This window comes from Oncorhynchus masou, chromosome 24 (assembly GCF_036934945.1).
Source record: "Oncorhynchus masou masou isolate Uvic2021 chromosome 24, UVic_Omas_1.1, whole genome shotgun sequence".
Lineage (NCBI taxonomy): Eukaryota > Metazoa > Chordata > Actinopteri > Salmoniformes > Salmonidae > Oncorhynchus > Oncorhynchus masou.
The window spans coordinates 98,541,143-98,608,587 of NC_088235.1; the positions used below are offsets into that span (position 1 = coordinate 98,541,143).

General features: G+C 44.0%; 1 protein-coding gene across 3 annotated transcripts; it reads left to right on the forward strand.

Moving 5' to 3' along the window:
• Nucleotides 1–15,712: 15,712 nt before the first annotated feature.
• Nucleotides 15,713–59,732, forward strand: LOC135513093 (desmoplakin-B-like). 3 transcript variants are annotated; one of them, XM_064935789.1, is made up of 24 exons: nucleotides 15,713–16,092; nucleotides 21,226–21,319; nucleotides 23,137–23,270; nucleotides 25,953–26,103; nucleotides 27,826–27,951; nucleotides 28,097–28,156; nucleotides 28,749–28,916; nucleotides 29,392–29,496; nucleotides 31,117–31,338; nucleotides 32,254–32,409; nucleotides 34,053–34,207; nucleotides 36,417–36,543; nucleotides 36,761–36,947; nucleotides 40,613–40,920; nucleotides 41,054–41,232; nucleotides 41,522–41,660; nucleotides 41,944–42,137; nucleotides 42,413–42,575; nucleotides 42,665–42,748; nucleotides 42,853–42,960; nucleotides 43,271–43,369; nucleotides 51,808–53,634; nucleotides 54,723–54,920; nucleotides 55,053–59,732. In XM_064935789.1, the coding sequence occupies exons 1-24, from the start codon at nucleotides 15,902–15,904 to the stop codon at nucleotides 58,293–58,295; spliced, it is 8,418 nt and encodes a 2,805-aa protein (XP_064791861.1). In that variant the 5' UTR covers nucleotides 15,713–15,901; the 3' UTR covers nucleotides 58,296–59,732. The 3 variants fall into 3 exon arrangements, with proteins under 3 accessions (XP_064791861.1, XP_064791862.1, XP_064791863.1); XM_064935790.1 differs by having other exon boundaries at nucleotides 51,808–52,305; XM_064935791.1 differs by lacking the exon at nucleotides 51,808–53,634.
• The last annotated feature ends 7,713 nt before the right edge of the window (nucleotides 59,733–67,445 follow it).

Sequence of the window (67,445 nt, forward strand, 5' to 3'; positions counted from 1 at the left end):
GTTTGGGGAAGGGCCTTCCTTGTTTCAGCATGACAATACCCCTGTGCACAGGCGAGGTCCATACAGAAATGGTTTGTCTAGACCGGTGTGGAAGAACTTGACTGGTCTGCACAGAGCCCTGACCTCAACTCCATCGAACACCTTTGAGATGAATTGGAAAGCTGTCTGCGAGCCAGACCAAATCGCCCAACATCAGTGCACGACCTCACTAAGGCTCTTGTGGCTGAATGGAAGCAAGTCCCCACAGCAATGTTCCAACATCTAGTGCAAAGCCTTCCCAGAAGAGTAGAGGCTGTTATAGCAGCAAAGAGGGCAACAGCTCCAACTTTTGGTCATGTAGGATGCTTGTAATTTAAAAAATGCTAAATATAACGACTGGTGCATTAGTGGGCGGAGCCACATCAGTTTCTTACAGCAGGTAAAAGTGATGTCAGTGGCCTAGTTGGGCTCAGGTGACAGATATCTGATCCTCCTTCTTCTCTCCCCCTCCATCCTCCCCCTTCCCCTGCTCTGTCTCACCTCCTGGGTGAGTATCCATGTCACACGGCTCACACAGGTACTCTATTGTCAGGCATCGCTCTCCCTCCATCCCTCTCACCTCTTCCCATCACTGTGCCCTTGGTGACCTAACAAAGTGTTGCCTATCCACAGGATCATTTTTAAAATAAAACAAACCCCGCTGAAGGGACTCAGATAATCACAGGATGTCCCCTCAAGTATTGTGATTTGTGTTTATTTCTCATGCCAAGCGTCATTTGACTGAGACAACAAAGATGTGTTTGAGCTGCAAACAGAGAGTGACTGTGTCAGCCTCCCAGGTGTGACAGTGACAATCACCAATTTGGCCTACTTCCCACACACTCACTATCTGAAAATATTGAAAGACCAGCTTCATCATCACAACCTACACTGAACAAAAATATAAACTCAAAATGTAAAGTGTTGGTCCCATGATTCATGAGCTGAAATAAAAGATCCCAGAAATGTTCCATACGCACAAAAAGCTTATTTCACTCAAATTTTGTGCACAAATTTGTTTACATCCCTGTTAGTGAGCATTTCTACTTTGCCAAAATAATCCATCCACCAGACGTGCGGCATATCAAGAAGCTGATTAAAAAGCATGATCATTATACAGGTGCACCTTGTTCTGGGGACATTAAAAGGCCACTCTAAAATGTGCAGTTTTGTCACACCACACAATGCCACAGATGTCTCAAGTTTTGAGGGAGCATGTATTTGGCATCCTGACTTCGAGAATGTCCACCAGAACTGTTGCCAGATAATTTAATGTTATTTTCTCCACCATAAACTGCCTCCAACATCATTTTAGACAATTTGTCAGTACGTCCAACCAGCCTCATGCCCGCAGACCACGTGTATGGTGTTGTGTGGGCGAGCGGTTTTCTGATGTCATCTTTGTGAACAGAGCGCCCCATGGTAGCGGGGGGTTTATGGTATGGGCAGGCATAAGCTATGGACAAGAATACATTTGCATTTTGCAATTTGAATGCACAGAAATACCGTGACGAAATCCTGAGGCCCATCGTGGGGCCCATTTGTTTTTAAAGTTATCTGTGACCAACAGATTTATATCTGTATTTCCAGTCATGTGAAACCCATAGATTAGGGCCAAATTAATTAATTTCAGTAAAATCTTTGAAATTGTTGCGTTTAGATTTTTGTTCAGTATATAATGTCCGCTGGGATACAGAACAACCTCATTATCATCTTACTGTACACTCAGATTCTTCCATAGAGATCTGAGGTCTGAGCAGAGGTGTGGACTCGAGTCACATGACTTGGACTCGAGTCAGACGAGTCACAAATATCATGACTTGCAACTCGACTCGTGACTTGACTTGGACTTGAGCCTTATGACTCGACCTGACTTGATACCCTCCCAAAGCCCAAATATTAAAAATGATGCTATTAAAAAAGTGTGCAGCACATCAACGCTTCATTTAACGAATTACAGTTTGAATCGGACAGCAGCCAATCAAATTGTGCCAGCTGAGAAAAAGGTGTGCGTGGCAGTGCAGAGGTACTTCGAGTGAAATCAGATGGAGCCGTTGGAAAGATGATACCCCAAATTGTTATTTTCGGATATGAAGACGACGCTGTATCAACAAAAAACGGTTTGTCAAAACATGCAGGCAGAAAATTACTGACGGAGGAACAACAATTTCTAACTTTGTTCGACATTTGAAGCTGCACAAAGTCGTGGCTAATATAGCCAACAGCTATATATTTTATTACTTTACTAGTATATCATGTAGGCTAACGTAATGTTAAATCAATGAGCCTCCACACAGTCACAGTGTGGGAATGTGATCATTGCACCTATGATTGAGCTACAACTAACTAGGCAGTTGGTAGCCTAAATCCTGCCTGATGTTACTGCTGTTCCTAAAACCATTGACATACATTAGCCTACTGTAACCTCACACAGAGAGAGAGAGAGAGAGAGAGAGAGAGAGAGAGAGAGAGTGTGTGTTAAGAATGAGCGATTGTGTACATTCGTGGCCAAAAGTTTTGAGAATGACACAAATATTAATTTTCACAAAGTCTGCTGCCTCAGTTTGTATGATGGCAATTTGCATATACTCCAGGATGTTATGAAGAGTGATCAGATGAATTGCAGTTAATTGCAAAGTCCCTCTTTGACATGCAAATGACCTGAATCCCAAGAAACATTTCCACTGCATTTCAGCCCTGCCACAAAAGGACCAGCTGACATCATGTCAGTGATTCTCTCGTTAACACAGGTGTGAGTGTTGATGAGGACAAGGCTGGAGATCACTCTGTCATGCTTATTGAGTTCGAAAACAGACTGGAAGCTTCAAAAGGAGGGTGGTGCTCGGAATCATTGTTCTTCCTCTGTCAACCATGGTTACCTGCAAGGAAACACGTGCAGTCATCATTGCTTTGCACAAAAGGGTTTCAAAGGCAAGGATATTGCTGCCAGTAAGACTGCACCTAAATAATCCATTTATCAAATCATCAAGAACTTCAAGGAGAGCGGTTCAATTGTTGTGAAGAAGGCTTCCGGGCGCCCAAGAAAGTCCAGCAAGCATCAGGACCATCTCCTAAAGTTGATTCAGCTGCGGGATTGGGGCAAAACCAGTACAGAGCTTGCTCGGGAATGGCAACAGGCAGGTGTGAGTGCATCTGCACGCACAGTTTAGGCGAAAACTTTTGGAGGATGGCCTGGTGTCAAGAAGGGCAGCAAAGAAGCCACTTCTCTCCAGGACAAACATCAGGGACAGACGGATATTCTGCAAAAGGTACAGAGTTTGGACTGCTGAGGACTGGGGTCAAGTCATTTTCTCTGATGAATCCCCTTTCTGATTGTTTGGGGCATCCGGAAAAAATATTGTCCGGAGAAGACAAGGTGAGCGCTACCATCAGTCCTGTGTCATGCCAACAGTAAAGCATCCTGAGACCATTCATGTGTGGGGTTGCTTCTCAGCCAAGGAAGTGGGGAATTTTTCCCAAAAACACAGACATGAATAAAGAATGGTACCAACACATCTTCCGAGAGAAACTTCTCCCAACCATCCAGGACCAGCTTGGTGATGAACAATGCCTTTTCCAGCATGATGGAGCACCTTGCCATAAGGCAAAAGTGATAACTAAGTGGTCAATCCTCAAGAGGCGGGTGGACAAACAAAACCCCACAAATTCTGACAAACTCCAAGCATTGATTATGCAAGAATGGCTGCCATCAGTCAGGATGTGGCCCAGAAGTTAATTGACAGCATGCTAGGGCAGATTGCAGAGGTCTTGAAAAGAAGGGTCAACACCGCAAATATTGACTCTTTGCATCAACTTCATGTAATTGTCAATAAAAGCCTTGGACACTTATGAAATGCTTGTAATTATACTTCAGTATTCCATAGTAACGTCTGACAAAAATATCTAAAGACACTGAAGCAACAAACTTTGTGGAAATTAATATTTGTGTCATTCGCAAAACTTTTGGCCACGACTGTAGAAGCCTACATTGCCCGATTGCGGCCATAGCGATCCTCGATATCACTGGGGGGGGGGGGGGTAATAAATATATAAACATTTTTAAAAGCATTCATGATTTGCATAAATGTAATATACTATCTATTACTCTTGTTAAAAATATGAAATGGTATTACATTTGGTGAAGAGCACATTATGACTGGTTTGGACTCGAGACTTGACTTGAGACTTGACTCGGACTTGCCTGTCTTGACTTGGGACTTGAGTGCTAAGACTTGAGACTTACTTGTGAATTGTAAAACAATGACTTCGTCCCACCTCTGGTGTAAAGATCTCTCTTTCTTTCCTTTGTGAGAGGAGGACAAGCTGTGACCCGGTTCAAATACATAAGAGTGAGACCACGCTCTGTTTGGCATGTTACTGATTTCCTGCAAGAGCCTTGAAGCCTGAATACCATTCTATCAGACAGACTGACACACCACTCATTACCCACATTCCTTATAATTATTGACACTCCTGTTATGTCTTTTTCAGACAGAGCATCACTTCCTGTGTACATACAAACCCATCTACTCACACCTAACTCCACCTACTGTTGAAGTCAGAAGTTTACATACACCTTAGCCAAATACATTTACATTTACATTTAAGTCATTTAGCAGACGCTCTTATCCAGAGCGACTTACAAATTGGTGAATTCACCTTCTGACATCCAGTGGAACAGCCACTTTACAATAGTGCATCTAAATCATTTAAGGGGGGGTGAGAAGGATTACTTTATCCTATCCTAGGTATTCCTTGAAGAGGTGGGGTTTCAGGTGTCTCCGGAAGGTGGTGATTGACTCCGCTGTCCTGGCGTCGTGAGGGAGTTTGTTCCACCATTGGGGGCCAGAGCAGCGAACAGTTTTGACTGGGCTGAGCGGGAACTGTACTTCCTCAGTGGTAGGGAGGCGAGCAGGCCAGAGGTGGATGAACGCAGTGCCCTTGTTTGGGTGTAGGGCCTGATCAGAGCCTGGAGGTACTGGGGTGCCGTTCCCCTCACAGCTCCGTAGGCAAGCACCATGGTCTTGTAGCGGATGTGAGCTTCAACTGGAAGCCAGTGGAGAGAGCGGAGGAGCGTGAGGGTGACGCTTTTGAGAGAACTTGGGAAGGTTGAACACCAGACGGGCTGCGGCGTTCTGGATGAGTTGTAGGGGTTTAATGGCACAGGCAGGGAGCCCAGCCAACAGCGAGTTGCAGTAATCCAGACGGGAGATGACAAGTGCCTGGATTAGGACCTGCGCCACTTCCTGTGTGAGGCAGGGTCGTACTCTGCGGATGTTGTAGAGCATGAACCTACAGGAACGGGCCACCGCCTTGATGTTAGTTGAGAATGACAGGGTGTTGTCCAGGATCACGTCAAGGTTCTTAGCGCTCTGGGAGGAGGACACAATGGAGCTGTCAACCGTGATGGCGAGATCATGGAATGGGCAGTCCTTCCCCGGGAGGAGGAGCAGCTCCGTCTTGTCGAGGTTCAGCTTGAGGTGGTGATCCGTCATCCACACTGATATGTCTGCCAGACATGCAGAGATGCGATTCGCCACCTGGTCATCAGAAGGGGGAAAGGAGAAGATTAATTGTGTGTCGTCTGCATAGTAATGATAGGAGAGACCATGTGAGGTGATGACAGAGCCAAGTGACTTGGTGTATAGCGAGAATAGGAGAGGGCCTAGAACAGATCCCTGGGGGACCCCAGTGGTGAGAGCGCGTGGCGAGGAGACAGATTCTCGCCACGCCACCTGGTAGGAGCGACCTGTCAGGTAGGACGCAATCCAAGCGTGGGCCGCGCCGGAGATGCCCAACTCGGAGAGGGTGGAGAGGAGGATCTGATGGTTCACAGTATCGAAGGCAGCCGATAGGTCTAGAAGGATGAGAGCAGAGGAGAGAGAGTTAGCTTTAGCAGTGCGGAGCGCCTCCGTGATACAGAGAAGAGCAGTCTCAGTTGAATGACTAGTCTTGAAACCTGACTGATTTGGATCAAGAAGGTCATTCTGAGAGAGATAGCGGGAGAGCTGGCCAAGGACGGCACGTTCAAGAGTTTTGGAGAGAAAAGAAAGAAGGGATACTGGTCTGTAGTTGTTGACATCGGAGGGATCGAGTGTAGGTTTTTTCAGAAGGGGTGCAACTCTCGCTCTCTTGAAGACGGAAGGGACGTAGCCAGCGGTCAGGGATGAGTTGATGAGCGAGGTGAGGTAAGGGAGAAGGTCTCCGGAAATGGTCTGGAGAAGAGAGGAGGGGATAGGGTCAAGCGGGCAGGTTGTTGGGCGGCCGGCCGTCACAAGAAGCGAGATTTCATCTGGAGAGAGAGGGGAGAAAGAGGTCAGAGCACAGGGTAGGGCAGTGTGAGCAGAACCAGCGGTGTCGTTTGACTTAGCAAACGAGGATCGGATGTCGTCGACCTTCTTTTCAAAATGGTTGACGAAGTCATCTGCAGAGAGGGAGGAGGGGGGGAGGGGAGGAGGATTCAGGAGGGAGGAGAAGGTGGCAAAGAGCTTCCTAGGGTTAGAGGCAGATGCTTGGAATTTAGAGTGGTAGAAAGTGGCTTTAGCAGCAGAGACAGAGGAGGAAAATGTAGAGAGGAGGGAGTGAAAGGATGCCAGGTCCGCAGGGAGGCGAGTTTTCCTCCATTTCCGCTCGGCTGCCCGGAGCACTGTTCTGTGAGCTCGCAATGAGTCGTCGAGCCACGGAGCGGGAGAGGAGGACCGAGCCGGCCTGGAGGATAGGGGACATAGAGAGTCAAAGGATGCAGAAAGGGAAGAGAGGAGGGTTGAGGAGGCAGAATCAGGAGATAGGTTGGAGAAGGTATGAGCAGAGGGAAGAGATGATAGGATGGAAGAGGAGAGAGTAGCGGGGAGAGAGAGCGAAGGTTGGGACGGCGCGATACCATCCGAGTAGGGGCAGTGTGGGAAGTGTTGGATGAGAGCGAGAGGGAAAAGGATACAAGGTAGTGGTCGGAGACTTGGAGGGGAGTTGCAATGAGGTTAGTGGAAGAACAGCATCTAGTAAAGATGAGGTCGAGCGTATTGCCTGCCTTGTGAGTAGGGGGGAAGGTGAGAGGGTGAGGTCAAAAAGGAGAGGAGTGGAAAGAAGGAGGCAGAGAGGAATGAGTCAAAGGTAGACGAGGGGAGGTTAAAGTCGCCCAGGACAGTGAGAGGTGAGCCGTCCTCAGGAAAGGAGCTTATCAAGGCATCAAGCTCATTGATGAACTCTCCGAGGAACCTGGAGGGCGATAAATGATAAGGATGTTAAGCTTGAAAGGGCTGGTAACTGTGACAGCATGGAATTCAAAGGAGGCGATAGACAGATGGGTTAAGGGGAGAAAGAGAGAATGACCACTTGGGAGAGATGAGGATCCCGGTGCCACCACCCCGCTGACCAGAAGCTCTCGGGGTGTGCGAGAACACGTGGGCGGACGAAGAGAGAGCAGTAGGAGTAGCAGTGTTATCTGTGGTGATCCATGTTTCCGTCAGTGCCAAGAAGTCGAGGGACTGGAGGGAGGCATAGGCTGAGATGAAGTCTGCCTTGTTGGCCGCAGATCGGCAGTTCCAGAGGCTACCGGAGACCTGGAACTCCACGTGGGTCGTGCGCGCTGGGACCACCAGATTAGGGTGGCCGCGGCCACGCGGTGTGGAGCGTTTGTATGGTCTGTGCAGAGAGGAGAGAACAGGGATAGATAGACACATAGTTGACAGGCTACAGAAGAGGCTACGCTAATGCAAAGGAGATTGGAATGACAAGTGGACTACACGTCTCGAATGTTCAGAAAGTTAAGCTTACGTAGCAAGAATCTTATAGACTAAAATGATTGAAATGATACAGTACTGCTGGAGTAGGCTAGCTGGCAGTGGCTGCATTGTTGACTTTGTAGGCTAGCTGGCAGTGGCTGCGTTGTTGACACTACACCAATCAAGTCGTTCCGTCGAGTGTAATAGTTTCTACAGTGCTGCTATTCGGGGGCTAGCTGGCTAGCTAGCAGTGTTGATTACGTTACGTTACGTTAAAAGAATGACAATAGCTGGCTAGCTAACCTAGAAAATCGCTCTAGACTACACAATTGTCTTAGATACAAAGACGGCTATGTAGCTAGCTAGCTACGATCAAACAAATCAAACCGTTGTACTGTAATGAAGTGAAATGAAAATGTGATACTACCTGTGGAGCAAAGCGGAATGTTGACCGGGTTGTTGAAGTTCTATTCAGTAGACGTTGGCTAGCTGTTGGCTAGCTAGCTAGCAGTATCTCCTACGTTAAGGACGACAAATAGCTGGCTAGCTAACCTCGGTAAATTAAGATAATCACTCTAAGTCTACACACTCTAAACTACACAATTATCTTGGATACGAAGACAGCAAAGACAGCTATGTAGCTAGCTAACACTACACTAATCGAGTCGTTCAGTTGAGTGTAATAGTTTCTACAGTGCTAGTAGACGGTGGGCGTTAGCTAGCTGCTGGGCAGATAGCAGTGTAGACTACGTTAGGACGACGAAATACGATAATTACGAAATTATCTTTGATACAAAGACGGCTATGTAGCTAGCTAAAAAAGAAATTGCTAAGATTAGACAAATCAAACCGTTGTACTATAATGAAATGTAATGAAAATGTAATGAAAAGTTATACTACCTGCGGACCGAAGTGTAGATGTGACCGCTCGCTCCAACCCGGAACCAAAAACAATACATTTAAACTCAGTTTTTCATTCAATTCCTGACATTTAATCCTAGTAAAAATTCGCTGTCTTGGGTCAGTTAGGCTCACCACTTTATTTTAAGAATGTGAAATGTCAGAATAATAGTAGAGAGAATGATTTATTTCAGCTTTTATTTCTTTCGTCACATTCCCAGCGGGTCAGAAGTTTACATACACTCAATTCGTATTTAGTAGCATTGCCTTTAAATTGGGTCAAACATTTCAGGTAGCCTTCCACAAGCTTCCCACAATAAGTTGGGTGAATTTTGGCCCATTCCTCCTGACAGAGCTGGTGTAACTGAGTCAGGTTTGTTGGCCTCCTTTCTCGCACACGTTTTTTCAGTTCTGCCCACACATTTTCTATAGGATTGAGGTCAGTGCTTTGTGATGACCACTCCCATACCTTGACTTTGTTGTCCTTAAGCCAATTAGCCACAACTTTGGAAGTATGCTTGGGGTCATTGTCCATTTGGAAGACCCATTTTTCGACCAAGCTTTAACTTCCTGACTGATGTCTTGAGATGTTGCTTCAATATATCCACATAATGTTCCTTCCTCACTTCCTTTGTGAAGTGCACCAGTCCCTCCTGCAGCAAAGCACCCCACAACATGATGCTGCCACCCCCGTGCTTCACGGTTGGGATGGTGTTCTTCAGCTTGCAAGCCTCCCCTTTTTTCCTCCAAACAGAATGATGGTCATTATGGCCAAACAGTTCTATTTTTGTTTCATCAGACCAGAGGACATTTCTCCAAAAAGTACGGTCTTTGTTCCAATGTGCAGTTGCAAACCGTAGTATGATTTTTTATTGCGGTTTTGGAGCAGTGGCTTCTTCCTTGCTGAGCGGCCTTTCAGGTTATGTCGATATAGGACTCGTTTTACTGTGGATATAGATACTTTTTTACCTGTTTCCTCCAACATCTTCACAAGGTCCTTTGCTGTTGTTCTGGGATTGATTTGCACTTTTCGCAACAAAGTATGTTCATTTCCAGGAGACAGAACATGTCTCCTTCCTGATCGGTATGATGGCTGCGTGGTCCCATGGTGTTTATAGTTGCGTACTATTGTTTGTACAGATGAACGTGGTACCTTCAGGCGTTTGGAAATTGCTCCCAAGGACAAACTAGACTTGTGGAGGTCTACAATTTGTATTTTGAGGTCTTGGCTGATTTCTTTTGATTTTCCCATGATGTCAAGCAGAGGCACTGAGTTTGAAGGGAGGCCTTGAATTACAATCACAGGTACACCTCCAATTGACTCATATAATGTAAATTAGCCTATCAGAAGCTTCTAAAGCCATGACATAATTTTCTGGAATTTTCCAAGCTGTTTAATTAAAGGCACAGTCAACTTAGTGTATGTAAACTTCTGACCCACTGGAATTGTGATACAGTGAATGATAAGTGAAATAATATGTCTGTAAACAATTGTTGGAAAAATGACTTGTGTCATTCACAAAGTAAATATCCTAACCAACTTTCCAAAACTATAGTTTGTTAACAAAGAAATTTGTGGAGTGGTTGAAAAAATGAGTTTTAATGACTCCAACCTAAGTGTATATAAACTTCCGACTTCAAATGTACTTGTACAAATACAGGCAATGATTGATAAGCGAAAATATAAGGTGACAGGTAATTTGTAGAGTTGTGACAATTTGATGACAGTTCAATGACAGGGGTTGGGGAGAGTCAAAGTGGCAAAAGTGAAGGGGTTTCTACTCAGTTTTCTTCAGAAGACAGTGTCTGAACACGCCTCCCAGAGTCAGCACAGAGAGGGGCAGAAAGAGAGGGAGAGTGTGATAGGGGGTTGGAGGAAAGACAGGTAGAGAGAGAGAGTTAGGACAGGTACAGAGAGAAAGTTAGGACAGGTAGAGAGAGTTAGGACAGGTAGAGAGAGAGTTAGGACAGGTAGAGAGAGTTAGGACAGGTAGAGAGAGAGTTAGGACAGGTACAGAGAGAAAGTTAGGACAGGTAGAGAGAGTTAGGACAGGTAGAGAGAGAGAGTTAGGACAGGTACAGAGAGAGTTAGGACAGGTACAGAGAGAGAGTTAGGACAGGTAGAGAGAGAGTTAGGACAGGTAGAGAGAGAGTTAGGACAGGTAGAGAGAGAGAGCGTTAGGACAGGTACAGAGAGAGCGTTAGGACAGGTACAGAGAGAGAGTTAGGACAGGTACAGAGAGAGAGTTAGGACAGGGAGAGAGAGTTAGGACAGGTAGAGAGAGAGAGAGAGAGAGACAGTGAAAGTAATGTAGAGATATCGGACAGAGAGAGAGAGTGGGAATTGGCAGGCACTCTGTACTCGATACCAGGGCTGGGTGTGGTGTGATAGGGGTTGGTTTTGGTGGGTTTTGGTGGAGTTTTAGGTGTGTCTGTGCTTCAACAGAGCCTCCCAGGGCTCACTCATCTCAGCTTACCTGATGAGGCACGATGGGACAGGTGTACGTGTTGGTGGTTGCCCCTCTATTGTGAGACTAGGGCGTAACTCCTAAGGCGTGGCCTGTTGGAGTGTGATGAACGACCGGTTTTATCACACTACCATGGGAACAACTTCAAGAGAATTAAATCAAAGAGTGTCACTATAAAAATGCTCATCACACAGTTTTTCTGGTCAACCCACATCCACAAGGAGACTTATTAGATGCCCATTACAAGCCCTCATGTCTCATCCTGTCTGACATCTGGAGATGAGTGGAGTGTGATGTGTGAACTGAGAGCTATCCAATGCCACACCTGATTCAGCCCAAGTATACACACACTACAATTACACACACACACACACACACACACACACACACACACACACACACACACACACACACACACACACACACACACACACACACACACACACACACACACACACACACACACACTCACACTCACACATCTTGTCATTCAATTGGGATGCTGATTCTTCCTGTCCTGTCTCTCTGATTCTTATATCCATTCTCGTAAAGACGTCTCCATATACAACTGGGCCAGACGTCTGTGTTTACTGTATAGAAATGCACTTTAGACCTTGTAAAATGTACATACTATTTAACCTACCTGAGCCACGCACACATGTGAACATGTACATGTCTGCTATGCATCATCATAAAAGTGTCAAAGAAACATTTAAGCCCATAGAAGATTGTATTTCTATTAAAGACAAGAACACTGATGTGTTCCAATATATTCCAACACACACTGATCTGTTTGCTTGTTTTCTATCGTGGTAGAATGAAGACCAGCCGTGGAATGTTGTTTTGGCAGAATGTGTGTGTGTTCATCTGTGTGCACACACAGGCAGGGACGTGTTTCAGAAAACTGAAATGCGCCAACAGGCATATAGCCTAGTGATTATAAGGGTGGGACTACATTGGTCTTCTATCTGAGAAAAACTCCAACTCCGAGTTTATTACATTCATGAATCTATCCACCCATACTGTTGCTATTAAAAGTCTGAACATGTTGGGGGATGGAAGGGAGGAATGGGGTTGATAGAGAAGGGGTGGTTTGTAGGTTTGTCACGCTGCATTTCCATGACAACAAACTTAGGTGTACTAACCCTGGTCTCTGGCTTGGAGCAATAGGCCTAGCTCACACACCAAGGAGCAACATTCTGCACTTATATGTTTGAGCTAACAGAAAATACACAGTATTTCAATAAATCAATCATGCACACACAAACACCCACTGTACCCTGACACACACACACACACACATGAACTCACGCACACGCGCACACACACTGTACCCTGACAGTCAATCATCATAAACACACACACACACTGTACCCTGACAGTCAACTGTACCCTGACAGTCAATCATCATAAAACACACACACACACACACACACACACACACACACACACACACACACACACACACTGCACCCTGACAGTCAATCATCATAAACACACACAGACTCTCACACACACACACACACAAACACTGTCCCTTGACAGTCAATCATCATGAACACACAGACTCAAGAAAGCACGTACTTACACACACACACGCACACACATGCACGACACACACACAGAAAGAACTGTGAGATTCCTCAGAGCCTGCTGAAATTGTAGGGGTAGAGTTGTTCTGGTTAATACAGTATATAGGCCAAGTACAAACATAAAATCGAATCCCCCTTATTTATTTGTTATTTTCTTTTGAGTTTTTCCCCTTATCCTACCATCCCTACCCTGACTGGAGTAAGCTCACGGACAAGAATACTTCTACTGCTATTTACATCTATTTTTGCTCACAGTTATGGTACCTGTAGTTAAATAATTACACATATAAACTCAGCAAAAAAAGAAAAGTCCCTTATTCAGAACCCTGTTGTTCAAAGATAATTCGTAAAAATCCAAATAACTTCACAGATTCACATTTTAAAGGGTTTAAACACTGTTTCCCATGCTTGTTCAATGAACCATAAACAATTAATAAACATGCACCTGTGGAACGGTCATTAAGACTCTAACAGCTTACAGAGGGTAGGCAATTAAGGTCACAGTTATGAAAACTTAGGACACTAAAGAGGCCTTTCTACTGACTCTGAAAAACACCAAAAGAAAGATGCCCAGGGTTCCTGCTCATCTGCGTGAACGTGCCTTTGTAACAGTATAACTTTGGTCCGTCCCCTTGCCCATACCCGGGCTCGAACCAGGGACCTTCTGCACACATCAACAGTCACTCTCAAAGCATTGTTACCCATCATTCCACAAAAGCCAAGGCCCTTGCAGAGCAAGGGGAACCACTACTTCAAGGTCTCAGAGCAAGTGACGTCACCAATTGAAACGCTATTAGCGCGCACCACCGCTAACTGGCTAGCCATTTCACATCTGTTACACCTTACGCATGCTGCAAGGAGGTGTGAGGACTTTAGATGTGGCCAGGGCAATAAATTGCCATGTTCGTACTGTGAGATGCCTAAGACAGCGCTACAGGGAGACAGGACGGACAGCTGATCGTCCTCGCAGTGACAGACCACGTCTAACAATACCTGCACAGGATCAGTACATCCGAAAATCACACCTGCGTGACAGGTACAGGATGGCAACAACAACTGCCCGAGTTACACCAGGAACGCACAATCCCTCCATCAGTGCTCAGACTCTTCGCAATAGGCTGAGAGAGGCTGGACTGAGGGCATGTAGGCCTGTTGTAAGGCAGGTCCTCACCAGACATCACCGGCAACAACGTCGCCTATGGGCAGAAACCCACCGTCGCTGGACCAGACAGGACTGGCAAAAGGTGCAGGGTTCTTCACTGACGAGTCGCGGTTTTGTTGCGCCAGGGGTGATGGTCGGATTCGCATTTATTGTCTAAGGAATGAGAGTTACACCGAGGCCTGTACTCTGGAATGGGATTGATTTGGAGGTGGAGGGTCTGTCATGGTCTGGGGCAGTGTGTCACAGCATCATCGGACTGAGCTTGTTGTCATTGCAGGCAATCTCAACACTGTGCGTTACAGGGAAGACATCCTCCTCCCTCATGTGGTACCCTTCCTGTAGGCTCATCCTGACATGACCCTCCAGCATGACAATGCCACCAGCCATACTGCTCGTTCTGTGCATGATTTCCTGCAAGACAGGAATGTCAGTGTTCTGCCATGGTCAGCGAAGAGCCCGTATCTCAATCCCATTGAGCATGTCTGGGACCTGTTGGATTGGAGGGTGAGGGCTAAGGCCATTCCCTCAGAAATGTCAGGAAACTTGCAGGTGCCTTAGTGGAAGAGTGGGGTAACATCTCACAGCAAGAATTGGGAAATCTGGTGCAGTCCATGAGTAGGAGATGCGCTGCAGTACTTAATGCAGCTGGTGGCCACACCAGATACTGACTGTTTGTTCAGGGACACATTATTCAATTTCTGTTAGTCACATGTCTGTGGAACTTGTTCAGTTTAAGTCTCAGTTGTTGAATCTTGTTATGTTCATACTTATATTTACACATGTTAAGTTTGCTGAAAATAAATGCAGTTGACAGTCAGAGGATGTTTCTTTTTTTGCTGAGTTTATATTATACATTTCTTCAAGTGCAGGATTTTCACCCAGAGTGGCCAATTCACCATTAACTCTGATCTTAACGCCAACCTTCCCATACCCAAGGCTGTTCAGTCTGTGCAGAGTGCAATATAGGTTATACCTTATGCTAAACAATGCATTACTGCAACATTATCTTCCGAGCTGGAAATATTTGAGAGCAAGACACATTACTGTAAATCTTTTAGAATAGCTTAGTGCTGAAGACTGAATGTGTTCATATCATCTTAATATTATCTTTAAAGACGACAAGATGTAAATTATTATAATAACTCTTTATACAATGTGCTGAGCAGGGAGGGCTCCAGGCATAAACTTCATAAGCTGACGCTTAGGGCCCACAAAAGGCTAGAGCCGGCCCTGGTGCTGATTGACACCAGTATACTTCACGGGCAGGTTGTCACTGCCAGTGGCATTATACAATCCAAATGGTTTTTCCTGTGGACCGCATCCACTCTCTTGGATGAGGGATAGAGTTTGTATATTGTTAGTGTGTAAAAAATGGTTGAGTTGAAAAGTATTACAAAACATATTGCAATGAATGCTGTAATAAATGCTATTGTAATTAATGCCGCGATGAATATCTCATAAGATATGAACTGTCACAATTGTGTGCAACATACAGCACTATTTAAAGATATTTATTAGCTTATCCAGGGGGCCTTTGCTGCTCAGACTCTTGCTGCATTCGGTCTGTCAATAGTGATCTAGGGGAAAGGAACAGTAAACATTTCAGTGTCGAGATTTCTTAAACTTGAGTGACACACTGAGACACTGAGATAATAATAATTAGGCTGGTCACTAGAAGCACAATAATGGCGTATCCTCTCACAGAGCACGCACACACACACATTCTTCCATAGTCTAGAAAGAGGAGGGGTGGGAACATGGAAAGAAAAAAGGATAACATTAAAATCGTTTGCGAGGAAAACACGTTGATGGTAGGTGTGGTCTGTCTTGTTTAAACAAAACAGATGCTCTTCCGTGTTGTAGATCCAGTCTGCGCTCCTCCGCTGAAAGGTGCGAGGGGAGAGAATTAAAGCGTCACCACCAACCGTTTCGTTCGCAGCATCTCCGCTCAAAGCTACAGCGCTGTAGCCAGGATTTTTAAGTCTTCGTCCCATAACTGTTTTTCTTCCACCAGAGTTTCATAACTTTTTGCATCTAAAGATGAGTCTACACACGTCCCAGAGAAATCGCAAATCCGGTTCTAGGCCCGACCTGAGTGGGGGAACTCAATACTATGACCGGAGTGAAGTGCACGGTGGTAATGGATACGGACAGGAGTACATGGACGGCGCAGGGTACAATACATACAGCTACTCAAAGACTTCAATGGGAGGTGGTGGAGTAGTACAGGGGTATGACGGTTTTTATTTATTCCAAAGGCCATTTATTGTGCTGTATCACACAACTGTTGCTCTCACTTGACCGAATACCTCTTTTAGTAAGCTAAATTCCTGCAGAGAGAAAATGCATTGTCCAAAGTGTTTCTATCTCCAATTGAAATCCTCAAACACATGTTTGATTTCCTTCTAGTTCATTAATAACTTGATATCAAGATAATGGAATTCTTGAGGGAAATGTATGCCGTTGTCTGCCAGTTGCATTATGCAATCCAAATAGTTTTTCCTGTGGACGCATCCACTGTCTATGATGAGAGATAGAGTTTGTATATTGTTATCTACAATGCAGTTGTCTGTCTATTCACTGGGTGGAATATTTGTATTACCACAAAGCCCAGTAATACACACAGTAATTTAGTTCTGTGTGCAGTCCCATTTCATCATTTATTACCCTGCATTGAGGTGTTTGTTTTGAAGGACAAAGCAGACTGCCTGACTGCTAAAACCATGACACTAAATGCAAATAAAACGTTTTATTGGAGCCTAGAATAGTTAACACGTCACGACATGCATATTATGAGCACTGAGAACTTATTTGCATGCATCCAAATAGACATGTGGAGTTGTTTTCATGGGAAAATTTTCACTAGAGAGATCACTACTGACTGTTGCCTGGCTACCTAAACGCCTTGCTCTGGCCAAACGCTATGCCACGCCCTCCGACGTTAGTTTATGTATGTAGTAAACATAGAACTGAAACCATCGGTCTTTGTGCCTCTGTGGACAAGCTGCTGGGAGACTTAAACTTTAATTATAACTCGCATGGAAACTGTGAGGCGTTGTTTAGACACCAGCTCTAACACACCTTTACTCCATTCCTGAGACCTATGTAGGAATCTAAAACATTCTATTGAGTCTATACTAGTATAGAGGTCATAGTTGATGATTACAGTATGAATAGCTGTAGAAAGACTATTCATATGACAACAAAGACCAACAGATCCTCTGGGAGCATTTAAAGCCACGTGAAGTTTCAGTCGCTCTTTAGCAGTTGCATTCTCTTTATATGTGAAGTTTTCACTACTCTTGAAAACCACTTCCCAGGAACAGCATGTCACTACTCTTGAAAACCACTTCCCAGGAACAGCATGTCACTACTCTTGAAAACCACTTCCCAGGAACAGCATGTCACTACTCTTGAAAACCACTTCCCAGGAACAGCATGTCACTACTCTTGAAAACCACTTCCCAGGAACAGCATGTCACTACTCTTGAAAACCACTTCCCAGGAACAGCATGTCACTACTCTTGAAAACCACTTCCCAGGAACAGCATGTCACTACTGAAAACCACTTCCCAGGAACAAAACCACTTCCCAGGAACAGCATGTCACTACTCTTGAAAACCACTTCCCAGGAACAGCATGTCACTACTCTTGAAAACCACTTCCCAGGAACAGCATGTCACTACTCTTGAAAACCACTTCAGGAACAGCAGGAAAAACCAGGAACAGCATGTCACTACTCTTGAAAACCACTTCCCAGGAACAGCATGTCACTACTCTTGAAAACCACTTCCCAGGAACAGCATGTCACTACTCTTGAAAACCACTTCCCAGGAACAGCATGTCACTACTCTTGAAAACCACTTCCCAGGAACAGCATGTCACTACTCTTGAAAACCACTTCCCAGGAACAGCATGTCACTACTCTTGAAAACCACTTCCCAGGAACAGCATGTCACTACTCTTGAAAACCACTTCCCAGGAACAGCATGTCACTACTCTTGAAAACCACTTCCCAGGAACAGCATGTCACTACTCTTGAAAACCACTTCCCAGGAACAGCATGTCACTACTCTTGAAAACCACTTCCCAGGAACAGCATGTCACTACTCTTGAAAACCACTTCCCAGGAACAGCATGTCACTACTCTTGAAAACCACTTCCCAGGAACAGCATGTCACTACTCTCTTGAAAACACTACTCTTGAAAACCACTTCCCAGGAACAGCATGTCACTACTCTTGAAAACCACTTCATGTCCAGGAACAGCATGTCACTACTCTTGAAAACCACTTCCCAGGAACAGCATGTCACTACTCTTGAAAACCACTTCCCAGGAACAGCATGCCACTACTCTTGAAAACCACTTCCCAGGAACAGCATGTCACTACTCTTGAAAACCACTTCCCAGGAACAGCATGTCACTACTCTTGAAAACCACTTCCCAGGAACAGCATGTCACTACTCTTGAAAACCACTTCCCAGGAACAGCATGTCACTACTCTTGAAAACCACTTCACAGGAACAGCAGAAAACCACTTCCCAGGAACAGCATGTCACTACTCTTGAAAACCACTTCCCAGGAACCAGGAACAGCATGTCACTACTCTTGAAAACCACTTCCCAGGAACAGCATGTCACTACTCTTGAAAACCACTTCCCAGGAACAGCATGTCACTACTCTTGAAAACCACTTCACAGGAACAGCATGTCACTACTCTTGAAAACCACTTCCCAGGAACAGCATGTCACTACTCTGAAAACCACTTCCCAGGAACAGCATGTCCACTTGAAAACCACCAGGAACAGCATGTCACTACTCTTGAAAACCACTTCCCAGGAACAGCATGTCACTACTCTTGAAAACCACTTCCCAGGAACAGCATGTCACTACTCTTGAAAACCACTTCCCAGGAACAGCATGTCACTACTCTTGAAAACCACTTGAAAACCACTTGAAAACCACCCAGGAACAGCATGTCACTACTCTTGAAAACAGCATGTCACTTCTTGAAAACCAGGAACAGCATGTCACTACTCTTGAAAACCACTTCCCAGGAACAGCATGTCACTACTCTTGAAAACCACTTCCCAGGAACAGCATGTCACTACTCTTGAAAACCACTTCCCAGGAACAGCATGTCACTACTCTTGAAAACCACTTCCCAGGAACAGCATGTCACTACTCTTGAAAACCACTTCCCAGGAACAGCATGTCACTACTCTTGAAAACCACTTCCCAGGAACAGCATGTCACTACTCTTGAAAACCACTTCCCAGGAAAACCACTTCCCAGGAACAGCATGTCACTACTCTTGAAAACCACTTCCCAGGAACAGCATGTCACTACTCTTGAAAACCACTTCCCAGGAACAGCATGTCACTACTCTTGAAAACCACTTCCCAGGAACAGCATGTCACTACTCTTGAAAACCACTTCCCAGGAACAGCATGTCACACTGAAAACCACTTCCCAGGAACAGCATTGAAAACCACTTCCCAGGAACAGCATGTCACTACTCTTGAAAACCACTTCCCAGGAACAGCATGTCACTACTCTTGAAAACCACTTCCCAGGAAAATGTCACTACTTCCCAGGAACAGCATGTCACTACTCTTGAAAACCACTTCCCAGGAACAGCATGTCACTACTCTTGAAAACCACTTCCCAGGAACAGCATGTCACTACTCTTGAAAACCACTTCCCAGGAACAGCATGTCACTACTCTTGAAAACCACTTCCCAGGAACAGCATGTCACTACTCTTGAAAACCACTTCCCAGGAACAGCATGTCACTACTCTTGAAAACCACTTCCCAGGAACAGCATGTCACTACTCTTGAAAACCACTTCCCAGGAACAGCATGTCACTACTCTTGAAAACCACTTCCCAGGAACAGCATGTCACTACTCTTGAAAACCACTTCCCAGGAACAGCATGTCACTACTCTTGAAAACCACTTCCCAGGAACAGCATGTCACTACTCTTGAAAACCACTTCCCAGGAACAGCATGTCACTACTCTTGAAAACCACTTCCCAGGAACAGCATGTCACTACTCTTGAAAACCACTTCCCAGGAACAGCATGTCACTACTCTTGAAAAACAGGCATGTCACTACTCTTGAAAACCACTTCCCAGGAACAGCATGTCACTACTCTTGAAAACCACTTCCCAGGAACAGCATGTCACTACTCTTGAAAACCACTTCCCAGGAACAGCATGTCACTACTCTTGAAAACCACTTCCCAGGAACAGCATGTCACTACTCTTGAAAACCACTTCCCAGGAACAGCATGTCACTACTCTTGAAAACCACTTCCCAGGAACAGCATGTCACTACTGAAAACCACTTCCCAGGAACAGCATGAAAACCACTTCCCAGGAACAGCATGTCACTACTCTTGAAAACCACTTCCCAGGAACAGCATGTCACTACTCTTGAAAACCATGTCACTACTCTTGAAACCACTTCCCAGGAACAGCATGTCACTACTCTTGAAAACCACTTCCCAGGAACAGCATGTCACTACTCTTGAAAACCACTTCCCAGGAACAGCATGTCACTACTCTTGAAAACCACTTCCCAGGAACAGCATGTCACTACTCTTGAAAACCACTTCCCAGGAACAGCATGTCACTACTCTTGAAAACCACTTCCCAGGAACAGCATGTCACTACTCTTGAAAACCACTTCCCAGGAACAGCATGTCACTACTCTTGAAAACCACTTCCCAGGAACAGCATGTCACTACTCTTGAAAACCACTTCCCAGGAACAGCATGTCACTACTCTTGAAAACCACTTCCCAGGAACAGCATGTCACTACTCTTGAAAACCACTTCCCAGGAACAGCATGTCACTACTCTTCACAGGAAAACCACTGAAAACCACCCAGGAACAGCATGTCACTACTCTTGAAAACCACTTCCCAGGAACAGCATGTCACTACTCTTGAAAACCACTTCCCAGGAACAGCATGTCACTACTCTTGAAAACCACTTCACAGGAACAGCATGTCACTACTCTTGAAAACCACTTCCCAGGAACAGCATGTCACTCTTGATTCATGTTTCCCCTTTGCCCATCCTTGCACATAGTCTATTCAATTATGGCACATCGGAAGCATCCTTAGAAAACTAAATACTTGCTAGTTGCTGCAATAAGACCACAATTCATAACAGGAAACCACTGGGACAATTGATGTAAATCATTGATCAATGTTAAACATTTATTTAACGAGGAAGTCACATTGAGGTCAGAAGAAGGACCAGTTTTTTTGATGAGGATGATGATTACAATGTGCTATAGTGATGTTTTATAGTAGGCTGATGATGATAATGATGTCTTCCATGTCTCCTACAGCCAATCCACCGCCAGTGCCCTCCAACAGAAGGCCTACATCCTGCAGGGCCAATGTCAGGAGTACCTGAGGAAGGCAGAACACTGCCTACAGGCTGTAAGTCACTACCTACCATAGAGATATAGAATACGTGTTCTATTCTGTGAGTCACTACCTACCATAGAGATATAGAATGCGTGGTGAGTGAGTCTCTACCTACCATAGAGATATAGAATACGTGTTCTATTCTGTGAGTCACTACCTACCATAGAGATATAGAATACGTGTTCTATTCTAGAGTGAGTCACTCACTACCTACCATAGAGAGATATAGAATACTACCATAGAGATATAGTGTTCTATTCTGTGAGTCACTACCTACCATAGAGATATAGAATACGTGTTCTATTCTGTGAGTCACTACCTACCATAGAGATATAGAATAGAGACGTGTTCTATTCTGTGAGTCACTACCTACCATAGAGATATAGAATACGTGTTCTATTCTGTGAGTCACTACCTACCATAGAGATATAGAATACGTGTTCTATTCTGTGAGTCACTACCTACCATAGAGATATAGAATACGTGTTCTATTCTGTGAGTCACTACCTACCATAGAGATAAAGAATACGTGTTCTATTCTGTGAGTCACTACCTACCATAGAGATATAGAATACGTGTTCTATTCTGTGAGTCACTACCTACCATAGAGATATAGAATACGTGTTCTATTCTGTGAGTCATTCTGTGAGTCACCTACCTACCATAGAGATATAGAATACGTGTTCTATTCTGTGAGTCACTACCTACCATAGAGATATAGAATACGTGTTCTATTCTGTGAGTCACTACCTACCATAGAGATATAGAATACGTGTTCTATTCTGTGAGTCACTACCTACCATAGAGATATAGAATACGTGTTCTATTCTGTGAGTCACTTCATGTCCTGTCTGCTTTGAGATGCCTGCTTTGGTCCTGTTTTAGTCTAAATACAGTTAGTCTGACAAGTACATGTAATCAGACAGTCTGACTAAGATATGTACCGTACCTGACTGTGAGGTATGAAAGCTGAGAGTACTGTACTAATCCTACAGCCAATCACCCTTGACTTGCTTTAGTGGATTTGTTGTGTAAGTACAAGTAGTAGGAACATGAGGTTTCTTAAAAGTCAGGTCTATTGTGAGATGATCCATAACAGGTCATTATTATCTTTGGTAGACACTCACACACGATGAATCCTCACACCTGGCATGTGAAATATGCTCTGTCGCTCTGTCAGATGCGACTCCACCCTTTCCCTTTATGTTCTCAAATCAGCTTAAAACAGCTTTAGATATTTGTCTGTCAATCCAGGTTTTATCAGGATCATATCTTTGTTTAAGTCATCATAACCAGCGAGATTCTATGTCTCATCTGTCCCTGTTATGTTTGACATGTTCATGCAGGTATGGCTGACTCAACGCGTGTGTGTGAGCACAAGCACGAGTTTTTGATTCAATCTGCTCGGAATAAGTGTTTTTGATTCAATCTGCTCGGAATAAGTGTTTTTGATTATGAATGGTATGAAAGTTGGCAGTGTCAGCTTGTGTCTGGTACAGTCTGCAGCACAGCAGCAAAGCCAGGGATTATCTTTAATCACACACCCAGGGAAAGTGCTAATTTGGCCATGACCTGTCACATTATAGTACACTACTTATAGTACACTACTACAATCTGATAGAAGTAATAGAAGCTGTCTGGACAGAAAGGAGATTTATACATTATGGTCCTGTCGTTAACTGGGTTTGAACTGGAGTCGTCACCTGACTGAACATAGTTTACCGTATTCTCCTTTGAGAAGCCTAGAACACCAAGTCAAAGTAGACTGAACATAAGGTACAAATCCATAATGTGCATCTCTTCCTGACATTTCCCTGTTGATCCTACAGGGCGGCGACTCTGGGCGCGCCACAGCCGAGGCAGAACGCTTCATGGCCATGGCCAAAGAGACCATAGAGCAGCTGAATGCGTGTGCTCGGGACCTGAGCCACATGGGCCAATCCAACGACAACGTGTTCCGAAGGTCAGTAGTCTCATGGTACCAAACCTCAAAACCATATTCTTGTTTGAAACCTAGAAAGGCTGGAGTCAAGGTTAAGAGGTAAAATATACAGAGAAATTATCACTACTACAGATTTTTATTTGTACAGGTTATTCTCATTGGGGCCGATTTAGGAAATCAATGTATTTTTGACATGTTTTGATGTAAGTACTTCTCAGTATTTGGTATTTAGACTTACCTTATCTAGGTGTGCAACGAGCTCTTTGGGAGTGGCTCCCTTATGCACACTGAATAAATGGAATTCAACCGCCAAAGTACCTCCCACTTATTGGCCAACAGAAATAGGGTTTTCAGTACATTTATCTAAAGCAATCCCTTTCAATACAGTACCTTTTTTAATTTGAATTCCCGACAGATGTTCCCCACCCTAAATAATGTTGCTCAAACAGAAGGGGGAACTAACGGAGTCACTGACCACAACCAAAATGAACCAGGTGGGGTTTTAGTAGGGGTTCTGAAAGATACTCATGGTGGTGTCCACTGAAAGTTGACCAGCAACAACAACTGGGGCCTAAAAGACACCCACCATGAACGCCCACAAAATTTGCCCAAGAACAGGCAAACTTTATTAAAACTCACATCAAAGTTAAAGACAGTAAGCAAACCAAAGAGGGGAGCAAAACAAAAACAGGGAAGATTAGATAAAGGATTGTCCTTCTAGAAATCAAATAGGGTGCTCCAACTCAAGAAAACTGGAGTATTGGGCCAGCCACTGTAATATCACCTGGGCCAGCACAGGTGAAACACCTACCCACTAACGAGATGACAAACCAGCACAGGTGTACCATATACTGACTAACAAGGTGACACCAATCGGATGCCCCACATGCTAATGTCCAACCTCGAACTATAAATGGGAATGCCAAAACCTGTAACAAGGCTCACTAGAATATATGAAGAGAATGGGTTCTGAGTATTAGGGATCAATGAAGAAAGCCATCAAAATATGCATATTCGTCTCTGTTTAGTAGATTTAAAAATACTCTGATCTTATAAATTATTAAGGGTTAGGAAAGTATGAATGAATTGACCTACTTCTTAAACAAAAACAGGTTTGGAGAGCCTTTACGCACAAGATATATTGGTGAATCCAAAATGCAGAGGTTTGATTCATCCTGAAAGCTGCCATATTCAGTTGTTCCATTCATGTGTATTGGAAGGGGAGAAAAGTCTACAAAGTTTGTTGAACAATAGTCCTATAAATCTCCCTTCATCGCTGATCATGGACCTGTGATGTCAAAGGCTCACTCGTTGCTCCGGGCTCCGGGCTCCGGGCTCCAGGCTCCAGGCTCCAGGCTCAAACTGCCACGCTTTGTCTGCGTTCCATATTGATACCAAACATTTTCACAACAGTGTTTACAGAGGAAACAAAGGTGGGCTAAATCAAACAATGTGGCCTAATGGAATGATACAGAATGTAGTGACTGAAGGGAACTAGCTGAAAGGAACTAACCCTAAATAAAGTTAAGGCCATACAATTTAAATGCTGCTTAACGGAACAGCATGTCATATTTCACTGTGGGAAAGGGGTATAAATACTTGTTATGTTGATATGCTTTTCAGTTTGCAGTCTTATGACTGATTTCACATTTGTCTCCAGAGATCATAAGATGAAATAGATCTAAAACAATAGGCATTTATATTTACAATCTCCAAATGGATGACTCCTGTACCTAGCTCTTATCAATACAGTGAGCTCCAAAAGTATTGGGACTGTTACCAATGTTTTGGTCAATGTTGTTGTAAATTGGTCAATGTTCCATTGGTCAATGTTCCAATAAAACACCAGCTCTTTTGAAATGATACAACAACTACGAGTTTAACGTGCAGAATCTCAGCTTTAATTTTAGGGTATGTTCATCCATATCGGGTGAACCATTTAGAAATTACACCACTTTTTTGTACATAGTCCCCCTGCATTTTAGGGGACCAAAAGTTTTGGGACAAATTCACTTATGTCTAAGTGAAGGTAGTAAAAAGTGTAGTATTTGGTCCCATATTCATAGCACACAATGACTACATCAAGCTTGTGACCACAAAGTATTTGGATTCATTTGCTATTTGTTTTGCTTTGTGTTTCTGATAATTTTGTGCCCAATAGAAATTCATAGTAAATAATGTATTGTGCATTTTGGAGTCACTTTCATTGTAAATAAGAATAGTATATGTTTGTAAACACTTCTACATTAATGCGAATGCTACCATTGTCAGGGATAATCCTGAATGAATCGTGAATAAGGACAAAGTTACAGACACACATATCATACCCCCAAGGCATGCTAACCTCTCACCATTACAATAACAGGGGAGGTTAGCATTTTATATCATACCCCCAAGGCATGCTAACCTCTCACCATTACAATAACAGGGGAGGTTAGCATTTTATATCATACCCCCAAGGCATGCTAACCTCTCACCATTACAATAACAGGGGACATTTGGTGGGGTATAATATTTGTGCGTCTAACTTTCGCACTCATCATTATCAGCACTCCTACTTTTAGAATCTTTGTGGATACGGGCCGAGTTCTGTGTTAATATCTTAGAAATCCCTTACCGCCTTCACTTTCGCAAACTGTTAGGGCCATGTATAGGCGTTGTTTAACTCTCTGTCTCTGTCTGTCTCTCCCCCTGCCTCCATAGTATTGATCTGTTTAGGGACCAGTTAAAGGGAGTCCACATGGCCGTATATGGGACCATGCAGAGGCGGAGCCGGGGGAGCAGGGGGAGTGGTGCATGGGAGGAAGCTGGGAGGAGCTTCAACGAGGCCATTGCCTGGATTGGACAGCAGAAGGTACAGAAAACCACACCCTACCCAGAGATACAGGACAGATGTGTAATGCTGTGTATGAAGGCCTATGCTATAGGATTGCATAATATTATTGCTGCCACCTGTACATCTTCAAAATATATAATGATAACTGCATGTAGTTGTGAGTCAAAAGGGGTGCTGACAACTTCTTGCAAAACATTCCCAGTGATATTTAGAATATTTAGGTCATCATTGTGAGACACTTGACCCTTTGACGCTTTTAGGAATTTCCCCCTCCCACACATAACGTTTTGACCCTGAAGGACTGGGGTGTGTAGGAGAGGCCAGTGTAGATAACACACTGACATTCTAATCTAGATCTGAATACACAGGAAATCCCACACCGCACTCGCACACAAATGCACGCATGCACACTAATGCACGCACACACACGCAGTAAATAAAATAACCATAGCCCTTCTCTGACAATTCCCACGAGGACCGTTATCACAACCGCCGGTGACATACGTCATCCCTGCCTGCTGAACTATTGCACACCTTCCTATGCCAGCTCCTGCAACACTCTGGAGAATGAACAGAGAGGTTAGAGCAGCTGGTGGGGAAGGTTATAATGACTGTGTAACAGTATAGCTACTGTACCTCTCCTTGCCCCTACCTGGGCTTGAAACACAACTGACACCCATGAAGCATTGTTACCCATCGCGCCACAAAAGTCAAGGCCCTTGCAGAGCAAGGGGAACAACTACTTCAAGGTCTCAGAGCGAGTGACTTCACCAATTGAAACGCTATTAGCACACACCACCGCTAACTAGCTAGCCGTTTCACATCCGTTACACTCACCCCCCTTTTGACCTCCTCCTTTTCCGCAGCAACCAGTGATCCGGGCCAACAGCATCAATGTAACAGTATAGCTTCCGTCCCTCTCCTCACCCCTACCTGGGCTCGAACCAGGGACCCTCTGCACACATCAACAACAGCCCCCCTCGAAGCGTCATTACCCATTGCGCCATTGAGCCATTTCACATCGGTTACAACTGCAGCTTTGCCACTTATGTATTAACAGAAAATATCCAGATGTCATGTTAGAGGTTACCCGTTTAGAAATATATGTCAATTATCGTGCCAAGTTGAAAGCATTCTTCTTATTTGCATATGCAGTAATTTGAGTTTTTTAAAGTTGTAAAGAATGCTTTAGAGTCCATCTGCCACTGTCAGACATAAATCTCAATTAGGAGGGGTGGAGACCAGAGACACAGAAGGACAAAAACACATTCTCACACGCCCACACTTGCATGCAACCACACTCCCCACAAACCGAGGTGAAAGTGAGACTAGTATTGTGGTCTTCAGTGGATCAAACTCCATGTCTGCTGGTGAACTCCTGACATTCCTTGGTTGTTTTTCTGTGTGTATTACAGCCTTACAGGGGTAACCATACAGAGTCATACCTCATGTTTCTCTATCACCACCGTGTGGCAATATGCAGCATTGTCTTCACAATAGTCAAATCAAATCAACGTTTGTTGGTCACTACATAGTTCAGCAGGTGTTATTGCAGTGCAACGAAATGCTTATGTTACAAATAAACATTGGGTCAAAACTGTGTTTTCATGGACAGGTTGGTTGCTGTTGTGTGTATTCAATATGTCTGGCCTCTGTGCGTTGGTTGAGATATGTTAATGTTGTGTGTGAGAAGGTGTTGTTGTGTGGTTATTACATGGTGGTGATATCTTTGTGTTCCAGCGTCTCATAGAAACCTCACCCTGGGGAGACGACTCTGCAGCCATCGAGCAGCAGCTGATCAGCCACAACAAGTTTCACAACTCCATACAGAGAAGTGCAGAGGTGGACAGAGCCAAGGATGAACTGGTGTGTAGGATGGATATATATATATATAAACAAACAAACCTACCTATCACAAACACAGTTACTTTTACACTCTCATACATTCTATTTCTGTGTGTGCGATTCTGAGTTTGTGTGATTCTAGCTCCGTGTGTGTCTTTCCCTACAGTTCAAGAAAGGAGACAAGGCCAACCAGCACGCTCTGGATCAGGACTGGGACACGCTGCAGGTGTGAGAGGGCTCTGGGGAAAACTCTCTCACACCCTGCATTACTTTATAATATGGTTGTTGTACCATATCCTATCTCTGTATGTTTGTGTTGTATTTAACATGTTGGTGTCCATCTGTCTGTCAGTTAGTCATGACACAACCAGGGGTATTGTGCTGCCAGAGCGTGGAGCAGCGGCACTCATTCACTTTTTTACATTTGAGAATGCACAGAGCTGGTAAAACTTTCGGGAAAATTTATTCAGATACATTTAAATAAATACCAATAACATTCCATGAAAAACTATAGAACTATAGGCTATGTGTTTACTGCTAAGGCCCGTCGGTGTCTTGACCACTTAGGGCAATCAGAACATGTGTCTGCCTTGATGTTCATAAACCTCGATGGAACCCCCTCGTGCGCAGTGGAACCCAGAATGATATGTGACCACTTGGTTACGGCAACACCGTTCTGCCGAGGACACCCAAACCAGAGTGGCCACCGCAAAGCCCCCAGGAATAGCAAGAATAGCACTACACCACTGGTAACAATGGATGTTTAACTTTATTGATTGTACCTAACTATAGATGTCTCACCATGTTTTGTGTGTCAGAAAATGTCTCATGGCCGTAGCAACCAGCTGAGAGAGCTGCAGCAAATCATTGAGGAGATCAGCAGAGAAATCATGTGGGTGAATGAGAGAGAGGAGGAGGAGCTGGTGTTCGACTGGGGGGAGAAAAACATTGACCTCTACATTCCCAAGAAGCAGGAGAGCTACTCGGTAAGGACTGGGTTAAAGGTCAAGGGCCAGAGGGGAAGTGTCACAGTGGGAGGGGGGAAAGGCTAGTTGATTATTGCCATAGAGGCCATACAGGATGTCTGTGTACCATATGGCACCCTATTACCTATTTAGTGCACTACTTTTCACCAGGACTCTGGTCAATGTAGGGAATAGGGTGCCATTTGGAGTGCATACTAGCTGTAATAATTCCTGATTGTTACCGATCCTTCCTGATGATTGGTAATGTTTGGTAATCTCTAGTCCCGTGACTGACACATCTAGTTTATTGTGTATCTGCATGTCATTATGTCTTGTTCATCTGTTTTGCATTCTGTTCCCTAGGGAACTATAATGCCAAACCACTGGGAGTTGTGCAATGAAACCACAGATCATTCTTCCAGTCCCAATGGATCCCCAGGTCCTAACACTGTTTCTGTCTCTCCAGTTCTGCCCTAACTGTGTTGTTCTCTGACAGAAACTGATGAGTACCCTGGAGGAGAAGGAGAAAGACTTGAATAAACTGAAGTTGAAAGTGGACAGCCTTCTGAAGAACCATCACCCTGCCTCTGACAAGATCGAGGTGAGGAGAATATCTATTTGATTATTGATTATTAGCTGTTAGTCGCAACAGCTCCTCTTCCCGTGGCCCATGATACCTAGCAATATCTACTGTAGCTATCTACACTGAACACAATTTATAAATGCAACCTAAAACCATTTTGAAGATTTTACTTAGTAACAGTTCATGGAAGGAAATCAGTCAATTGAAATACATTCATTAGGCCCTAATCTATAGATTTCACATGACTGGGAATACAGATATGCACATGTTGGTCACAGATACCTTACAAAAAAGGTAGGGTCGCGGATCAGAAAACCAGTCAGTATCTGGTGTGACCACCATTTGCCTCATGCAGTGCAACACATTGGCTTCACATATAATTGATCAGGATGTTGATTGTGGCCTGTGGAATGTTGTCCTACTCCTCTTCAATGGCTGTGTGAAGTTTCTGGATATTGGCAGGAACTGGAACACGCTGTCGTACATGTCGATCCAGAGCATCACAAACATGCTCAAAGGGTGACATGTCTGGGGAGTATGCAGGCCATGAAAGAACTGGGACATTTTCAGCTTTCAGTAATTGTGTACAGATCTTTCGACATGGGGCCGTGCATCATCATGCTGCAACATGAGGTGATGGTGGTGGATGAATGGCACGACAATGGGCCTCAGGATCTCGTCACGGTATCTCTGTGCATTCAAATTGCCATCAATAGAATGCAATTGTGTTCACTGACCATAGTTTATGCCTGCCCATACCATAACCCCACCGCCACCATGGGGCTCTCTGTTCACAACGTTGACGTCAGCCAACTGCTTGCCATCTGCCAGGATTCATCTGTGTAGAGCACACCTCCAGTGGGCATCGAAGGTGAGAATTTGCCACTGAAGTCGGTTACAACCCCGAACTACAGTCAGGTTAAGACCCTGGTGAGGACGACGGGCACACAGATGAGCTTGCCTGAGACAGTTTCTGACAGTTTGTGCAGAAATTCTTCGGTTGTGCAAACCCACAGTTTCATCAGCTGTCCGGGTGGCTGGTCTGAGATAATCCCGCAGGTGAAGAAGCCGGATGTGGAGGCCCTGGGCTGGCGTGGTTACTCGTGGTCTGTGAGGCCGGTTGGACGTACTGCCAAATTCTCTTAAATGACGTTGGAGGCTGCTTATGGCAGAGAAATTAACATTCCATTCTCTGGTAACAGCTCTGGTGGACATTCCTGCAGTCAGCATGCCAATTGCACCCTCCCACAAATCTTGAGCCATCTGTGGCATTGTGTTGTGTGACAAAACTGCACATTTTAGTGGCCTTTTATTGTCCCCAGCACAAGGTGCATCTATGTAACAATCATGCTGCTTAATCAGCTTCTTGATATGCCACACCTTTCAGGTGCATGGATTATCTCGGTGAAGGGGAGATGCTCACTAACAGGGATGTAAACACATTTCTGCACAAAATGAGAGAAATAAGCTTTTTGCGCATATGGGACATTTCTGGGATCTTTTATTTCAGCTCATGACACATTACACCAACACTTTACATGATGCAAATAGATTTTTGTTCAATGTCATTTGTTGTGATGGTTATCTTGATTCATTCATCCTTTAACCCCTCTATCCTTCTGTTTTTATTTCTTCCAGGCCTACATGGACACTCTGCAGACCCAGTGGAGCTGGCTCCTCCAGATCACCAAGTGTATTCATGTCCACCTGAAGGAGAACGCTGCATACAGCCAGTTCTTCAAGGAGGCCAATGAGACGTACAGCAAGCTGCAGAAGGAGCATGAGAACATCCGTAGGAAGTTCACCAGCGATAGGAACACACCTCTGGAAAACCTGCTGGAACTACTCAACGGCCTGGAGGTAAGACATGTATATCAGCACCACAGATGCTGTTCATCAAAGCACTAGACGAGACCCAAATGCAGATACAGGAGGCAGATGGTTGAGTCTTACAATGTTTATTCATCCAAAGCGGTAGGAGAGAGAATGGTCGTGGACAGGCAAAAGGTCAAATCCAGATCCGATTCCAGGAGGTACAGAGTGGCAGACAGGCTCGTGGTCAAGGCAGGCAGAATAGTCAGGCAGGAGGGTACAGAGTCCAGGAGCTACAGAGTGACAGACAGGCTTGTGGTCAAGGCAGGCAGAATAGTCAGGCAGGAGGGTACAGAGTCCAGGAGGTACAGAGTGGCAGACAGGCCCGTGGTCAAGGCAGGCAGAATAGTCAGGCAGGAGGGTACAGAGTCCAGGAGCTACAGAGTGGCAGACAGGCCCGTGGTCAAGGCAGGCAGAATAGTCAGGCAGGCGGGTACAAAGTCCAGAAACAGGCAAGGTTCAAAAACAGAGTGGGAGGCCCGTGGTCTAGGCAAAAAGGAGAATGCAAAACAGGCAAGGTTCAAAAACGGGAGGACTATAAAAAAGGAGAATGCAAAAAGCAGGAGAACGGGGAAACCGCTGGTTGACTTGGAAACATACAAGACAAACTGGCACAGAGAGACAGGAAACACAGGGATAAATACACCAGGGAAACTAAGCGACACCTGGAGGGGGTGGAGACAATCACAAGTGGAACAGATCAGTGCGTGACAGTTCAAGGCTAAATCTCAAACTACCAATTCCCAATATAGTGCACTATGTTTGACTGTAGTCACTCCAATAAAAATAAACTGCACTACATGGGGAATAGGCAGTAATTTGTGGAGATACAAAAGTTAAATTGCTCCCCTTGACCTCTGAAATGGATATTAACCTCTGACCCCTAACCTATGTGTCCAACAGAAGGAGAAAGAGTGGATCTTGGAGAATAAGAGGCAGGTGCAGCACCTGGTCAACATGTCCAAAAGCATTGTGAGGCTGAGACCACGTAACCCTGAGGAAGAGAAGAGCAGTAGTCCTGTTATGGTACAGGCCCTGTGTGACTTCAAACAAGACCAGGTCAGAGACATATTTATTTAACCATGGAGTCATACTGAGACCAAGGTCTTTTACAGATGAGCCCTGAATTACATCAATTCCAGAAAATACACACATCAAAATGGTCATTAAAAACAAGCACTTTCGTCAGTAATAAGGTCCTAAATCAGCCTACTGAATTGGCCCAGAGGCACCAAAACATAAAATGTAAGAACATTTTAAGATTGTTCCACAAATAAGGTTCAAGAAAGGTAAATCCGCTTTTAGTTAACTCAGTAGAGACCAACGGAATTCCCAGAGTTAACCATTCCTGAGACTGGGTGTGGTAACTTGTATGTCTAAAGTTTAGTTATGATGTTAGGTACAGTGGGACTTTTTGTAAAAGGGCTTTATAAATGAAAACATAATGTATCAACCTACAAGACATCAAAGAGGGCCAACCAACTTTCTGGTAGAGAATGCAGTGATGATTACTAAAATTGTCCCCCGTAATAAAGAGCAGTGTGCTATGATAAACTGCATCTAACGACTTTAATGAGGTGGCAGTTGTGTTCATATAGACGATGTCACCATAGTCTAGGACCGACAGAAAAGTTGACTGAATGATCTGCTTTCTACTATTTAGCGAAAGGCAGGACCTATCTCTGTAGAAGAAGCCTTTTAAAAAAAAACTAACTCATCATTATGTTTTGTAAAAGACAGCTTTTCAACTGTCAAGATGCCCAGATATTTGTAAGCAGGGACACAATCAATATGCAGGGTAGCCTAGTGGTTAGAATGTTGGACTAGTAACCAAAAGGTTGCAAGTTCGAATCCCTGAGCTGACAAGGTACAAATCTGTCGTTCTGCCCCTGATCAGGCAGTTAACCCACTGTTCCTAGGCCATCATTGAAAATAAGTTCTTAACTGACTTGCGTAGTAAAATAAAGGTAAAAAAAAAAAACGCACACCATCCAAAATACATGTTTAAATCATCAGCTCCACTTTTATGCGCGCTAGAGAACGACTTATACTTAAGTTTGACCAGCATTCAATAGTAATTTCAGGTCAATACAGTGTTTCTGTAATACAATTAATGCAGACTTTCATCAGATAGAGCCTGGTCAACTGTGGGGGCAATAGCATACACAACAGTATCATCGGCATACAAGTGCAGGTTACAATTTTTTTACAGACAAGTCGAGATTGTTAATGTAAAAAGTACAGGACCCAGAATCGACTCCTGCGGGATACCTTTCGTAATATCCAGGAAACCTGATTCAACACCATCAGTAGATAGTTTTATCTGTCAAGTCATTTTTCAACCAGTTACATGCAGCCTGGTATAGGCCAATTGATGAACGCCTCTGAATTAGAGGTGAGTGATCAACAGTATTGAAAGCCTTTGAAAGGTCAATGAAGAGGGCAGCACAATGTTGCCTTTTATCCATACAGTTAACCACAGCATTTATAACTAGGGTTGCAGCAGAGATAGTGCTATGACATGGTCTATAACCCGACAGATGTACATTTAAAATACATTTCAAATATCAGAAAGATCTTAGCTGAGAATTAATCAAGGATTATATTTTAGCTAGTCAAGAAAGTAGAAATAGGGCAATTTTAATTGTTTAAGTCACATAAGGGTCTCTTCTCTCATACACATTCTGTATTGTGCTCCACAGAAGGTGATTCTGAAGGGCAACGAGGGCATCCTAAAAGACAACTCCCAGCGTAGTAAGTGGCAGGTAACGGGACCAGGAGGACTGGACATGCTGGTGCCTTCTGTCTGTCTGCTGGTGCCACCACCCAATTCCCTGGGCATCAACCTGGCCAACAAGTAAGAACACTCACATACACACACAGTACCAGTCAAAAATTCCACAAATGTACTTAACAAGGCACACCTCTTAATTGAAATGCATTCAAATCGAAATTGTATTTGTCACATACAAGGTTAGCAGATGTTAATGCGAGTGTAGCAAAATGCTTGTACTTCTAGTTCCGACAGTGCAGTAATATGTAACAATTCCCCAATACACACATCTAAAAGGGGGAAATGAGAATATGTACTGTGGGCGGACCAGGGAGTTTGGTCAAGATGTTTACACAGATCAGACACGGACAGAGTAGGATTAGCTCTGTTTCAAGGGTGTTTATTTAAATAATAGATCAAAAGGGATAGGATAGGTCTCCCCCCTGAGACCCTCTCCGGGATACCGTCTTCTGGGTACCGGGTCTTGCTGCATCCTGTCGGGATCAAAACTGCACTCACTCCTGTTACCTCTGTAACCATCCCCAACTATATGGGAGTCCTTTCTTCCCCCCCTCTCCCTGTGTGCTGGCCTTCTGGCAGCTTTATGGGCCTTGCACAGCTGGTGAGCAATCAGCCCTTGATTACTCACCAGCTACCAATCAGCCCCAATTAGTCCTTGCCGGAGAACCTGATACGTCCAGACCTGGTACGTCCAGCAGATGGAGCCAATGCCTTGTGATGTACACACTGTCTGTCACCAGGCCTCGACGAGTCTCCCCCTGGTGGCTGACTTGCTGTACGCCACAGTACATATAAATATATGGATGAGCGATGGCCGAGCAGCATGGGCAAGTGCAATAGATGGTATAAAATACCGTGTATACATATGAGTAATGTAAGATATGTAAACATTGTTAAAGTGGCATTATTTAAAGTGGAATTTTTTAAATTGACAAGTGATCCATTTGTTAAAGTGGCCAGTGATTGGGGTCTCCATTTAGGCAGCAGCCTCTCTGAGTTAGTGATTGCTGTTTAGCAGGCTGATGGCCTTGAGATAGAAGCTGTTCTTCAGTCTCTCGGTCCCAGCTTTGATGCACCTGTACTGACCTCGCCTTCTGGATGGTAGTGGTGTGAACAGACAGTGGCGCGGGTGGTTGTTGTCTTTATCTTTTTTGCCTTCCTGTGACATCAAGTGCTGTAGGTGTCAGGTAGTTTGCCCCCGGTGATGCGTTGTGCAGATCGCACCACCCTCTGGAGAGCCTTGTGGTTGTGGGCAGAGCAGTTGCCGTACCAGGCTGTGATACAGCCCGACAGGATGCGCTCGGTTGTGGATCTGTAAAAGTTAGTCAGGGTTTTCGATGACAAGCCAAATTATGCGCTGTTGCACCTTCTTCAACACACTGTCTGTGTGGGTGGACCATTTCAGTTTGTTGTTGACGTGTACGCTGAGGAACTTAAAACTTTCCACTTTCTCCACTGCTGTCCCTTCGATGTGGATAAGGGAGTGCTCCCTCTGCTGTTTCCTAAAGTCCACGATCATCTCCTATGTTTTGCTGACATTGAGTGAGAGGTTGTTTTCCTGACACCACACTCCGAGTGCCCTCACCTCCTCCCTGTAGGCTGTCTCGTCATTGTTGGTAATCAAGCCCACTACTGTTGTGTCGTCTGCAAACTTGATGAATGAGTTTGAGGCGTGTATGGTCACAAAGTCGTGGGTGAACAGGGAGTACAGGAGGGGGCTGAGCACGCACCCTTGTGGGGGCCAAGTGTTGTGGTTCAACAAGGTGGAGATGTTGTTTCATACCTTCACCACCTGGGGCGGCCCGTCAGAAAGTCAGGGACCCAATTGCACAGGGCGGGGTTGAGGTCCACGGCCTCCAGCTTGATGATGAGCTTGGAGGGTACTGTAGTGTTGAATGCTGAGCTGTAGTTAATGAACAGCATTCTTACATACAGTGGGGCAAAAAAGTATTTAGTCAGCCACCAATTGTGCAATTTATCCCACTTAAAAAGATGAGAGGCCTGTAATTTTCATCATAGGTACACTTCAACTATGACAGACAAAATGATTTTTTTTTTTTCCAGAAAATCACATTGTAGGATTTTTAATGAATTTATTTGCAAATTATGGTGGAAAATAAGTATATGTCAATGTCGAAAATAGTAAAAATAAAGAAAAACCCTAAATGGGTGTGTCCAAGCTTTTGACTGGTACTGTGTATGTGCTATGCATGTATGCACCCACGCACGCATACACAGACTAATTCCATGTCCGTGTTGTGTGGTCCATCAGGAATGAACAGTACTACGAGGCCATCCTGTCTGTGTGGAACCAGCTCTACATCAACATCAAAAGTCTCATCTCCTGGCAGTACTGTGTCCAGGACATCACACGCATCAACTCTCTCACCATCACCATGGTAAGAACCTATCGCCATCGTAACCATATCACGTCATCACTGTTGCTACAGTTTCACGTACAAGGGCCACGACTGACTCAAATGTCAGTTTGACTTTATGGTGCAGCTGAGTCCATTATTACTAAGATTACAAATGACCTGACTACATAACTACATTCACTAAAACGAGGACACAAAAACAATGTCTGTATTTGTCTTTATGTGTGTGTCCTCTCAGCTGTCCCGTATGCGTCCTGAGGAGTACCGCAGCATCCTGAAGGGTTTGGAGACCCACTACTCAGACTTCATACACTGTTGCCATGGCTCTGAGATGTTCAAGGACGACGACAAGAGGAGCATTGAGAGCCAGTACACTGGAGCCCAGGCTCACTACGACCAACTGGTGGTCCAGCTACCTGCTTACAGTGAGTAAATATACAGTAGCGAGTCAGTACACTGGACCCCAGGCCTACTACGACCAACTGGTGGTCCGACTATCTGCTGAGTGAGTAGATAGTAGATATACAGTGTCAGGTCCATTACAGTGAATAGAGATAGTAGGTATACAGTATCAGGTCCATTACAGTGAATAGAGATACAGTAGCGAGATGATAGGTATACAGTATCAGGTCCATTACAGTGAATAGAGATAGTAGGTATACAGTATCAGGTCCATTACAGTGAATAGAGATACAGTAGCGAGATGATAGGTATACAGTATCAGGTCCATTACAGTGAATAGAGATAGTAGGTATACAGTATCAGGTCCATTACAGTGAATAGAGATAGTAGGTATACAGTATCAGGTCCATTACAGTGAATAGAGATAGTAGGTATACAGTATCAGGTCCATTACAGTGAATAGAGATACAGTAGTGAGATAGTAGATATACAGTATCAGGTCCATTACAGTGAATAGAGATAGTAGGATATCAGGTCCATTACAGTGAATAGAGATACAGTAGTGAGATAGTAGATATACAGTATCAGGTCCATTACAGTGAATAGAGATAGTAGGTATACAGTATCAGGTCCATTACAGTGAATAGAGATACAGTAGCGAGATGATAGGTATACAGTATCAGGTCCATTACAGTGAATAGAGATAGTAGGTATACAGTATCAGGTCCATTACAGTGAATAGAGATACAGTAGTGAGATAGTAGATATACAGTATCAGGTCCATTACAGTGAATAGAGATAGTAGGTATACAGTATCAGGTCCATTACAGTGAATAGAGATAGTAGGTATACAGTATCAGGTCCATTACAGTGAATAGAGATAGTAGGTATACAGTATCAGGTCCATTACAGTGAATAGAGATACAGTAGCGAGATGATAGGTATACAGTATCAGGTCCATTACAGTGAATAGAGATACAGTAGTGAGATGATAGGTATACAGTATCAGGTCCATTACAGTGAATAGAGATAGTATGTATACAGTATCAGGTCCATTACAGTGAATAGAATAGTATGTATACAGTTTCAGGTCCATTACAGTGAATAGAGATACAGTAGTGAGATGATAGGTATACAGTATCAGGTCCATTACAGTGAATAGAGATACAGTAGTGATAGGTATACAGTATCAGGTCCATTACAGTGAATAGAGATAGTAGGTATACAGTATCAGGTCCATTACAGTGAATAGAGATACAGTAGCGAGATGATAGGTATACAGTATCAGGTCCATTACAGTGAATAGAGATAGTAGGTATACAGTATCAGGTCCATTACAGTGAATAGAGATACAGTAGTGAGATGATAGGTATACAGTATCAGGTCCATTACAGTGAAGAGATACAGTAGCGAGATGATAGGTATACAGTATCAGGTCCATTACAGTGAATAGAGATACAGTAGCGAGATGATAGGTATACAGTATCAGGTCCATTACAGTGAATAGAGATACAGTAGCGAGATGATAGGTATACAGTATCAGGTCCATTACAGTGAATAGAGATAGTATGTATACAGTATCAGGTCCATTACAGTGAATAGAGATACAGTAGCGAGATGATAGGTATACAGTATCAGGTCCATTACAGTGAATAGAGATACAGTAGCGAGATGATAGGTATACAGTATCAGGTCCATTACAGTGAATAGAGATACAGTAGATATACAGTATCAGGTCCATTACAGTGAATAGAGATACAGTAGATATACAGTATCAGGTCCATTACAGTGAATAGAGATACAGTAGATATACAGTATCAGGTCCATTACAGTCAGAGATACAGTAGATACTCTAGATATAGTGTAGAGATATAGTAGATACAGTAGAGTGATAGATATATAGTAGAGAGACAGTATAGCGATAGTGTAGATACAGTTTAAGTCGGAAGTTTACAAACACTTAGGTTGGAGTCATTTAAAACTTGTTTTTCAAACCACTCCACAAATTTCTTGATATGAACTATAGTTTTGACAAGTCGGTTAGGACATTTACTTTGTGCATGACACAAGTAATTTTTCCAACAATTGTTTACAGAGAGATTATTTCACTTATAATTCACTGTATCACAATTCCAGTGGGTCAGAAGTTTACATACATGGCTTTAGAAGCTTTAATTGACAACATTTGAGTCAATTGGAGGTGCACCTATGGATGTATTTCAAGGTCTACCTTCAGTCTCAGTGCCTCTTTGCTTGACATCATGGGGAAATCAAAAGAAATCAGCCAAGACTTCAGAAAAACAATTGTAGACCTGGTTTATCCTTGGGAGCAATTTTCAAATGCCTGAAGGTACCACTTTCATCTGTACAAACAATAGTAGGCAAGTATAAACACCATGGGATCACGCAGCCGTAATACCGCTCAGGAAGGAGACGCGTTCTGTCTCCTGGAGATTAATGTACTTTGGCGCGAAAAGTGAAAATCAATCCCAGAACAACAGCAAAGGACCTTGTGAAGATGCTGGAGGAAACAGGTACACAAGTATCTATATCCACAGTAAAACACGTCCTATATCGACTTAACCTGAAAGGCCGCTCAGCAAGGAAGAAGCCACTGCTCCAAAACTGCCATCAAAAAAAACCAGACTATGGTCTGAAACTGCACATGGGGACAAAGATCATACTTTTTGGAGAAATGTCCTCTGGTCTGATGAAACAAAAATAGAACTGTTTGGCCATAATGACCATCGTTATGTTTGGGGGGAAAAGGGGGAGGTTTGCAAGCCGAAGAACACCATCCCAACCGTGAAGCACGGGGGTGGCAGCATCATGTTGTGGGGGTGCTTTTCTGCAGGAGGGACTGGTGCACTTCTCAAAATAGATGGCATCATGAGGGGGGTAAATTATGTGGATAGATTGAAGCAACATCTCAAGACATCAGTCAGGAAGTTAAAGCTTGGTCACAATGTCTCTTCCAAATGGACATTGACCCCAAGCACACTTCCAAAGTTGTGGCAAAATGGCTTTAGGACAACAAAGTCAAGGTATTGGAGTGGCCATCACAAAGCCCTGACCTCAATCCCATAGAAAATTTGTGGGCAGAACTGAAAAAGCATGTGCAAGCAAGGAGGCCTACAAACCTGATTCAGTTACACCAGCTCCGTCAGGAGGAATGGGCCAAAATTCACCCAACTTACTGTGGGAAGCTTGTGGAAGGCTACCTGAAACGTTTGACCCAAGTTAAACAATTTAAAGGAAATGCTATCAAATACTAATTGAGTGTATGTAAACTTCTGACCCACTGGGAATGTGATGAAAGAAATAAAAGCTGAAATAAATAATTCTCTCTACTATTATTCTGACATTTCAAATTCTTAAAATAAAGTGGTGATCCTAACTGACCTAAGACAGTGAATTTTTACTAGGATTAAATGTCAGGAATTGTGAAAAAAAGAGTTTAAATGTATTTGGCTAAGGTGTATGTAAACTTCTGACTTCAACTCTATATAGTAGAGATACAGTTTCAGGTCCATTAGTGAGTAGAGCATCTCTCTCATTGTAGGGCACAGTATGCTCCTCTATTCTGCTGTCTCTGCTCACCTATGTACTCTGGGTGTATGTCATTAATCTAAGTTGTACCTTTACCATACAGCATATGACCTCTAACTCTCTATATCTCTGTCCCTAGCTGCACAACAGACCGCCAACGAAGGGAGGATCAAGGCAGAGGAGGAGGCCAGGATACTGGTGGTCAATCAAGAGGAGGCAAAGAAGATAGAGGAGACCAAGATAGTGGAGGTTAAGCAACAGGATGTGAAAAAGGGGGTGGTTAAGAAGGTGAAGAAGAAAGTGGTGGTGACGTCACACAGCCTGACCGAGCTGCACACGCTCAGACAGCGCCTGGAGGAGGCGGAGGCGGGGCTTACCCAGCACATCCATATCTGTCTGGGAGAGGACGGAGCGCACGACTGTGGCCTGAGGATTATCCAACTAGAGGTACATACACACATGGACGCCACACATGAACGCACGCACGCACACACATACAATATACTGTACATCCTAGGAGTACTACTGTGTATGTAGGGTTAGGTTTGTGCATGTGACTAAATGTGTGCTTTTTCCCCAGTCTGTACAGAGGGATGTGAACTCTATCCGTGAGGAGTCCCAGCGTCTGAATGAGCATGTTCTGAAGGAACTAGAGAGTATGACTGACTCTGACAAGGCCACGTTCTTACGCAGCCAACTCAGCCTCATCAACGAGAGACTGGGCAGTCTGGACGGGTGCTCCACCGCCTACCTACAGAGGTAAATATTATGCTGTATGAACATACACACAGCCTGAAAGGGTTCTCTGCAGAATACCCATATAACTACTCCATACACAGACAAACTCATCCATACACACACTCAACACTCATTGCTCAAATTGAACTAATTTGTTCTGACGAATTCTCTCTCTCTTCCCGCTCTCTCTCTCTTCCCTCTTTCTTTCTTTCTTTCTTTCTTTCTTTCTTTCTTTCTTTCTTTCTTTCTTTCTTTCTTTCTCTCTTTCTCTCTTTCTCTCCTCGTTCTTCCCGCCCTTTCCCACTCCAAGGTTGCGGGCTCTAAGGGCCCTCCTGGAGAGTGAGTCCAGGGCTGAGGACATCATTAAGGTTCATGAGGCCAGACTGACAGAGAAGGAGACCACATCCCTGGATCCTGCAGAGGTGGAGGACTACAGGTCCACTCTGAAGGTAACAGTTACTGTTTGAAACACAAGCCCCAAAACATTGGGAATGGGAGTGACTGTCACATCAATGATTAAGTCAGTCATTTAGCTGTGTGTGGTGCTCCTAGGCTAAATGTTCCGTTGTGTGTAAATGCTTTGAAGTCAGTAAGTTTTGTGATTATTACTATTCCCGGTATGTACTCTGTAAAGGCCAGTTAGCTTTGTGATTATTACTATTCCCGGTATGTACTCTGTAAAGGCCAGTTAGCTTTGTGATTCAAATCTCAGATGTTCTGTTGTATGTGTAGAGTATGAGGGCCGAGCTGGAGGGGAAGAGGGACGTCCTGGTCTCCATGGAGACAGAGCTCGGGAAGGCAGTCCACTGGAACGGCCAGGTGGGCGGAGCCTTCCACAGGTGTGACGTGGACCTGTCCAGATACAGTGAACAAGTCACCCAGCTGTCTGACCGCTGGAGACGCCTCCAGAGCCAGATAGACTTCAGGTATACAGACCTCTCTATATCTTATCTATGCACACCTCTTTGGTTCCATATCTCACTCAAGACATTTACCTCCGTCTCTAGCTGTATCTGTTTTGTTGTCCCTCTGACTTCTGTATATAGAGTCCTGTTCTCCATACCTATCCAACTTGTGATGTACCTCCTTCCTTTACTTTGTGATGACTTCAAACATTTACTATTGATGACCATTTTTTTTATTTTTTTTATATATACCCCAAAATATTTTTTACCTGTATCTCTTGCTTTTCCTCTCTCAGACTGAGGGACCTAGAGGGGTACCAGGGGCAACTCCAGCAGTACACCACCACTAGCTCAGTCCTCAGTGAGTGGATCGGTACCACGCGTCAGAAACAGGACGCCCTGCAGGCCACCAAGATAGACAACATCACAGCCCTGGATGAACACCTCAACCAGCAGAAGGTCGGTCAGTCAGTCAGTCAGTCAGTCAGTCAGTATAATTGTTCAGGGCAATATAATCAACATATGGATGTTTTTGTGTGTTTGTCTAGGCTCTGAACTCTGAGATCAAGGTGAAGAGAGAGAGTGTTGAGAGTGTTCTGAGAGACACTGATGCCTGTGTGAACTCCATCAAGGTAAGGGCTCTCACATCTGGCCCATGTATTACTATACCCGTCATAGGAATGTACTGCTTTTCCTGTATTCTATTCCTGGGAATTTAAGATATATTTGTTTTCAGGATTATGAGCTGGAGTTGGCTTCATACAGTGCTGGTCTAGAGACTCTACTGAACATCCCTATGAAGAGGACCATGACACAGTCTCCTTCTACTCAGCTCACAGAGGAGGTAAAAATCATAGCTCCACTAAGTCACTCAAACATATACTGTTTACTTATACAGGTGCATACACTACATGTACATCTGTTACCGAGTGCCTTCAGTGTCAAGGTGAATCTAGCCTCATACATACAAACTCTGCTTTACCCCGGGTTAGAAACCCAGTAAACAGGTAGACCTGCGTCCCTAGTCCGGTGTATTCGGTACCCAATATGTTAACAATGTTACCACTGAGTTGAGTGTGTGTTTAGGTGACTTTGTGTTACCGAGTAGTTTGGATATTTCCGTTATTAACTGTGTGCTGTATGCCCTCTCCCAGGCTACTCTACTGCAGACCCGTTACATCGAGCTGCTCACTCTGTCTGGTGACTACTACAAATACCTGGGAGAACTACACAAGAACATGGAAGAGCTCAAGGTACTGAGAGGAACCACACTGACCGCCTGTAGAATCAATCTGTTCAGCTGTTTTTTACAACGATGAGCTTTTAGACCTTCTGCATTTTAATTTCATTTATTTTCCATGTTTTAATGAATACATTGGAAATCTTATTCAGTCTTATAACTGGTAAATCTAACATTGCATTATTATTATTATATTACATCTAAAATATTAGTTCTGTACTAAGGCATCTAAAGTGATACTATTTTGGTTGCATATGCTCCTTAATATTTTGCTGTGCAACCTGCATGTAATAATAATGTTGTAATGATTGAAAACGGATCGTTTTTAGCCCAAACAGTTCCAAAGATGAATTCATTTACCCGAGTATACCTCCTCCACCCAAAAACATGCAGAAAGGGTCAAACATGTAAAAGGAGGCCATTTCAGGAATAATTACTTTTTTAGGCCTTGCTAATGAATTGAAGTTTAAATTATTATTACATTCTAAAATATGTGAGAATGTGGACACACCTGACTAAATAGATTGGATGCATGGCAGTTTTTCTGTAGACTATGTGGCCGACGCAGGCTCACATAATAAAACCATGAATAGCGGTAGCATTAATCTCACCATTGCTGTTTTTATCATGAGAAAGTGACCAAAAAACAGGTAATTTTTTTTAATGGAAAGATTTGTATGGAAAGCCAAGTTGAAGCCAACATTAGATGTTGTTGTCCTCATAATAACCACCTGGTTTTACCTCAGCGGAGTACTGCAACACCCTTCAGTTGAAGCAACGGGAAACAAATGAAAGTGGCCACATCTCTCACAAAAACTAATCAAAAATAAAATTACAGATAATTATAAGGGAGCAGGAGAATTTATAAATTGGCTACAATAATTATAATAACTTTTCAAGCACCAAGTTGAGGAAATTTCAGTTTTTCAAGGTAATCCTATTCTAGTACTTCAATTTATGAACTCTAAATTCAAGTTCAAGTAGGCTACTTCAAGCCTCTTGTATTGCTTACAATTGCAGGTCAAAATGTATTTGTCATGTTATTTCATGACCTGATCATATTGTCAATAAGCCCACTAGGCTATGTAATTTGTTGTCATTATATCCAGAATACTTAATAGGAACAGCTTTGGGTGTTACAAAATAGTCTATCCTACACAATTGTGCACAGTAAACTCAGAGGCACAAAAACATATGCAACCATGAACTCAGTACCTTGATGGTTTCTCTGTTAAATCAAAGGAGACCCTGCTGTAAATCAAACAGACAACAACAGATGGTCAACATCAATTCACTAGGGATATTAGATCCAACGTGGATCCAGGCACAACTGTCTTTCCTGGCATAACAAATGAGAAAACAAAATATTCAAAGACTTTTTTTTCCAGCACTTGCCTGCACTATCAAAACAGATGTTCGTCACTTAACAGACACCAAATGTGCATCCAACAAGTATTATGCATAATTATTGAAGATCCACATTTATAACAATATTGATTTAGGTGTTAAGTATCAAGGTAAGGCAACTCTTTCGGTTAGAAGAATTTGATTTTGCAATGCATACATTATTTTAGAAGCCCATAAACTGTTTTCACCCTGTAACATAAGGAAACAAAATGTTATGTAGTTACACTGCATTTCTGAGATCTCTATACAAAAAACATAAGAATCCTGGCTCTAGCTGTCTTACAAGGTTCAAGTTCAATGTCTAATTGAGCTGATTAATGCTTAATATATTGCATACAGCTGAAGTCGGAAGTTTACATACACCTTAGCCAAATACATTTTAATCCGAGTAACAATTCCCTGTCTTAGGTCAGTTAGGATCACCACTTTATTTTAAGTATGTGAAATGTCCGAATAATATTAGAGAGTGATTTATTTCAGCTTTTATTTCTTTCATCACATTCCCAGTGGGTCAGAAGTTTACATACATTCAATTCATATTTGGTAGCATTGCCTTTAAATTGTTTAACTTGGGTCAAACATTTCAGGTAACCTTCCACAAGCTTCCCACAATAAGTTGGGTGAATTTTGGCCCATTCCTCCTGACAGAGCTGGTGTAACTGAGTTAGGTTTGTAGGCCTCCTTGCTCGCATGCGCTTTTTAAGTTCTGCCCACAAATCTTCTATAGGATTCAGGTCAGGCTTTGTGATGGTCATTCCAATACCTTGACTTTGTTGTCCTTAAGCCATTTTGCCCCAACTTTGGAAGGGGTCATTGTCCATTTGGAAGACCCATTTGCAACCAAGCTTTAACTTCCTGACTGATGTCTTGAGATGTTGCTTCAATATATCCACATCATTTTCCCTCATCATGATGCCATCTATTTTGTGAAGTGCACCAGTCCCTCCTGCAGCAAAGCACCCCCACAACATGATGTTGCCACCCCCGTGCTTCACGGTTGGGATGGTGTTCTTTGGCTTGCAAGCCTCCCCCTATTCCCTCCAAACATAATGATGGTTATTATGGCCAAACAGATCTATTTTTGTTTTATAAGGCCAGAGGACATTTCTCCAAAAAACTATGACCTTTGTCCCCATGTGCTTTGCTGGGGTGGCAGGTATCCTAGTGGTTAGAGCGTTGAACTAGTAACAGGAAGGTTACAAGATCGAATCCCCGAGCTGACAAGGTAAAAATCTGTCGTTCTGCCCTGAACAAGGCAGTTAACTCACTGTTCCTAGGCCGTCATTGAAAATGAGAATTTGTTCTTAACTGACTTGCCTAGTTAAATAAAGGTCAAAAAAGTGTGCAGTTGCAAACCGTAGACCAGCTTTTTTATGGAAAATAAGTATTTGGTCACCTACAAACAAGCAAGATTTCTGACTCTCGCAGACCTGTAACTTCTTCTTTAAGAGGCTCCTCTGTCCTCCACTCGTTACCTATATTAATGGCACCTGTTTGAACTTATCAGTATAAAAGACACCTGTCCACAACCTCAAACAGTCACACTCCAAATTCCACAATAGCCAAGACCAAAGAGCTGTCAAAGGACACCAGAAACAAAATTGTAGACCTGCACCAGGCTGGGAAGACTGAATCTGCAATAGGTAAGCAGCTTGGTTTGAAGAAATCAACTGTGGGAGCAATTATTAGGAAATGGAAGACATACAAGACCACTGATAATCTCCCTCGATCTGGGACTCCACGCAAGATCTCACCCCGTGGGGTCAAAATGATCACAAGAACGGTGAGCAAAAATCCCAGAACCACACGGGGGGACCTAGTGAATGACCTGCAGAGAGCTGGGACCAAAGTAACAAAGCCTACCATCAGTAACACACTACACCGCCAGGGACTCAAATCCTGCAGTGCCAGACGTGTTCAACCTGCTTAAGCCAGTACATGTCCAGGCCCATTTGAAGTTTGCTAGAGAGCATTTGGATAGTCCAGAAGAAGATTGGGAGAATGTCATATGGTCAGATGAAACCAAAATATAACTTTTTGGTAAAAACTCAACTCGTTGTGTTTGGAGGACAAAGAATGCTGAGTTGCATCCAAAGAACACCATACCTACTGTGAAGCATGGGGGTGGAAACATTATGCTTTGGGGTTGTTTTTCTGCAAAGGGACCAGGGCGACTCATCCGTGTAAAGGAAAGAATGATTGGGGCCATGTATCGTGAGATTTTGAGTGAAAACCTCCTTCCATCAGCAAGGGCATTGAAGATGAAACGTGGCTGGGTCTTTCAGCATGACAATGATCCCAAACACACCGCCCAGGCAACGAAGGAGTGGCTTCGTAAGAAGCATTAAGGTCCTGGAGTGGCCTAGCCAGTCTCCAGACCTCAACCCCATAGAAAATCTTTGGAGGGAGTTGAAAGTCTGTTGCCCAGCAACAGCCCCAAAACATCACTGCTCTAGAGGAGATCTGCATGGAGGAATGGGCCAAAATACCAGCAACAGTGTGTGAAGACTTACAGAAAACATTTGACCTCTGTCATTGCCAACAAAGGGTATATAACAAAGTATTGAGAAACTTTTGTTATTGACCAAATACTTATTTTCCACCATAATTTGCAAATAAATTCATAAAAAATCCTACAATGTGATTTTCTGGATTTTTTAAATCATATTGTCTGTCATAGTTGAAGTGCACCTATGATGAAAATTACAGGCCTCATCTTTTTAAGTGGGAGAACTTGCACAATTGGTGGCTGACTAAATACTTTTGCCCCACTGTAGAGACTTTTGTACCTGTTTCCTCCAGCATCTTCACATGGTCCTTTGCTGTTGTCCTGGGATTGATTTGCACATTTCGCACCAAAGTACGTTCTTCTCTCGGAGACAGAACGCATCTCCTTCCTGAGAGGTATGACGGCTGCGTGGTCCCATGGTGTTTATACTTTCGTACTATTGTTTGTACAGATGAACATGGTACCTTCAAACGTTTGGAAATTGCTCCCAAGGATGAACCAGACTGAGGTCTTGGCTGATTTTTATTGATTTTTCCCATGATGTCAAGCAAAGAGGCACTGAGTTTGAAGGTAGGCCTTGAGATACATCCACAGGTACACCTCCTATTGACTCAAATCATGTAAATTAGCCTATCAGAAGCTTCTAAAGCCATGACATCGTTTTCTGGAATTTTCCAAGCTGTTTAAAGGCACAGTCATCTTAGTGTATGTAAACTTCTGACCCACTGGAGTTGCGAATGATAAGGGAAATAATCTTGTCTGTAAACAATTGTTTGAAAAGTGACTTGTCATGCACAAAGTCGATGTCCTAACCGACTTCCCAGAACTATAGTTTGTTAACAAGAAATGTGTGGAGTGGTTGAAAAACGAGGTTGAATGACTCCAGCCTAAGTGCATTTCAACTTCCGACTTCAACTGTAACGACAACTTACACAGCCGTAAATGCAAGGACAGAAAAGTAAATGTTTTATGTCACATGATTTTGGACAAATCTGTCAAGACACCAACTATGATAAAGGTTTATTAAATCAACTTGTATATGTTCTTGAATATAGCTATGAAATACCCCCATATATCTTAATATAATGACAGAAAAACATTGGCATGTTATTATCATGTTATTATCAATATCAACAGCTGTAACAAGTTGTCCAGTGTAGGAAATCCTCACTGATACCCTAGTTTATAGAAACACCAAATAAAGTACACAAAATAAATACACATTTCTTAGATTTGTCCCAGACTTCAGACTTAGAACATCCAATTTTGTTATTTTCAGATTAAAAAAGTGTTATTTAGAGAGTGAAAACCTGAAAGAAATGGAGAAAATCCTAAACCTGGAAAAACCAAGATAATGGATGGCATGGATAAGAGCATTTGGCCAGTAACCAAAAGGTTGCTGGTTTGAATCCCCAAACCAACTAGGTGAAAACTCTGTCAATGTGCCCTTGAGCAAGGCACTTAACCCGAATTGTTCCTTTGTCGCTCTGGATAAGAGCGTCTAATAAATGACTAAAATGTATATTTGGGACAAAATGGAATTAGACAAATAATAACACCGATTCTATAATGCCCTAATAACTACAGTGCATTCGGAAAGTATTCAGACCCCTTGACTTTTTCCACATTTTCTTACGTTACAGCCTTGTTCTAAAATTGAATCGTTCCCCCCCCCCCCCCCTCAATCAACATACCATACTCCATAATGACAAAACAAAAACAGGTTTTAATTTTTTTGCTAATTTATATTTTTCTTATCACATTTACACAAGTATTCAGACCCTTTACTCAGTACTTTGTTGAAGCACCTTTGTCAGTGATTACAGCCTCGAGTCTTCTTGGGTATGACGCTACAAACTTGGCACACCTGTATTTGGGGAGTTTCTCCCATTCTTCTCTACAGATCCTCTCAAGCTCTGTCAGGTTGGATGGGGAGGGTCGCTGCACAGCTGTTTTCAGGTCTCCAGAGATGTTAGATCGGGTTCAGGTTCTGGCTGGGCCACTCAAGGACATTCAGAGACTTGTCCCAAAGCCACTTTTGTGCTGTTTTGGCTGTGTGCTTAGGGTCATTGTTCTGTTAGAAAGTGAACCTTCGCCCCAGTCTCAGGTCCTGGCATGTTTTCATCAATGATCTCTTTACTTTGCTCCGTTCATCTTTTCCTCGATCCTGACTAGTCTCAGTCTCTACCGCTGAAAACATTCACACAGCATGATGCTGCCAACACCATGCTTCACCATAGGGATGGTGCCAGGTTTCCTCCAGACGTGACACTTGGCATTCAAGTCAAATATTTCAATCTTGGTTTCAACGAGACCAGAGAATCTTGTTCCTCATGGTCTGAGTCCTTTAGGTGCCTATCTGGCAAACTCCAAGCGGGCTGTCATGTGCATTTTACTGAAGAGTGGCTTCCGTGTGGACACGTAACCATAAAGGCCTGATTGATGCAGTGCTGCAGAGATGGTTGTCCTTCTGGAAGTTTATCCCATCTCCAGAGGAATTCTGGAGCTCTGTCAGAGTGACCGTCAGGTTTTTAGTCACCTCCCTGACCAAGGCTCTTCTCCCCCGATTTGTCAGTTTGGCCAGCTCTAGGAAGTGTCTTGGTGGTTAAAAAACCTGGTTCCATTTAAGAATGATGGAGGCCACTGTGTTCTTGGGGACCTTCAATGCTGCAGACATTGTTTTGGTACCCTTCCCCAGATCTGTACCTCAACACAATCCTGTCTCTGAGCTCTACGGACAATTCCTTCGACCTCATGGCTTGGTTTTTGCTCTGACATGCGCACTGTCAACTGTGGGATCAGATATAGACAGGTGTGTGTACCTTTCCAAATCATGTCAATCAATTGAATTTACCACAGGTGGACTCCAATCAAGTTGTAGAACTATCTGAAGGATGATCAATGGAAACAGAATGCACCTGAGATTAATTTTGAGTCTCATAACAAAGGTTCAGAATACGTATTTCTGTTTGTCATTATGGGGTATTGTGCGTAGATTGATGAAGAAAAATTATTTCATACATTTTAGAATAAGGCTGTAATGTTACAAAATGTGGAAAATGGGAAGGGGTCTGAATACTTTCTGAATGCTTAATATTCTACAAATGACTAAGAAATACCGGTCATTAAAATTACAATCAACTTTTTTGCTTTTCATAATAAACAAATACATTTACAGGGTTACCTATTAGTTTCTCAATCGATTAGAAAAATCCTATTTTCTCATGCTCCTATATTTAATGGTGTGCTCCAAACTTTTTTAAGTTGGGAATAGGGCTGTTATGGTGATCGTATTACCTCCACACCAGCGGTCACAAGCAATGACATCGGTCAAATTCCATGTGACTGTTTAGTCACGGTAGTTAGGCTTCTCCAAGCTCTGATGCTGCTCATGGTATTAGTAGCCTACCAAACTTGCTAACTGCCTGGTACTCAACACTCTATTGTCCCTCTAATCACTCTGACATCAATGCAAATGTAATCGAAAATGTAATCAAACACTTCATCAGAGCCTATGAGCTCATGTTGCACAACATTTCTATAGGCTATGATTTCATGAAAAATACAGTGTGATGCCCTCTATTAAAAAGAGGATGATCCCATCAGCGTTCAATAGGCTAGGCCTACTATATTTAATTCTCAACTTTCTTAATATTAAGCGCATTGCTTCTTTACAACAGGAGTATAGCCTACCTGGCTGGCATGAAAATGAACCATGGGAAAAGTGTCCTCCATTCACTTTTTAAGTGCATATATGATATGTATTTTTTTCCCATTTCCCTGATTTGAGACAGGTACATGATACTGGTCCATTCTAAATCAAAACCAATTTCACACCTATATTATTTAGTATATGTAAAGACCAGATTAAATGAAGAAGAGGCTGACATTGTCACCCATCAGACTGACTTGTGAATGATGCCCAGCTTGTGTGAGGTAAGGCTATGGGGGATAGTAGATTGACATAGCCTATTGCTTTTGCTGTTCATTAGGCCTACTCATCTTGTTGGTTGACGAAAAGTAAATGTGGACAGTTCTTCCAATATCTTTAATATGCCGCAAAAGGCATGAATTGTTTTAGGGGACATTACTGTTACACAAAGTGATGCCGCTGGGAAATTCTAGGCATTATCAAGTGCTTGTCAGATTGTGAATTAGAGACTGATGAAGTGTGTACAGCAAAAAAAAACTAGGCAGAGCTCATGCCTTTTCATGCAACTTTTTTTCAAATCATCATTAGAGTCACATCATGCAGTCTTAGAATGTATTAAAATTCAAAACATTTAGCCCAATGTTTGGATCACAACTACAGTTACATAAATAACTCTAAATTAAGCATGTCTGATGTGCTTATGTTAATTTATCGGTCAATTAATGTGAGACTGGCAGTTACAGCATTTGCTTGACAATCACCAGCTGACTAAATTTCATGCACCAGTGCTACCAATGTTTTTTAAATTTTATTAAGAGCCTTGCATGTACTTCCTCCACTCTACCTCACACCTGGACCCGAATCCTTCCTTCTCCTCCTCTAGATGCGTAACACCAGGATTGACCTGTTGGAGGAGGAGCTACGGCTCCTCAAAGAGGATATCGGGTACCGCAACACTAAGATCAGTTCTCTGGAGGAGGCGTTAGCTCGCTACCGGCTGGAGCTGTCCCAGTCGCAGGAGCAGCTCCACTCTGTGGAGGAGGTGAAGAGGAGCAATGCCCTGCAGTGCAGCGTCACCCAGGACTCCCTGGCTTCCACCCACAGCCAACTGAAGGATCTGCAGGAGCAGGTGGCCCGCCTCACATCCCTCATCGAGGAGGAGAAGAGGAAGAGGATGCGGGCGGAGGAACACTACAGGGAGCAGCAGGAGGAGCACGAGCAGGTGCTGAGGAGGAGGCAGAAGGAGCTGGAGGAGGCCAACTGGGCAAAGCTGGAGGTGGAGAAGGGCGTTGGTGACCGGGATAGGGAGGCGGAGAGGCTACGGAGGCAGCTGGAGGAGGAGGTGCGACGCTGCAAGGACCTGGAGCAGGAGCTGTCTAAGGTAAGGAGCCAGTGCAGTGTGGAGATCAGTAACTTAAAGCTCAGCTACGAGTCCCAGATCACCTTCTGCAGGACAGACATCCAGCACCTGTCTGCCCAGAGGGAGGAGGTGGACCAGGGCATCAGACTGCAGTGTGACAAGCTAGAGGCCGAGAGGAGAGACCAGGAGGACCAGCTCAGGAGGCTAAAGGTGTGTCTGAGCCAAGCCGAAGAGCAGAGGAGGAGGGCCGAGGAGGAGGCGCTTGCTCAGAGATCTGTGGTCACAGAGGAGGTGCGGAGGAGGAGGGAGCTGGAGGCTCAGGTGGAGATGTTAGTTAGGGAGAGAGGGGAGGATAGTAATCAGTATAGAGAGGAGGTGTCAGAGCTCACAAAGGCCTTGCAAGAGAGGAGCAGCCAGCATGTTCACCTCACACACAGCCTGGAGGAGGAGCAGAGGAGGAGGAGAGCCCTGGAGGAGGAGAGGATCAGGCTTGAGCTGCTCCTGGGGGAGATTCAGGCCAAGCAGGCCTCCTACTCCCAGGCTGTCACCCGGCTGAGAGAAGTGGAGGAAGAGCTGGTTAGCATCAGTACAGAGTTTAAGAAGGAGAATGGTGAGAAGAACAAGGCAGAGCAGAGTGTAACCAGGTTACAGGGACACGTCAGGGAGCTTCAGGCCACGGCTGATAGGCTAGAGGGGGAGGCGGAGGCCCTGAGGAGAACCAACCAGGAGGAGGTGACCAAGAGGAGACACGTGGAGACAGAGCTCCAGAAAACCACCCACACCATGCGGGAGTACACCAGCACCATCGCCACCCTACGCCGGAGCCAGGAGGAGGCCCAAACCATGGTGAGGAGGGGAGAGGAGGAGCACAGGAAGCTCCAAGTGGAGCTGGAGAGTAGGTTGAAGGAGTTCAAGGCCTCCACTGAGCGCCTGACGTCCCTGAGCTCAGAGCTGAAGTCTCTCCAACAGCAGCTCCTCAATGAGCAGGCTAAAGTCCGCGAGGCAAACATGCGCAATGAAACACTCTACAAGACCATCGAAGAAAAGAGCCTGGCACTCAACGAGAGCTCTGTAGAACGGGAGAGACTCCAGACCCTGACCCAGACACTGACCAAGGAGCGACTGCGGCTCGAGGAGGAGCTGAGGGGAGTGAAGCACGAGAGAGAGGAGTTGCTGATAACCAGGCAGGGGGCTGATTACGAGCTGGTGTCCCAGAACACTGCCCTGGAGCTGCAGCTAAAGAGCAGCTTGAGAAGCAGTGTGGAGACCCAGATCCTCGTGGCAGAGCTCTCTTCAGAGAGGGAGAAACTCAGGATGGAGATAGATCAAGTCCAGAGGCAGGCCATGGAGGTACTTGTCTTGGACCTTTAGAGGTTCATGTCGGACTGTTCTGTGCTTCTCTAAATCAAACTATACTCCTTCAGTAAGTCTTAGTGGAATAGGCTTTAGGCTGGCTGTGGACAAGGCTTTCTCTTGCATGCTGAAATACCTCCTGTTGATACCTGTAATTGTTCTTAGTTTCGTTTTTTTGCTCTAATTAGATTGTGAAACAAGTTGTTCTTCTGTGATGGAATTTGCAAATGCAATCTCTGTTTCCCCTTCTGCCTTCTCTCACAAAACTGTTGTCCCACCCACACCTATACTCTTAGAAAAAAAAGTGTTATCTAGAACCTAAAATAGTTCTTTGGCCCCCTTTGAAGAACCCTTTTTGATTCCATGTTGAACCTTTTTGGGTTCCATATAGGACCCTTTTCACAGTCGGTTCTACATGGAACTCAAAAGAGTTATACGTGGAACCAAAAAGGGTTCTTCCTGTAACCAAAAGGGGTTTTCCTATGGGGACAGCCAAAGAACACTTTCTTTCCCTAAGAGTCTTCTGTGATTGACTAATCAGCATGTTTTTTTGCCATTGCTTGTTTTGTCTAAAATGATCCACAGTGTCTTCATCACTGGTCCTGTGGTGTCTGTCTCTCTAGTGTCATCCTCAAGTCCTTGTCTAGTCTTGAAGTCCCTTTGTCTAGTCTAGATATCAGTCCTAGTCTACTGTCTGCCTATTTCCTTTGTACATTCTAGAAACCTACAATGTACAAATGTGCCGTTAATTGCACTCACTCTTAAGTGTGAATTGTGTTGATGTATCCATGTTGAGGTTTAACTGGTACAGGTTTAACTCTTTACTCTTATCATTTTAATTGACAAATGATAAATGCGCATTGTTTGTGTGTGGGTAAGTTATTGGAGCTGTGTTGTGTTTCTTCAATAACAAAGCATGCTGTCACATGTCATTTATATTGTAAATGCCAAATCAAAATATTTTGACATTTTTAAACAAAATAATTAATTATAATTGCCCCTTCCTCTGTCTCTCTCCTCCACCCCTATCTCCTCTCTTCCTCCCCATCTTTATCCCTCTCCCTCAACCCCTCTTCCCCATCCAGACCTCCTCTCTGATCCAGTCCACCAAGACTCAGTACAGTGAGATGGTGGTGGAGAGAGATGCTCTTCTGCTAAAGCTGAAACAGACAGACCAGGACAGGGCCATGTCCCAGAAGCTGGAGGAAGAACTAAACCGCATCAAACTCTCTCTGGAGTCCGAGTTACGCCTCAAACTGCGTCTGCAGGAGGAGAACGAGAAGGTGTGTAATTGTTATTTTCACTTTTACCGTCTAGAAGCAACTTTAATGAATATATTTATTTAAAATGTCTCAAATAAAATTCATTCATCCATCCATTCCTTTATCCATTCCTTCATACATTCATCCATTCAGGTCAAGAATGACTTCCTGTACTGGAAGGGCCAGTACGAGTCCAAGGAGGGTGCGGTGAGGCAGTTTGACTCTGTGAAGGAGAAACTGGAGCGGGAGAGGAGTTCTCTTGAGACTGAGATTGAGCGGCTGATGAGAGAGTTGAGGGAGGGGGAGGACAGGTATAAGAGCAGGCTGCTGATCACGCAGACCCAGCTCTCTGAATTGACCTCTGTCAGAGACACCCTGGAGGCAGATTTGAGGAAACTCAGGGAGCAGCATAACGCCTGCGCCAAACACACCCAGACGGACGAGAACGAGAAGAAAGACCTGGACCCCGCCACACTGATTTTCGACAGTGTCCGTAAGACCGTGACAGCCAAGCAGTTGCTAGACTGCGGGGTCATCGACAAGTCAACCTATGGCCAGTTGTTGAAGGGTCAGAAGACGGTCCGTGAGGTATCTGTGGACATCAAACTGAATCTGAAAGGGACCGGCATCATCGCTGGTGTTGCTGGAAACTGTCAGGATAAAATGACTCTCACAGAGGCCAAGAGAGCCAACATCCTCTCTGAAGAAAGCGCCACCATGCTGCTGGAGGCACAAGCTGCCACAGGCCACATAGTGGATCCCAGAGCCAATGAGAAGATGTCGGTGGAGGAGGCAATTAAGAGAGGAGTGGTGGATGAGGAGGATAGAGAGAGGTTGCTGGCTGCAGAGGCTGCCTGTCTGGGGTACCGCGACCCCAATACTACCAAGCCCCTGTCAGCAGGCCAGGCTATGAGGAAGGGCCTGATCGATAGAGACACAGCTCTACGGATGCTGCAAGCCCAAGAGTCTGTTGGGGGCATCATAGACCCTGTCCTCAGTGTCTTCCTCCCTAAAGATGCAGCCATGGACCGGGACCTGATTGACGAGGACCTATACAGGGCCTTAAACCAACGACCTGAGTGTTACCTGGACCCAGACACCCAGATGGGAACCAGCTACGTCTCCCTAAAGAGGAGATGCAAGTCCGAACCCACCACTGGTCTCCTGCTCCTCCCTGCCCCAGAGAAGCCCATGACGGTGAAGGGTCTCAGGGGAGAGGTGTCTATCAAGGATCTGATGGATGCTAACCTATTGGAGAAATCGGACATGGACCAACTGAAGGATGGAAAACTGACCAGCCAGGACATCGAGGACCGGTTGAGGTCGTACCTCCGAGGCTCCACCTGCATCGCAGGGGTCTATGACGAGGCCAACCACAAGACCCTATCCATTTACCAGGCCATGAAGGAAGGGTTACTGAGGCCTGGCACAACCCTGGAGCTCCTCGAAGCCCAGGCTGCCTCGGGATTCATGATTGATCCCATCAACAACCTCTGTCTGACCGTGGCCGATGCCTACAAGAGCGGCCTGGCTGGGCCGGAGTTCAAAGACAAACTCTTGTCTGCAGAGAGGGCCGTCACCGGGTACAAAGACCCAGGCACGGACAAGATCATCTCCTTGTTCCAAGCCATAGAGAAGGGGCTGATAGAGAAGGGACATGGGATCCGTCTACTAGAGGCTCAGATTGCCAGTGGGGGCATCATCGACCCCAGGCACAGCCACCGCATCGAGGTGGAGACTGCCTATAAGAAGGGCTACTTCGGCAAGGAGATGAACCAGATCCTGGCAGATGAAGCGGACGTCTCCAAGGGCTTTTTCGATCCCAACAACCAGGACAACCTGACTTATCTCCAGCTAAAGAAACGCTGCATCATAGACCAGAAAACTGGCCTGGTTCTCCTGCCCATCAAGGACAAGAAGAAGGAGCTTCCACAGACAACGACGCAGAAGAATACTCTGAGGAAGAGGAGGGTGGTGATCGTAGACCCAGACACCAATAAGGAGATGAGTGTGAAGGAAGCATACGACAAAGGGCTCATTGACTACGAGACCTTCCTGGAGCTGTCACAGCAGGAGTGTGAGTGGGAGGAGATTACGATCACAGCCCAGGATGGATCCTCGCGATTGGTCATCATCGACAGAAAGACTGAGATCCAGTATGATATCAGAGAGCTGCTAGAGAAGAAGGTGATTGACCAATCAGTGTACGACCAGTACCAATCCCAGAAAATCACTCTCGCACAGTTTGCTAAAATCATCACCAACAAGACCAACTCCACCAGATCCTCCTCCTCAACATCCTCATCCAAAGCTAGAGCATCAGCAACATCAGCATCCTCCCTGTCTTCATCAACCACCACCTCTCAGCGGATCACTTCCAACAAGGCTGAGAAGACGAGCTCCATCATTGGTGGCTCCACCACTGGCAGCTCTACCATAAATGGCTCCAGCATTGGCAGCTCCTCTGTTGGCTCCCTTGGCAGTTCCAACACATATAGAACCACCACCATCAGCTCCTCTACCCAGCCTGATGGCTCTCCCTCCCACAGCTCCCTGAAGAACATCGCTAGCATCTCTGTCTCCCTGGCTGGCCCTGCTGAAGCTGTGGTCTTGGATGGGGAGCGAAGCCCTGTGGGTGCCATCTTTGACATGGAGGCCCTAGAGAAGATCTCCATCTCTGAGGCCCACAAACGTGGGCTGGTGGACAGCATCTCTGCCCAGAGACTACTGGAGGCCCAGGCTTGCACAGGAGGCATTGTAAACCCTTCCGATGGCAGGCGCCTGTCCATCCAGGAGGCCTCCCGCCAGGGAATCATCGAGAATGACATGGCTACCAGGCTGAAGCCCGCCCAGAAGGCCTACATTGGGTTTGAAGACGTCAAGTGTAAACGCAAGATGTCTGCCGCCGAGGCCATGAGGGAGAAGTGGCTTCCCTATGAGGCGGGCCACCGCTTCCTGGAGTTCCAGTTTGTCACTGGAGGCCTGTACGACCCGGAGCTGGGCTGCAGGAGAACCATCGAGGAAGCTCTCAAAGTGGGCTGGCTGGACGGGAGGGCAGCCCAGAAGCTCCAGGACATGAGGCACCACGCCAAGAACCTAACCTGTCCCAAGACAAAGCTGAAGATCTCTTATAAAGAAGCGTTGGATAACTGCTTGTTGGAGGAGAATACGGGAGTCAAGATGCTCCAAGCTGCCTCCACCTCCTCCAGAGGGATCAGTAGTCCGTACAACTTCTCTTCGGCTCCCGGGTCCACCTCGGGCTCCAGGACCGGGTCGAGGACGGGCTCACGAAGAGGCAGTGTGGACCTGGGGTCGCCTAGCTCCTCCAGCCGATACAGCGTCATAAGCAGCTCCACCTACAGCCGCACCTCCTTCAGTTCTAGTTCCATTTCATAGGGAAAAGAAGGAAAACTATTCATTAATTCATTAACTTAGTTGTCTTAATCTTTGCATACTTTCAGTTTTTACATATTACCTTTTGCTTTACTTATGAAAGTAAAACCTACTTATTGGTCAGTTAGAAATGTGCCTGTCCTAGATAGAGGTACCATCACATGCTGTTTATTCTGTTTAAAGTGGTAAAAGATGGATAAGAATGGAAAAACACATTCATAGGTGTTTGAATTGAAGTAAATTTTTAAGTAAAACTTTGTATACTGAACAAAAATATAAAACGCAACATGGAACAATTTCAAAGATTTTACTGAGTTACAGTATATATAAGGAAATCAGTTAATTTAAATAAATAAATTAGGTCCTAATCTATGGATTTCACATGACTGGGCAAGGGTGCAGTCTTTTTGGGCCTTGGAGGTCATAGGCCCACCCACTTGGCAGCCAGGCGCACCCACTGGGGAGCCAGGCCCAGCCAATCACAATGAGTTTTTTCCCCACAAAAGGGCTTTGTTACAGATAGAAATAGTCCTCAGCAACCCCCCACATACACCCCCCTCAGACAATCCCCCAGGTCAGAAGCCGGATGTGGAGGTCTTGGGCTGGCGTAGTTACACGTGGTCTGCGCTTGTGAAGCCGGTTGGACGTACTGCCAAATTCTCTAAAAATGACATTGGATGTAGCTTATTGTAGAGAAATTAACATTAAATTCTCTGGCAACAGCTCTGGTGAACAATCCCGCAGTCAGCATGCCAATTGCACACTCCTTCAAAACTTGAGACATCTGTGGCATTGTGTTGTGTGACAAAACATTTAAAAGTGGCCTTTTATGGTCTCCAGCACAAGGTGCACCTATGCAATGATCATGCTGTTTAATCAGCTTCTTGATATGCCACACCTATCAGGTAGATGGATTATCTTGGTAAAGGAGAAATGCTCACTAACAGGGATGCAAACAAATGTGTGCGCAGAATGAGAGAAATAATCTTTTTGTGTACAAGGAGCATTTCTGGGATTTTTTATTTCATCTCATGAAATATGGGACCAACACTTTACATATTACGTTTATATTTTTGTTCAGTGTAAATTGGCTTTGTTCTCTCAGACAGCATGATATGGCCACTTGGTTGTCAGACATTATTTTTCCAAACTCCATAGTACTGCAGTTTAAATTTGATTAATTTTGGTAACAATAATTTTAAAATGTAATGAATGTATAAAAGGTTGGATGGGAGAGGGTTAGTGTCTTATGTGTGTTTTGAAGAACATTAATAGGTGTTACGTTTACTCTGAATTTGGAAGTACAGTAGTGTTTCTTGCATGGGATGTGAGGTGTCATAACATTGCTTAGTGTTTATACTGTTAGTGTAATATGGGTCTGTCTTCTTTTAACACATGGTAACAATTTTTCTATTTCTCCAAATAAAATGTTACATCATTGCACTTGTGTCTGTGAAATAGCCTATAATATCATGTGGTCAATAAGATTGTGATGATTTTGGTACGAATACATGAAAATACCACACTAAGCCAAAGATATGAGCATCATGACATGTATGATATTGTGTGAAATAAACACAGAACTTGTTAATGATCGTTTAGAATACGTGTCAAACTCATTCCGTGGAGGGCCAGTGTCTGCGGATTTTTCACTCCTCCCTTGTACTTGATTGATGATTTAAGGTCACTGATTAGCAAGGAACTCCCCTCACCTGGTTGTCTTAATTCAAAGGAAAAAAACAAAAACCAGCAGACATTAGGCCTTCCATGGAATGAGTTTGACACCCCTGGTTTAGACTCTGCCAGATTGCTCTCACATAAAACCTAAATGTTCCTGGTCAGAGTTTTTTTCAAAATCAAGTTTAGAGAATAAATAACAGTCAAATAATGAATCGTATAAATCGTCCAATTTTCAAGTATACAAGTCTGTCAAACTTGAATTTGTGAATTCAACTCACTAGATTCTAGATTCTAGTGAGTTGGACTCAGACATTGGATTGCAGTAGACCAGGTATTCCCAAACGGGTACACACAATGCTGTCGGTGGTATGCCAAATAAAAATGTGATTCACATTTAATTATTTTTCTATTATTTCTTCACATTTTCAAACAGCCCATTTATATTTTCCAACGGAGCTCTACATTTGGTTGAGGTTTTTTTCTCACCTGAGTAGCCTCGTTTCACTGCCAAAAATCAAATTAAAACATCAATGTCAGATACAGGTAGCCTAGTCAAATAATTAGCATCCAATCACATGAACTGTTACTCTCTCGTGGGAATTCCACTAACGGTCCGTATGTAGCCAAACGTACAGTGGCTTGTGAAAGTATTCACCCCCTTGGCATTTGTCCTATTTTGTTGCCTTACAACCTGGAATTAAAATGTATTTTGCGGGGGTTTGTATCATTTGATTTACACAACGTCTACCACTTTGAAGATGCTAAATATTTTTTATTGTGGAACAAACAAGAAATAACACCGAAAAACAGAACTTGACCGTGCATAGCTATTCACCCCCCTACTTTGTAGAGCCACCTTTTGCAGAAATTACAGCTGCAAGTCTCTTGGGGTATGTCTCTTTAAGCTTGCCACATCTCGCCACCGGGATTTTTGACATTTCTTCAAGGCAAAACTGCTCCTTCAATTTGGAATGTGTTCCGCTGGTGTACAGCAATCTTTAAGTCCTACCACAGATTCTCAATTGGATTGAATCTCCGTCCCAGTCCCAAATCTCTGGAAGATTGAAGCAAGTTTCCCTCAAGAATTTCCCTGTATTTAGTGCCACCATCCATCCTTAAATTCTGACCAGTTTCCCAGTCCCTGCCGATGAAAAACCTCCCCACAGTATGATGCTGGGATGTTTTCTCGGGGTGATGAAAGGTGTTGGGTTTGCGCCAGACATAGCATTTTCTTTGATGGCCAAAAAGCTCAATTTTAGTCTCATCTGACCAGAGTACCTTCTTCCATATGTTTGGGGAGTCTCCTACATGCCTTTTGGCGAACCCAAAACGTGTTTGCTTATGTTTTTCTTTAGTTAAGCAATGGCTATTTTTCTGGCCACTCTTCCATAAAGCTCAGCTCTGTGGAGTGTACGGCTTAAAGTGGTCCTATGGACAGATACTCCAATCTCCGCTGTGGAGCTTTGCAGCTCCTTCAAGGTTATCTTTGGTCTCTTTGTTGCCTCTAATGCACTCCTTGCCTGGTCCATGAGTCTTGGTGGGCAGCCCTCTCTTAGCAGGTTTGTTGTATTGCCATATTATTTCCATTTTTAATAATGGATTTAATGGTGCTGTGGGATGTTCAAAGTTTCTGATATAGTTTTATAACCCAACCCTGAGCTGTACTTCTCCACAACTTTGTCCCTGACCTGTTTGGAGAGCTCCTTGGTCTTCATGGTGCCACTTGCTTGGTGGTGCCCCTTGCTTATTGGTGTTGCAGACTTTGGGACCTTTCTGAACAGGTTTATATATACTGAGATTATGTGACACTTAGATTGCACACAGGTGGACTTTATTTAACTAATTATGTGACTTCTAGGTAATTGGCTGCCAAAAATCTTATTTAGGGGCTTCATAGCTCACCTTTTTTTGTCCATCTGAGGTTTGAGTCACACTCTGAACACAAACACACACGTTTGCACAAGGCACACGTTGAATACAAACATATTTCATTTTTGAAGATCGTAAGAAATATTCTATAAAGTACCAGCAGGTGAGTTGTAACACTTTTCACTTCATGCTACGTCATCTTCACTGGACAACATTACACAATTTACACCACAGACAAAAACAAGGTTTGACTACTCCTCAAAAATGGCTTCACTCCTGCTCCTCAAAAGAGGCAAAGACAGTACATCTTATCTCTCTGTAACTGGAACATGAATGGTTCCTTGAGGAGAATATTTTCCTCTTCATCCAGGCCATCATACAACCGTAGTTCTTTAAGGGTTGTATAATGCGGTCTTCCCCGTCCATCCCAATTACACTAGGGAGGGAAACGGTGTTCGCAGTTCAAATCAAATTTTATTTGTCACATACACATGGTTAGCAGATGTTAATGCGAGTGTAGCAAAATGCTTGTGCTTCTAGTTCCGACAATGCAGTAATAACCAACGAGTAATCTAGCTAACAATTCCAAAACTACGACCTTCTACACACAAGTGTAAAGGGATAAAGAATATGTACATAAAGATATATGAATGAGTGATGGTACAGAGCGGCAGAGGCAAGATGCAGTAGATGGTATCGAGTACAGTATATGCATATGAGATGAGTATGTAAACAAAGTGGCATAGTTTAAAGTGGCTAGTGACACATGTATTACATAAAGATGCAGTAGATGATATAGAGTACAGTATATACGTATACATATGAGATGAATAATGTAGGGTATGTAAACATTATATTAAGTGGCATTGTTTAAAGTGGCTAGTGATATATTTTACATCCAATTCCCATTATTAAAGTGGCTGGAGTTGAGTCAGTGTCAGTGTGTTGGCAGCAGCCACTCAATGTTAGTGGTGGCTGTTTAACAGTCTGATGGCCTTGAGATAGAAGCTGTTTTTCAGTCTCTCGGTCCCAGCTTTGATGCACCTGTACTGACCTCGCCTTCTGGATGATAGCGGGGTGAACAGGCAGTGGCGCGGGTGGTTGTTGTCCTTGATGATCTTTATGGCCTTCCTGTAACATCGGGTGGTGTAGGTGTCCTGGAGGGAGGGCAGGTAGTTTGCCCCCGGTGATGCGTTGTGCAGACCTCACTACCCTCTGGAGAGCCTTACGGTTGTGGGTGGAGCAGTTGCCGTACCAGGCGGTGATACAGCCCAACAGGATGCTCTCGATTGTGCATCTGTAGAAGTTTGTGAGTGCTTTTGGTGACAAGCCGAATTTCTTCAGCCTCCTGAGGTTGAAGAGGCGCTGCTGCGCCTTCTTCACGATGCTGTTTGTGTGGGTGGACCAATTCAGTTTGTCTGTGATGTGTACGCCGAGGAACTTAAAACTTACTACCCTCTCCACTACTGTTCCATCAGGGGGTTTTCCCTCTGCTGTTTCCTGAAGTCCACAATCATCTCCTGACGTTGAGTGTGTACACCACACTCCGAGGGAAGGCCGTCTCGTCGTTGTTGGTAATCAACTTACCACCGTCGTCCAAACTTGATGATTGACTGTTCGTGGGTGAACAGGGAGTACAGGAGAGGGCTCAGAACGCACCCTTGTGGGTATACTGAATAGCATCTTACCATCACAACAAACACCCCACAGTTGTTTGAGAGACCTTGCTTTGGTAGATCCTGTGGTGTGAACAAGGTACAAGTTTCAATAAAGGAAAGACAATCAAACGGTACAGTTCAGTGGAATAACATCATCCACACCAAAAGTCCTCCAAGGTCCAGGAGACAAGATCTGAGCAATGTTTCTGTGAACACAGTGTATGTGAAAGTAAAGAAAAAGTACAATTCAACAGGTTTTTTATACTCCAGCATGCATAACTGTTATTATAACAATTAGCCCAAGTATTTTTCACAACATGTATGGGTGTTGCTGGACCAGAAAATGTATCTCTGACTGAAAACACACCATTTCTCACATCAATGCACTCACATGCCAAAAATCTTTCATTGGACACTGTTTCAAAGCAACGTATATGCTTTCTTCGTAAATGTGTTTTGAAGTTATTCTTATTTAACTTCAGTTTGCAGTGTGGACAAATTACAATTACTTTTCTTGACTTACCATGTATTGTCACGTTCTGATCTTAGTTCTGTTGTTATGTCTTTGTCTAGTATGGTCAGGGTGTGAGTTGGGTGGGTTGTCTATGTTCCTTTTTCTATGATTGGCCTGTGTTTGGCCTGGTATGGTTCTCAATCAGAGGCAGCTGTCAATCCGTTGTCCCTGATTGAGAACCATACTTAGGTAGCCTGTTTTCACTTTTGAGTTGTGGGTAATTATTTTCAGTGTCAGTTCCACACGGAACTGTTTCGTTTTTTTTTCCCACGTGGTCGTTTATTGTTTTGTTCAGTGTTTATTATTCTTATTAAAAAGCGAAGATGAACACTTACCAGGCTGCGTATTGGTCCGATCCTTGCTCCTCCTCAGAAGAAGAGGAAAGCCGTTACATGTATGTTGGGACCAGGTGATTTCATTATTGTATATACTATATGTAGGCTGTGTAGACTCGCTATAGCGAACTAGGGGAATGGCATCAACGATATACATTTAGAGCCAGCCAAACACAACAAGGCATACATTGAAGAAACACGGAAAATCAACGAACAAATCGATTACATAACTGTACATGTAAACCTAGGCTTACTGCTCAAGCAGGCAAATTTGTCCAAATAAGATTCCCTCGTTGTGAGCAATTAGCTAGTTCACGTGCAAATGGGTGCTAATTAACACTATGCTGGTCATATAAAATATACAGCTGTACTGGTATAATATGAATATTACAAAGTACATTATGCATAACGACAGTCTCACTTCCATGGTTTATATTTATATTCATGTAGGTTAGGTTCGAATAAGATGCAACGTTTACCTCAACTTGGTGACCTTGAAGGAGATGGGAAGGGTTCGGGTTAAACGCGTTAGACTCCGGCAACATCAAGCACGGCCAGACGTTTGACTCCACCCACATTGAGCCCGGCCCAGGACTGCACACTGCAGTCGGGATTCTCACCTGGCTGGCATGAAAATGAATCCCGGGAAATGCATCCTCATTCGCTATTTAAGTGCATAGATGACATATTTTTTCCCGCTGCCCCCGTTTCGAGACAGCTGCATGATAATGGTCCATTCTAAATCAAAACAAATTTCACACATGTTATTTAGTGTATGTAAAGAGAAGATTAAATCAAGAATAGTGTGATTGGTGACAACATTAGCCTGTCACTTGTGAATGGTATACTGTTTTATCCCTTGTGAATGATGCCCAGCTTAAGGCAAGAAACAGGGCATGCTTTTTTTTGGCAACTTTTTAAAATCATAGTTGCACACCTCATGTAGCCGAGCCCATAGGCCCAAGGTTTGTATCACAACTCAAGTGGCCAAATAACTTCTTACATTGAAGCACATTAACCCGCATTACAAGGGATGTTGAGCCTAACTGGCATACATGTGTGAGTTTCAAGTTTGGGGAAGATCATTTTCAAAAGCATCTTTATAATAAAAGCATTACAAGCACAATCACATTTGTGTTCACTTTTGAGAATGGTGTTTTCCTACTAATGGAACATTAGTGCTTATAGCCTACTGCTGTGTGCGCATTGCTGCGCTTATAATGTGAAGAAATAGCCTCATAGTTCATCAACATTTTTAAGCTAAACGTTCTCATCTCATCAGGCTCATTGCTTAAAACAGGATTTTTTTAATGCTAGTGCTTGTATTAATTTGGGATCTATCGCATACCACAACTGTCCCAGACTATGTTTGGAATATTTATTTCTTGCACAGAATAGAATGGGTCAACTTTTGTACAATGGGGGATAGTACATTGATATAGGCCAGTGCTTTTGCTCTTCGTTAGGCCTGCTCATCTTGCTGGCTGTTAAAAAGTAAATGTGGACAGTTCTTCCAATATCTTCAATATGCGCCTCGGAATTGGATAAGGACACACGCAGTTGCGTCCCCGATGTGTCTGTCTTCACTTGTAGCCTGTGAGAAAGATTTGATAATGAGAGCCATGTGAGTGAGAGGTGCGAGCATACAGGCGGGAGAAGGGAATTATAATTATTATATTCAGCCTAAGGGCACAACAGCCACTGGCCGCAAAAGGCATGGATATTTTTAGGGGGTATTACGGCCACACAAAGGGGATGCAGACGGAAAATTTGAGGCGTTATCAAGTGCTTGTCAAATTGGGAATGAGAGACTGATGAAGTGTGTACAGCCTGCTAAAAAAAACAAATCAGAGCTCATGCCTTTCATGCAACTTTTTTCAAATCATCATTAGTCGAGTCATGCTGTCTTAGAATGTATAATAAATTCAAACATATAGCCAAGTCTAGGTCCAAGAAGCTTCTAAACATCTTCTCCCTCCAAGCTATAAGACTCCTGAACATCTAGTCAAATGGCATCCCAGACTATTTGCTTTGGTCCCCCCCCTTCTCCACACCACTGCCACTCTCTGTTGTCATCTATGCATAGTCACTTTAATTAACTCTACCTACATACTACCTCAACTAACTGGTGCCCCCCGCACATTGACCCTGTACTGGCACCCCCCCGTCTATATTTTTTACTGCTGCTCTTTAATTACTTGTTACTTTTATCTCTTATTCTTATCCATATTTTTTAAAACTGCACTGTTGGTTAGCTGCTTGTAAGTAAACATTTCACTGTGAGGTCTACACCTGTTGTACTCAGTGCATGTGACTAATACAATTTGATTTGAACATTTGTATCACAACTACAGTTCCATAAATAACTGTAAATGAAGCATATACCACTACCTGTTTCTTTGTTAACCGCTCAACACAGAACAGCCGGACGTGCACACTCCCTCAAATTGTTTGGAAAAAATATCCTTTCTGTTTTATTCAGCTATGTTCAATTGTATTCTTCATACTATAAAATAGTGGCACAGAATTTTAAGCAAAACTTGTCTTCTAAATGAACTAGTATAGCCCATAGCCTTATGGCATAGCCAGATCAGGGCCAAACAGCAAGACAACTCATAATATGCTGTTCGGTTCCTCTGAATAGACTACATTTTCTTCATATCATGTTTCTTTAGACCTGTCTAAGACCATACCCCTGCCAACCAAAACGATTTACCTCCTTTCTCTACCAAACACATTGATTTGTTTTCTCCTTCCTCGAGCAGGTGCCACAAGAGAACACAGATGCCATATTGACTAAAGCCATTGACCTGTGGCACCCCCATGCACTCTGTATAGAATCACAGACCTCCAGATCCCCAGCCAGACACCCTTGATGGGGGTCATTGACATTGGGATAGGGTTGCTCTCTCCCTCCCCTCAACTGGAGAACTCTGCCACTAACAAACATCCAATGAGTTTGGACTCAATGGATATAATGAATGATAGAATGTCTGTACTAAGGACCGGTCCAAGGTAAAAACAATTATATATATATATATATATATTAGAGGTCGACCAATTATGATTTTTCAACGCCGATACCGATAGCGATTAT

Bases quoted from the DNA above. Each gene is read 5' to 3' on its own strand.
- LOC135513093 (XM_064935789.1), top strand. From the start codon at position 15,902: ATGAGTCTACACACGTCCCAGAGAAATCGCAAATCCGGTTCTAGGCCC. The intron at 31,339-32,253 runs GTAAGACATGTA...TGTGTCCAACAG, and splicing joins AACTACTCAACGGCCTGGAG to AAGGAGAAAGAGTGGATCTT. The intron at 54,921-55,052 runs GTGTGTAATTGT...TCATCCATTCAG, and splicing joins TGCAGGAGGAGAACGAGAAG to GTCAAGAATGACTTCCTGTA.